The sequence below is a fragment of the Haemaphysalis longicornis genome, unplaced genomic scaffold, assembly GCF_048455015.1.
Source record: "Haemaphysalis longicornis isolate Haplotype H1 unplaced genomic scaffold, Haemaphysalis longicornis Haplotype H1 scaffold_2, whole genome shotgun sequence".
NCBI lineage: Eukaryota > Metazoa > Arthropoda > Arachnida > Ixodida > Ixodidae > Haemaphysalis > Haemaphysalis longicornis.
In genome coordinates, this window is record NW_027526295.1 from 158,895,156 (window position 1) to 158,965,453 (window position 70,298).

A 70,298-nucleotide genomic window follows, 5' to 3' on the forward strand; every position below is an offset into this window, starting at 1 on the left:
TCTTTATTGGTGCGGGCGAGCTTATGCGGGCCGGTGTTGGCCTGGCGGACGTACTTTAGGGGCCTATCAAAGATGTTTTAAAGGAATTTTTGTGTCTTTTAATGTTCCATTTTGGGAACATGGGGGAAATGAGCTTGCATGCTGTGTGTTGTGTTCAGAGCTTTTTGTAGAGGTAAAAAATTCCCTGTGTGCTCTGTGCTGTCGTCACAGTCGCATCCTAAATAGCAGGGATTGCCCGGGAACAAGGGAAGTGACTGTATGTTTAACTGATACACTGGAACTGCGCACTTCCTTTCTACGTGCCCACTCGATTTCTGTGCTTACAGATCACAGCATGACATGTTGCGAGCCTACAAAACAATGTAAAAAATTAGGAGAGCGGGCACTAGGGGAATAACTCTCATTTTCCACGAATCATGAGATACAAATGCGACGATTTGGAAGCTTATGAAATAATGAAACAGGATCACTGTGCTCCTTCCATGAGCGGTTATTACATCAGTGGTGTCGAGCTCAATTGAGAAGCCATGAACTGGGTTGCTCTTTTTGCAACAAAGTCGTTCTCAACTTCTTCTCCAGTTTTTTTTTTTTTTTTACTTTTTTTTAGCCTGTACGTGCTCTAGACTGCTGGGGTGTGTGTGTGTGTGGGACCAGTGGCTTTAACAAGCCGTTCTGGCACGGAACGTAGCTGTCGAGCGGTTTGGCAAGCCCGGGACATGATCAGCAAATGCAGTTCATTGATGCTGATTTGAGAAACTGTAGGAAAGGCATACATCTTTGAAGGGTAGCAGAGGTAAAGATGCAACTTCACAAGTTGTGTGGGGCACTAGTCTGTGCTCGTCAAAAGGCGTGCACACCAGTACAAAAACTAGAAGGGGCAAAAACAGTGCAGTACAAGTTCAGGAGAAGAAACGAATGGTGTTACATTGCAGCGGATGTTCATTGGGCTAATCATGGCTCAAGTTTGTGATCCCGCCTTCCGCTGACCGCAACCTTGCAGGCAATGGCTGGTGGCAGCAGCTCCCCGCGTTGGAAGTTGACGTCCGCAGAGGCCGCCGAGGTGTCCAGTGGCGGCAGCGGCAGCGGCGGCAGGGGGTCGCCGGCGCGCGTCTTCCCTTCCCAGCAGGCCTCGTCTCCCCAGCAGCAGCAGCAGCAATCTAACATGGCGGCCGCAGCAGCAGCTTTGCTGTATCAACAGCAACAGCAACACCACCAGCAGCAGCAACAGCAGTACCAGCAACAGCAGTACCAGCAACTGCAATACCAGCAGCAGCAGCAGCAGCAGCAGCAGCAGCAGATGCACCACGGTCGCACCAGTGGCGGCGGAGGGGTAACCCTGGAGCCCGAGATGGCCGTGCAGGCAGTGCAGCAGCTGCTGGAGGAGAACGGGGCACTCAAGTCGGAGTTGGACCTGTACTACGGCAAGGTGTCGCGGCTGCAGCGGCTGGAGCTGGAGCTGCAGAAGCTGCAGTCCGACCACGACTCGCTGGTGCAGTCAACGGACAAGCGCGAGCGCCTGCACGCCGCCATGCAAGCGCGACTCGAACGGGAGCTCGCCAAGCACCAGGACATTGGGCGGCGACTCAAAGGTAGGCTGTGACCAGTGGCCGGTTGGATGCATGCGAGTTTTGGAAATGTGTGGGGCACTGAAGGGACTGAGGTGACAGAACTCTGTTGTTCGCTCGAGACGCCACTGCGTTGACCGTCCTTAATTGTCGGCAGCACACGTCTAGCATGAGGTCGCAGAGGAATGCCATTGTGTAAGCCAGCATCTGTCGGTAAGAGAGAGGTGATGTGGGTATTGGGCAGAGTCGTCGCTGTAGCAGACTCGCGTGCAGTTTGTCCCGCATTGCTGTTTTCGTACTGTGCTCTGTCAGTAAAGATTGGCGGGGCCCTCCAACGCAGGGTCCTTTCAACAGACCCTTATTTCTAATGCACTCAAGTGGCAAAGAATAACTTATATTTCATTAATAGCTCTGTCCGGCCATGCATGCTTTGCTATGGTATTTTCTACCTCCCTAAATGCAGCAGGGTTGAACTGTTCCCGTCTCTTCTTCCTTTATCGTGCAGAACAATTGGACGCTGCTATGGCCCAGCTGTCCGTTCGATCGGTGAGTTGTACACTTTGTGCACTGCAGCTTCCTTTTGTTGGGCTTGACACACAGTTCTAACACGGGGCTTCAAAACAATGTTGCAGCTGCCTGAGCACAGTGACTCCGAGCTCAAGAAAGAGGTCAGCAGGAGGGACGTACTCATCGCCCAGCTGCTTACACAGAGTAAGTGCGCTTTTGCTTTGTTTGCCTTCACGTTAAGGGGGGACACTGGTCTTGAGGACATTTTTGTTATTTTTTTCCCTATGTGCCTGAGATTTACACATTGAGTGTATTTTAACATCCTGAGCACAAATATGCAGTCAGTTTTCATCTATGGGGGGGGGGGGGGGGGTAAGGGCAGAGTTGTGCAACACGTTATCCCATTCTGCGTCGAACCTGTATTTTTTTTATTTTTTTTTCCATTACATATCTACCTATGAAATGCTCTAATACTTTTTATCCCTATGTGCTCTAGAAGGACCGGGTAGTGCAACTATACCACTGCAGTAATTTTACCGTTGATTCTGCAATTGCTGAAAACTTATTAAATGCCAGGCCATCAATTACCAGTCTTCGTAGAATGAACTGCATCAAAATTGTGCTAGCAAAAAGATATTCTATATTTTTTCTATTATCTATATTCTATTTTATATTTGATATTCTATATTATATCTATATAGATATTCTATAGATATTCTAAGAAACTATATATTTCTGTAGTTTTATTGCATTGTTCGGTTCTTCAGCTTTCAAATGCAGTAAAAATGATACATATCTGACCAGTACATCCCAAGACCTGACAGTTGGTCCTGAGAAAACAAGGCACAAAGTTTGGAAACATGTGAAAATGGTCCTTTAGGCAAGAGCTTTGTAAATACTTATGGTACAGCTATAATATTTTGCCGGTAAATTCTTTTGGGACCCGAGTACTGCAAATAAAATTAATACAGAAAATTGGTTTTTTTTTAAATTTTCGGTCCTCAAGACCAGTGTCCCTCCCCCCTTAATTAAGTGGGATGCAACTAGCATGTTGCTAGCTGCTGTGCGGGGCCAATTTCCACATCCTTGATTGCAAGGGACCCTGAACCGAGTGCTCCCTTGTCTTCTCTGTGTGCAGACAAAGAACTCACGGCTGAGAAAGAGCGCAAGGAAATCGAGCTGCAGGCACAACGAGCAACCCTGCAGGAGCAGCGCAACCACATTGACATTCTCGACACGGCACTGAACAACGCACAGGCCAACGTGGTCAGGCTGGAGGAAGAGGTGGGAAGCCGGACTCTCTTGCACTGCACCCTAATCTATTTTGGATGTGGAAAAAATCTGCAGAAATGCCATGGAATTCTGATTTTCAAAAGAACTCTGAAAAGTCTTCAATAGCTTTGTCAGATTGAAGTGCATAGCCAGTGTTCTGAGTTTTTTAGACCAATATTTTTGCAGAGAGAGAGGTAGAGAGAGATCAGAAATCAAAGATAGAAAAATCTCTTTGTGCGACATTGAAATTGTGGGTGTTCGTACAGTGTAAATTGTACCCGAGCAAGTAGAAAGTCAATGGGAACTTGAAATCGGTGAACGTTAAGTTTCAAAAACTGAAGTAGCATGAAACGACATTAAGCCATGTTAGTCATCATTTTAGCTATGGACTTTTTTTGAGTAGCGAACTGTGCATGCGTCATTGTGCACGCGCCCTTCTGCCATTTTTGGCAGGCGCCTCGGGCAAAATAAACAGAGGGCGTCCCTGAGCTTGCTGCTTGGACAGCGGCTATACTTTCTAGTGGTGCACGTTTCTATTTACTTTTTTTTTTTCAAGAGCTCATCTGAGTTTGTACGTGCAAACAAAAAAGGCTTTCAAAGGAAAGGGACAAAGACGTTTGAGACTGACCACGCTGCGAGTACACAACTGCCAGTGAGGGAGTAACGAAAATGAATAAAAAAAGTAAAGAAAAAGGGGCGCTTCAACCACTGCAGATTAGTCGCAGGAATGCGTGCCTGCCACATGACATTCATGCGAAAGGCATGGGTGACACGTGGGTGTGGGAGGGACTGCAGGGCGGAAATATTTTGTGCACAAGTTCTCTGAAAGCCAGACTTCTTAGCCTTATTGCGTGGCGGCCGTTAGAAGGACCTTTACTGGAAAAATATCCATTCATGATGCTGCTGTTAAAGGGAATATGAGCCAAGTCCAAAGCAGTCGCTGACAATAATTAGCCCGATTCGCTTTTGTGTTCTATCAAATTGAGCTGTCTATCTGTCTGTAGGTGAACTATTACTCTTTCTCAACTGGGTTATATACCACTTCAGTTGCACTGAGTTAGCCATGTGCAACGGCTTGGGTTTATTGAAAGGCTTATCGACTGGTTATTCTGCCGTGAGCACAGCCTGACAACCCACCCTTTCCCTTCCTTTCATCCATGTGCAGTGTCGGAAGAAGCAGTTCTACGTGGAGCGTGCCGGCCAGCTTCAGAAGCACCTGGCCGACATGCAGATGGCCAGCGAACGGAGGCTGCAGATGGAGAAGCGCTTCCGCAGTCAGCTGGAGCGAGACGTCGAGAACCTCACCGCCCAGAAGGTGGGGCGCCGTTTCTTGACTACCCTTTGTTAACACGCTATCGGTTTATCGGTGGCGACAGTTTTTGTTCACCCGCTTGTTCTTGTCAACGAACTAGAACACATGAAAGGAAAAATGAGGTTCCATTCCTAAAGATTCCTCTCCCATCTTTTCCGCTGGTTGCTTCGTGCTTCGTGCCATTTTTGTCGTTTTCGTTGGGCTGGAAGAATAGCTATTCTGTTTCTATGCTCTTACCACGAGGTACTTAAGGTCATTTCACTGCCCTTAAACTTGTTTATGTGGACAGCTTTCTGCCAATGTGCTGCACCTGAAATACAAGCTTTGTTTCCTGCTTACTTGAGTTGTAGCTGACTTGCCGTGCTCTTTTTTCTGCATTTCAGAGTGACGGAAAGTCGTCCAGCAACACGAGGAAAGACTCGGAAGACATGGAGCTTCTCAGGAAGACAGTAAGGGAGTACGAGGAGAAGATCATTGGCTTGGAGAATGAAGTGGCCAAGGTGAGCTGGTGTGCTCGCAGAAAAATTGTGCACTGTATAGCGACCTGTATCCATTGGCGTAGATCTCTAAGTCGATTTTTTTCCCTTTCTTTCCTTCAACTCGTAGTGGGAGCAGAGATACCTGGAGGAAAGTACGATGCGCCAAATTGCTGTCGACGCTGCGTCCGTGCCAAAGTGAGTGCAGCTGTCCCTTTCTTCTAGTAGTAACGTTTTTCTGTGATCAAACGGGAAGCAGGATTGTTTCCACAAGTGTAGAAATTTGGTGCATCGCATAACAGAAATGAGATTTTCTGCAAGCTTTTGACTGCTTCTGCAAAGTCTGACCTGATTCATGCTGCAGTAAATGTTACAGACAGAAGAGAAGGTTGAGTAGAAGCAGTGATTTAGGCGTCCATTCAGCGACAGAGAGTTGTTTTCAGCATTCAAAGTTACCTTTTTTGCATGTTGCTGGATCTTTCGTGTGTGTGTATATGTGTGTGCTTTTGAGCGGCAATTCTCGCTGACCTTGGAACGTTCCCTCCTCGCAGGGATGCCAAGATAGCAGCGCTGGAGCGCACCTCCCAGGAGAGTGAGAAGCTGATCGCACAGGTTCGGTCCGAGAAGCTGAGGCAGATGGACGAGCTGTATGCCTCGCAGCGCAAGTGCGCCGAACAGGAGGGAAAGTGAGTGCTGCCTGGTTATATGCGACTTTGTGCATTTTTCATAAGCATTGCTTTGGGAAAGGTTTTGATGTGGGTGTGCTCAAGTCCCGAATCAGAATCCCGATTGCATATGTAAGGGGAGTGAGGCCAGTACACTGCTTACACCCAGTATATGATGATTTCAATTGTTCTGTATCCCATGTGCTGAGCTTGAGTGTGACATTGAGCTTTATAAAGCCACCGTATTCTATACTGTGAAGCGAGCTAGCCTTGTAAATGTTGTTCACCGGGTGCACTTGTTTTTGGAAGTGGGGTGAGTGAGTGAAAATTGGAAGGAAGGAAGTCGGAGCTTAAATGTCGCATGTTGTGTAGAAGTAGTGACTTGAGGTGTTGGTAATTACCCTCTAAATGAATCTGTTATGTGGGGGGGGGGGGCTTTGTGCTAGCTTTAACTGTTACTGACCCAGTGTGAGCTTCATTTTGATTTAGCCTATCTATCTATACTTTCATGCAAATGCAAGACATGGTATTGCTGCACACTAAGGCTGTGAGGAGAGAACTATGCAGGCCAGAATGCAAAATTGCGAACAGGCATAACTAAGTCTTGCACTTACCGTCACTTATAGCTCCCCGCCAATGTTTTTGTGCACTTGCTTACTTTCTGTTGTAGTGATCGTGTAGTATTGGCAGTTAGTAAACGTGCTTTGTATCATTAATTGTGATCCCTGTGATCCAATGTAGAGCCCTTCTGACCCTTGCTGACCTCCTCTTTGCGATGCAGGTTGAAGGATCTGGAGTCCCGGCTCGCCGAGAAGGATGCCATGATCAAGGTGCTGCAGCAGCACTCCCAGGAGAAGGACGCGGTGCTCCAGAATGCCGTGATGTCGCGGCCGCGGCACGGTCGGGCCGCCTCGTCCGTCACCCTGGGCTCCGCGGCCTCCGGCACGGCGGCACACCGCAGGACAGGCAGCAAGGATGAGATCGGTGAGTGATTAGATAGCTCGGGGCTGAGACTCGCTGAGGGTCGCTGCGACTTCCTGGCAGCCTGTGGCAGGAAACAGATGCAGGTTCCACTATTAGTGGCTTCTAGCTAAGCAGCTTTTGACTGCACCCGTTACGGTTGCTCACTCTCCGAAGTGTTGTTGTCGAGCCCAAGGATGCGGGTTCGATTGCGGCCGCGGTGGCTGCTTTTCAAGATGGAGGCGAAAAGCGGAAACGCCTGTGTGTGCCGAGACTTCGGCGCACATTAAAGATTCCCAGGTTGTCAAAGCTAATTCGGAGCCCCCCACACGCCATTATGACGTGCCTCCTAGCCCAGGTGTAGGTTGGGTGCGTTAAGTTGGTGTGTTAAACCCCACAGTCTATCAATTGGCTTTTGACTGCACGGTCATTTGTCAGCCTGGAGGACAAGGTTGCTCGAGTCCTTGGTAATTGAGTGCCGTCAGGCGGCAAGCCGGGATCATAATAAAATGTCCTTTCCATCTATCTCATAGGGACAGTTTGAAAGTATTTCAGGTCACTTGTACAGATTTAATGAGAAAACTCTAAAAGAGCAAAATTTTGTTGCAGCTGCTCTAAGCTAACATGCATTTTAGTTGAATTTATGAGCATGGCAAAATCAGCGTTTCAAAATGTGCGTTTCTACTTTTGTTTTTTGGCATACCCTTTTCTACAGTTAAAGGAGCCATGAAGAAAAATTACAAGTTTCTGTTATTCGAAAGATTTCTTGTTTTATAGTGCCCCCAGCCCTTGTCCGAATGCAAACAATGCTTTATTCACAAAGAAATTAATTAGTTTAAGTTAAAATTTTGATTTTCCCGCTAAATTGGTGTTTTCGTGGTCTGCAATGACATCACAGGAACCGACCGCTCTGCTATGGTCCCTAGAAAGATATTTCTAGGGACCATAGCTCTGCAGCTGATAGGGAGTCCTTGTTTGCCGTTAGTGAACCTAGATGGGGCCACCATACCATAGCAAGCCGTTTTCCGCCTTTAACACGGATCAACAGTTTCTTTTCCGTGGCCTTTCGTTTGTTTTTGACCGTATTCAAACCTGGCTTGTTTCTTTTCACGGAGAAAATAATTGTTTCTTGAAACATAGTTCTCGCTTGACAAATGCGGTCACGTAAGACACCGTCGCTCGCGTCAATCGGCCAGTGTCGTCTGCGACAACCCCAAAGCCCCGCAGTGCTGTGCATCTAAACGAACCATAGTGCTCGCAGTACCCACAGCAGCACGCATCGGTACTTCTATGTTTACGTGTGCTTTCGTGACTTCCAATGTTTGTTCCACCATTCCTGCTGACATAAAAAGAATGTGCCCTAAATTTCAGCGCAAACTGCATGTTCGGCAAGCTTATAAGTTCTCCCTAATTTGCGTTTGCTTTTGCCGCCCTCCGCCAATCCCAGAGCTGTCACATGTGACATCATAGGTTCTGTTGCGGGAAATGAGCTAGTGGGTCGCATGGCCATTCCCTTTTTTCCTAATTATGTAGCTTATTTGAGCGAAGTTTACGTTAAGAGCGGTGTCAGTATGATTCTAATGAGGCAATTTTTTGAATGAACCAAACTTGTGTTTTCTCTTCATGGCTTCTTTAAACATGACTTTGGTTTGGCCCGTGTTCATTTTTTTTTCATGTTATATTTTTTTCTTTAGCTGAGCGCTTTAGTCAGAAATTTTGGTTTTTAGTTTGTTAGCAGGTATGCTTTCCCCCCCCCCCCGCCCCCTCATCTTTCTGAGCTTGTTAAAAAACTCAATCTGACTTTAAAAAAGACTGCTTCTGAACACGATTGCATGCTGTTTTGGTTTAGGAGGGCCATAAAAAACGCAAAGCGTCTTTGTCATGCGCTTATTCCTGTCTCAAACAGTGCAACTTCCGTATATTCGATGGAGGGAAATTCCATGCAATTCTGATGATTGGCCAGTGCTGATTGGGCATGCCATCTCCGTTGCCTTCCAGGCTCCTCAGGCCTGTCTGTAGTGGGATCAAGCGAAGCAACCACGGGGGCCACAAACGCGTCCGCCTCGCAGTCCCAGTGCTCGGATTCGAAAAAGAGCATCGACGAGCAACTCAAGGAGTTTGGGTCCCGACTCTCAAACAAGGTCAGTCTCTTTTGTCCCATCTAGCTCATTTTTGTCACGTGCTTTCCTAAATCTAGGAAGGAGATTTCAACTCATTACATGCTGGTGTAACAGTTACATGGAATCTTTGATCGGGTGCTTTTGAACAGGTTGGGCGAAGGCTTGTAAATGGGGGGGGGGGAATGGTTTTGTCGAAGTGTATGTTACGGTTTGACAGCTTGTCTTTTGCTCTTTTTCATGCTGTTGCTGGTGTAATTATGTTAATGAGCTTTAGTATAAGTATGTGTAAGGACTCAAAGAAGTATGCTTGGCACTGAAAGGTTCACTTTCACTTGGTCTACCATGTTCTATTGACATCTACAGATAAAAAAAAGTCTGCTGTAGAGGCATATTTGTCAGTGGTGTTAAGGAGGATTTTGCAATTTAGTGTTAGAATACATGTACCTTATAAATGCAGATTTCTCTTGCGTAAAATAACTAGCTGGCAATTTAGCCGAGAAGAATTACTTTGGGGACAGTTTCAGTTGGAGAGGTTAAGTTAGCTTCCCATTTGTTGTGTACAAGCATCCTCTATTTGAATGTGAGGCAGTTTTCTTAGTTTCAATATCTCTCAGTAGGGCGTAGCTGTCCTCTGTGCTCCAGAAAACGCAGATTTGTCGAGTAGCTTGTTTCATGCTGGTAGGAGTCTGAGAGTACTGCTTTGAGGTCGCCTACTCTTTTGCATTTCAGTTTTTCTTTTAAAAAAATCGTCGGCAGCGTTGAAGGTGATTGTGGCCTCTGTCGAGGGGAGCGAGGTAAATAATGCGCATGGTTACTTGCCAGAGGGCAGAGTGTGACGAAGCCCGCCTCATATCTGACACGCGTGGTTTGCTGGCGTGATCCTCGTAACAGCTTGAAAAACTCACCGTGTGTCTCCACCACTCCCTGTTTGTGCAGTGTAGCCTAACATTTACAGTGCCGCTGAAGTGTGGGGTCAGTGAATTGTGTGCAGAACCCAGTTTTACATTCTTCGCATTTTTGTTTTGAGGGGCGGAGTTTTTTTTTACTCCGGCAGGAAGTGACTCTGCTGTCCTCCGCTTCGCACGAGCTGCATGAGATTTGCAGTTGAAACTGCACAGTATTGACCATTTCTTCATTTGCGATTGACATAAGAACAATAGTCTTATTTTTACCGATATTGCTGTTTTTATTGCACATAACATAGCCAGTAGACTGACTGAGCTGCTTTTTTTTTTTTTTTGTTCTTTTGGTGTACAACTATCACACTTGCAATGGCAGACACGCCTTCTTTTTCTTGCAACATTGAGTTACAATACTTTAGTGGGCCCAAGGATGCGGGTTCAGTCTTGGCCGAGGCAGCCGCTTTTCAGGTGCATGCGACATAAAAAAAACCCTGTGTGCACAGATTTTGGCGCACATTTAATCTCACAGTCTAAATTATTCTGTATCTTTCTGCTATGGTGGGCCCTCACAGCCCAAGTGTAGCTTCAGCATGTACAAACCTTAAAATTTAAATTTCTTGTTAACAGTACTCTACTCGATAGTCTACTCTACTCTACTCTATATACTCTATACACTATATACTCAATATATATATATATGTATATATATACTCAATACAATCTATACACTATATACTATATACTCTACTATACTCTATAGTTCTCTAGACAGTGTTCTATCAAAGACAAGAAACATACTTTTAACGTGAGCCGATCATATTTTTGAGCATTATTTGGAGACGAAACCTTCAAACTGCTTTTGAAAATGCGGTGGGCGTGAGACCTTCTGGCACCTGTCAATTCATTTCAGCGGGTCTCTCTGTTGGTAGACAATGTGGAGAAAACAACGACGAAAAGGAAAAAGGGAGAGGGAATTGCTCCAGTTTTTAAACAATGCTGTAATTTGGAAAGACGATGTGCCGAATCGTGAACATGTCTGGTTTTTACCATTTCGTCTGCTTTTTTTTTTTCTTTTTTTCACTTGGGCAGATGGAAGTTGCTAGTTTTGGGTGGCATTTTGAAAACCTCTGTAAGTAAGGTATATTGACAAAGTATTGGTTAGGGGATTTCTGTGCCAACACGGGTGTCCTTCCAAGGTCAATTTCCAACGCAATTTTCAAAACTCAAAAAAGTTCGCAACCACTCATAAGCTTTGACCATGCCTTTGCCTACAATCTGCTGCAAGTTGTACAAGGCGCAGTCATTTTTCTGCTAGGCCTCTGTAACATTGTGCTGACTGGTCTTTCCTGCTGTCCTCTCGTTTCAGGACCTGATAATGGACACATTGCGACTCGACAAGGAACAGCGCCCCACAAGCACCACAAGTGCCTCCACCACCACCACCACCACCACGGGCCTCTGGAGGGTCTGAGACTGGAACAAGGAACCATCTTGCCCGCCCGTCATCACTCGCTTATTCCCTCTTCCGCATTACGAACTCCTTCCGAAGCCTCCTCTGCGCCTTCCTCCTCGAAGACATCTTGCGCTGTGGAAGACCATCTGCCGGCCAGTACCGCAGCCCACCCAACACTCTTCTTGTCACACCCAGTCTGTCCAACGTTAACGAGCCAAAGCTTTTTTAATTCATTTTATTTTTACATTTGTGCAGCGAGAGCGCTTTCTTGCATTGATAGCCTTTCACTTCTGCCTTTTCTTCATTCCTTTCGTGAACCTAAGTGCATCTTCCAAGGGCTATTTAATATTTTTGCTCCTAAAACAAAATCTTCATGTTCACTGTAAGGAACAACATTGTTCAGTGGTTTGTAAGGCTTGAACAGTTGACTTGGACTGTGTGCATCTGTCAATTCTGTGTCACTGTTTCGCTAGGCGACATTGACTGCGCATCTTTCAATTTTACGGAAAGAAATGACTCTAGCCTCGTACGGGTGGGTGTTGGCGGGCTGTGGCTTTTGTTCCACAACATGTATGCGTGTTTGTATACCTTCGGTGCAAGTTGGTGCCTTTGCTTTAGAAACGAAAAAGCTAGTCACTGTTTCTTGGTGCCAGAGAAGACGGAAGTTTTTAAAGGGAAACTGGGCTGCAAGAGTGACACCCTCCCCCTTTCCCGTACTCCTCACGTTCTTTTAAACCCTCTGGAGCAGACTTAGCGAGTTCCCATTCTTCTCTGTCTTCTCCTGTGCCAGTTTTCTCTTCGGCATGGAGAAGAAAGCGGAAGAGCTGGGCGCTCGGCTACTACGGCGTTCTGTTTTCAGTTTTAGCTGATTTTAGTTGCGCATTCTTCATCTGTGCTCGCCATGAAGAAACTGTGTCAGCGTAGCGCTTTGCAAACTTTTCGCCGCAAGCTTAGAATCACAGACGACGTGAGGATGCGGCGAAGGGGGGAGGGATACTTCGTCGTCCATGCCTGTCGACTTAATTCTGGATTAACGCAGCAACCTGCACATACTCAGTGGTGCCCTCAGTATATTTAACCCCTCCTATTTCTGATTAATATTTTCTCTAGCGTAGTGTGGGGTCTGTGGATACACACGTCTGGGAGTAACGAAAGGTCGTGCCCTCCCGTTGTCCGACTACCCCACCCTCTTTCTTTCTTCCCTCTTTTGTGCCTTCGAACACCATTCACAAATGGTCAACAGAATATTTTAATATATGACGTCTTACAAAAAAAAGAAAGCTATTTTGGGGCCTGTGGGTCTTCGTGTTCGGTTGTGGACACTTGGTAAGGCTTCTCATGCAGGCTGATGTTGACATCACTCGGACGTTTCCACGTAGAGCTTTCTTGGGAACTGCCGGTAACACTGGAGTTGATACTGGCGTCTCCTCCGCCTGTTAGAAGCGACGTGCCTTACCGTTACAGCCGTACGACCGAAGACGCGTGGCCAGCAGCAAACGCATATGCATTTCTCGCCCACGAACAAAAGAATCTCGCGTGTATTTTTACTGTTCGCGCGGTTATGCCTTGTCTGGGGCTCCCCTCAAGCCACTGTCGTCAAACGGCCCGCCCCCTTTGACGGAGTGGCGGGTGCTTTTGCACCTTCCCTTGCGGAGGTGAGGGGGAAAATCCCGCAGTTTTTTGTCTTTTTTTTGATCACTGGAATGACTGACCGTCTAGTGCGATTGTGGCCGCCGATTTTTATACAGTATTCCACTCTTGATTGGTTTCACCTCTACGCCTTGCCGACTGACATCTGCGAAATCGTCGCTCACACTGTGAAAATTTCGGAACACTGACGTTCCCTCACTCTCGTTTCATTGTAGCATATTGTGTTAGGCCCAGAGAACAAGCTCGCGTTTTCTTTGTTCGGAAGCTCTTTCAAAGTGGAATACTGTAAGGGCTTTTAGTGTGCGCCTAGTGTGGATCCTTTTTTTTTTTTTTTATGTTTCTTGAGCTGGCCAAAAACTGCATTGGTAGAACATGTTGCCGCCAGCCGGTCTAACTGGGCGGGTCTCTTGTCAGCGTTTTGGGAGCGTGCCTTCATTTTACAAACGAAGCTCACTTGCACTGGACTAGAGACCTTGCATTGTTTGGCCTTGTGGTGTATATATACATTGCCTTGCGCGTATCCGCTTGTATGTGCGTGTGTGTGTGTGGGTGCGCTGAGACAACGGTGATTGGTGCGCCTGGTACAGTGCGCTGGTCGCACTTGCAAGGTGCACAAGAATGAAAAAAAAAGTGCGTTTTGTTTCGTGTGGAGTGTACTGCGTAAACAAAGAAAAAGGAAAAAACAAACAAAAATGCATCTGTATTTTTTTCTTTCTCATAATTTTTTTTTATTGTCTGGAGATTCTGGCTTTAGCGCTTTTTTAAAATGGTTATTAGAAGATAAGCGAAAATGTGCTGTGGGCCTTAAGGCATTTGCGCTTGTTATGAAACTGTCATGTTGAGACCTTGGTGTTACAGGGATACGTGGTTGGTTAAAAAATGAAGTGAATCTTTTATTAGAAATTCTTGCTAAATGCCTGTACTTCAAATTCCTCAAAGGATCTTCATTTGAATTGTGTAAACCTTCCATTGACTCCGACATCTGGCAGTTACCCTGGGTCTGACGCTTGTTGCCGAGTTTAGAGTGCCTATACAGTTGGTGTGCCGCAAGGCATTGTACTTCCCCCTTCGCTCATGCATTAGCATGGCTGCATCTGAATGTGTTCACTTGGCAGGAATTGTCAACTAGACTGGCCTTCTGTCAAAATTTTTGTCAACCGTCTACCATTTTTTGTGACAAAGACCCGTTTTAATTTACCATTTGCTTTGTCGGCGCAAAAATTTTGTAAAAAGAAAAAACTTCCCCATTCTTGTATAACTTAAGAGCATACCTGTTGTGCAATTTCAACTGCTGCAAAGAAAGATATTTTCTAGTCCTGGTGCCATCTACATTTGGAAGTTTTTTTTTTCTTTTGCTCCAGCGTTCTTTTTGAAGCACGTGCTGAATGTGGGTCATTTGGTTACTCTCACTGTTTTTAGCAAGGCCATTTTGTGTATAGCGAGTATTCTGCACTGCTTCACAATTAGTTCAATTTGTGCAGGAATTAGTTTCTTTATATTGCTTTGTGACAAATAAAAGAAAAAGGAAAACACTTCACACTTGCTGTTTCATTACCTTTTTCTTGCCTCCATTACGTCTGCGCACAGTCCTGGCAAGTTGCTTGTGTAATGTCCCATGTGTGCTGCCAGAGACAAGGCGGCAAAAGTACCGTAAAGCAACGCTCGACTTGGCTTCATTCAAAAGATTACAGTGTTGGAGTAAGAGAAATATCAATCTAACGCGCTATACTCGGTGACAACTTAAGAACGGCACCAGAAGTTGCTACTGTGCCTTGTCACCATAGCCAGATGTTTCTCCGCACGGCGCAAGTAGGGCGTTGCTGGGAATATTTTGAACATGGCGTGAGCTGTTCCCGTGATTTTTTGGACTTAATATGCTTATAAACGGCTCCAGTAATGACAAACAAACTGCGTGAGACAAGGCAGACGATATCACGCATTCATAGCAAACCCCTCTCAAAACGCGCGCCGACTGACGTCACAGGTCCGGCGCTTTAGCGGAGTGATACACTACATAAGGTGGTGCCGTTCTTGAGTTGTAACCGAGTATAATTTAGCTGTGTAGTAAGCAAAACTGAAAGAGGCTGCTGATGCACCAGCGTCATTCGTGCACTTTTTCCGGTGATGTCATGCAAGCCACCAATTGGCTGGCACTAGTAGAAGCAACCGTGAACTAGAGTATTGTCATTGACGCACAATTACTTCATGAAGGGGGGGAGAGAGGTTGTTGAGAGAGTGTTGTATGCCCGGCCAAGCAGTGATTCATGATTTCAAGACAGTTCAGCAGAGTGGGAAATTGGGCTACGTGGTTCATCACAAAACTGTGCAAATGCGAAAGAAAAGGAGAGAAAGGCACATAAGCCAGCGTAGTTTTTGTTGCGACGCAGGGTTGTTTACACAAACGGCGGTAAACAGGGAGGGAAAATTGAACAATAACAACGAATTAGACCTGCCACTCTGCGAAGAAGGGCGAGCAGTGAAGCTGTGGTGTGTTTTGCATTATTTGACACATGCATGAAACAAAAGATGCTTATGTGTAATTTGTTATTGAATGTAGTTTAGTTAATTAGCTGGATAAAACTTTGAAGAATTTTTTTCTAGCAGACAAACAAGGGGCTGTCTGTTTCCATGCTGTACAACCCCTGTAAGTTCCACAATATTTAGAACTTCACTGTGAACTACGTAATTACGAAAGTGGATGAAACTCTGTGCAATGATAGAGTCGTCTTGGCAGCCAATTTTCATATAAAGCATAACCTAATTACAACAGATATTTTGACACAACATGCGGATTTGCGATGCTCGGTTGGTCTTTCTATCTGTGCCATTGAGTAAACTTCCCTTACTGCAGATTATGTTACAACATACATGCGGATATAAAAGACCAGTATTAGAGGTTAGCAAGTCCATCTTCGCACCTCTACAGTGGACTTTTCAAGTGCAGAAAACCTGTCATTTCATACGTTTGCAGTGTTTGTGTTTCTACTTTACAGTAGTGATCAAACAGAAACAATTTGAAGCAATTAATAATAATTGTGAATTGGTAGAAGCGAAGCTTTTGCATCCACTTTAAGTATGCGTAAGTGTGATTGATGCCCTAGCAGTCAAGTGATATGATTTAAAATTTAACAACGTTATGGTGCAACAGATGAGATGTTAACAGCATATGAACGTTACCATCATTGGAACAAAAAATGTATGCCCCCATACAATATAGATGGCTAAATCTCCAAGCTTAGCAATGACACCTTTACTTGAACTTTGTTTATATTCTTGTAGAAACAATGGAAATGCAAGTGTAGGTTGAAGAAGTGAAAGAAAGTACAAAGAGTATGAGCGAATGCAAAGATTTAGGGGGTGCCAGACAACAGGAGCCAAGCAAATAGAAGACTCGTGTGCATTATTTTGCGATGTACTTCAGAATGTCGCAAGAGGATGAAACCACTGAAAAACCCAGGTCATCCTGAAGGTTTGCTGGCCCTGAATACCAACCTGTTTCAGTTGTAACTGAATCTTGAGGAACGACCAACCTTCTTCTATTGCTTGATTTGTTTTAACAGTTGAAAAGTCCAAACTCTAGTTATACCAGTCTTTATCCATGATTTCATAAAAGTCTGTAGTAACCGTATTTGGATTATTCGTATTTCTTTTAAAGCAGACTAATACCACGACCACTGTCATGGTCTATTGTAACGAGGTTATACTCCGACTTGTTTCGCGATGGTTTTGATAAAACGAGAATTACAGCTGTTTTATGTAACAATGCTACATCCATACATGGTCATGTATTGCCAGCAGTTGATAATTTCGGAACATTTACAACTACACTGTGAACTATGACAGGTAGGTATATGAAACTCAGTGTAGTGACAGAGTTATCTTGGTGGCCAATTTCAGTATGATTTTTTTGCGAAATACCTACATTAGATTGACAGCTGCAGAGCAGCAGTAAGAAATCGGAAACAAAAATTTTTCGTATCAGGGTGACACGTAGACAGATGGACATAGACCACCGCTGGACGGTAGCTAAAACAGTTTCACTAAGAACGACAAAAACGTGACATTCACATTAACCCAACTGCATCTTTGCTACTGCACTGTGATGCTGTCTAAGCTGGCCAGTTGTTTGGATGTTTGATAGGGCAAAGCTCGCCTTAAAGGGGCCATGAAGACAAAACACCAGTTTTCTTCATTAAAAAGATTGGCCTGTCTAAAACACAAGGATACCAACTATATGATGCAAAAAGACAACAACAACAAAAAAATGTTGGGCCCTTACACCGTGGAGATGGTTGACCAACGATGCTAAAGACAGCCAGCTATGGTGTTTATCTGAAGGTTTATCACATGGGTACAATAAGGTGTTTCTGAACTGTATTACGCTGTTATGTGGCCCTTTACGCGCACCGTTATGCCGAGCAGTGAAGACACGGACATATCTAGCTTGGGTTTATCACAATGTATATTTGCGTGGCACCAATGCGGATTTGCAAAACCATCTGCAAAACAGGCTACGGGGTTGGCCCGACGTTGACACCCGCAATCTTCTGCAGTGTTGGCAGCATGGCGGGCAGACTCCTGGGGCTGTTCAAGGCGCTGTTCTTTGTACGCGATCCTCTCTTTCCCCTTGAGCCCTCACACTTGGCACGTTTGCACTGCTCACCAACACTGCGGGAGTGTATGTATGTACAGGCTCCCAAATTTTTAATAACATAGCGGGAGCAATGACCAATCCACATGTCAGTGCCTTTTCACGGTGTTCACCGGCAAAATAAGCGAGGGTACGCGCACGCGCATATAACTATCTGTTGTGGGAGCGTCGAGCTGCTCCGCTTTTCTTCTCAGGGCAACACACCCCCTGTTTTTCTTGTTTTGCAAGGCCATTTCGCTATTGCCAAAGGTAGATAACTAAGGAGCGGGAAGCACAAAGTCATTCAGATTCAGTCGCAGGGGGTGTAGCACTCTCGAGGAAACAGCATAGCAGACGACACTCATACAGCAGATAGCACAAATATTTTGCGCGTGCGCGTACTCTCAACTATTTCGCTGCTGAACACGTGATAAGGCGCTGACATGCCGGTCGGTCTAAGATTAACTCTATAAGTGTAAGGTCCCTAAAATTATTTTAGGGACCTTAGGTCAGTCGTCGCTCCCGCTATAGTATTAAAAATTTGGGAGGCTGTATATCGCTAGCATGTGGAGAAAGACCCAGACATTACCTCTCTTCTTGCTCCCAACTCATCTCCAACACGTCAGTTTTAGGGGCGAAGCTCCTTAGGGCGTGGGTCTGTCCATCCTCGACGTATGTATGTAGCCACCTCTAGTTTAGTTCTTGGATTGTTTACTAGATGGCGTGGCTACCTCTAGTTTAGTTCTTGGATTGTTTACTAGATGGCGGTACTTGTATATGATGAAAAGATGCGCTTGGATTGTTTACTAGATGGCGTGGCTACCTCTAGTTTAGTTCTTGGATTGTTTACTAGATGGCGGGGAGCGTTGTAATAAAATCCGTTCGCTGTTGGCGCGCGCTCGGAGTCGCCCGATGGATAAGGCTGCAGATGTGCGTGCGAGCCGCGAGGCAGAAGCGCTCCGTGAAGTTGCGCGACGCCGCCGCCAAGATCCTGCCGTACGAGAGCGGGAGGCCGAAGCGTGTCGTCTGGCTGCGCGAGGACGCCGCCAAGATCCCAGCGTTCGAGAACGAGAGGCCCAAGCGTCACGGCAACGGCGCGAGGACCCTGCCGTACGCGAAGCGGCACGGCTGCGGCGCGAAGAGGATCTCCAAAACGTCAGAGAACGGGAAGCGGCGAGAAAGCGCGCGTATCGGCAGGTAGACCCCGATGCAGTGAGAGCTCGTGAGGCGTCTGCAAAACGCATCAGGCGAGCTCAGCCTCAAGGTGCCGACGCGCGGTTTAAGCGAGACTTTCTAGACGTTACGTTCGGACACAGATGTAGTGGGCGAACTTTCACTGAAGATGTCGAGTCACGGTTTTACCGATGATTTCTCCTCAGGAGCTTCGCCCACTCATCATCATTCACCCCGTGGATATGCTGTGAATTTTTTTAAGTTTTTAAGTGCAGAACACTTTAGGGGCTCACCTTGTCATCGTAGCTCGCTCGCTGGACCCACGCACAACCACACGGCGTTTCGTCGTCGCGGCGTAACAGCGATAAGCGTTTGAAACTTGTGAACTGCTAGCGCTTGCCATATACAGGGTGTTGCGACGATAACTGGAACACTTTAAAAAATTTTCCTGAGCGATCCGCCGCTCTGTTCGCGCTCAAACTTCACACAAAGGTCGCATTTTGTGGTCTATTTTGTTTGACACAGGGAACAACAACGGTACTTACCTGTTTATTCTGAAAATAAATAAAAACGATTTTCGCCTATGGGAAAATGGCCGCTGATTTGGACGTGCGAGCCAGCGCAAGTTGATGTTTGTTATGTACCCGCAGACTGCAGCCCCGAACCTGCATACTGCCACTCCGTTTGCGTGAACTCTACGGGCGCCTCGACGCCACGTCTCGTGTTACAGCCCGCCGCTGGCACGCTCGGGTCTTTGCCCTCTTTATGTTCTCGCTTCTCTCTCTTCTCTCGAGACCCACTCGCTCTCAACGTATACTGTACGCTTGGCTCCAATAAACAGTTTTGCCTCGGACCCCGACTCGCGAACACCTCACTGGCGACGAGGATGGGATCGCCGCGGTCCCAAGCACGCAGCATCAGCCCGCTCTGACTGCGTTAGCAAAACTCCCTGGATCCGCTCCAGCGCCCAAGAGCCCCGCTTTTAAAGCACCAGCCGTCGACAATGGCAACCATGCTGCCTCCAGCTACCATCGGCGAATTCTCTCCATCCGAGCCTTCTTCCTGGCCTGTCTACCTGGAACGCCTGGAATTCTTCTTCCAAGCCCACGACATTACGTCGGACGACAAGAAGCGCGCTTTGCTGTGCAGTGTATGCGGTGTCGACGCGTATGCTCTGCTGCGCTCGCTTTGCGCACCTAAGGCACCGTCAGAAACGCCGTTCAAGGACATCATCGCGAAGCTAAACGGACATTTCATCGGAAAGCCGAATGTCACGATGGAACGCTTCAGGTTCAACAAGCGCGACCAGCTCCCTGGTGAATCCGTGCAAGATTTCCTTGCAGCGCTTCGACAGTTGGCTCGCTACTGTGACTTTGAGGACTGGTTGGATCGTCTTCTGTGTGATCGCCTGGTTTGTGGCCTTCGCGACGAGACAATTCAGAGGCGTCTCCTCGCCGAACCAGACCTTAAGCTGACCAAGGCCATCTTACTGGCTCGTGCAGCGGAGGAAGCAGCCGCCAAGACTGAAGAACTGCGACGCTCAAAGGCTAACTCTGTGGTTGATGCCCACCAACTACAAAACAGCGGTAAGCGCCACGGTGCAAAAGGACCCGCTTCTCCTAAGCAACCGTGTTGGCGTTGTACTGGTGAGCATGACGCACAAACTTGCTCGTACCGTTCAGCTGTCTGCCACTTCTGCGGCAACGAGGGGCATCTCGAGAAAGCGTGTCGGAAGAAAGCAGCAAAAGAAAAGCAAGCTTCAAAATCCGGTCATCGCAAGGGACACAAGAAAAAGTCGCAACATCGTGGACGCAACCACCACGTTTCGGAGCCGTGTGACCCAGTTGAGGACGTCAACCCTGTCACTGCTGCTGATTCGTACTCCGACGAGCCTACGAATGGAACGCCCAAGTCCGCCATGGTGAACCGAACTTCGCCTGCCTTCTGTGTGGACGTGCGCATCAACAATATGCCACTGTCCATGGAAGTCGATTCCGGAGCTGCCTGCAGCATCATCAGTGAGAGAACCATGGATAAGCTTGGTCTACCAAGGCAAGAGATTCACCCCAGTTCCCTGCAACTTCGTTCTTACACAAAAGAGCACCTAGCGATTCTGGGATTCCTGGAGGTGACAGTCTCGCACAAAGCAAAGTGCGCCCGCCTTCGCCTCTTTGTTGTGCGTGGATCTGGCACTAGCCTGCTGGGAAGAGACTGGTTTCCTGCCTTGGGGATCTCACTCTGCGGAATAAACTACGTTCCCGGAAGCGAAGCTCCACTTACCAGGTCAACAGCAATCTCTGAATTCCCCGAGGTTTTCGCTGAAGGACTTGGAAAGAGCAAGGGGCCTCCTGTGCGCATAGAGGTCAACGCGGGAGCTACTCCAGTGTTCCGAAAAGCTCGACAAATCCCCGTGGCTCTCCAATCGCGAGCAGACGATGCCATTGACGCCCTCGTTCAGGAAGGTGTATACCAGCCGGTGCGTTCATCACGCTGGGCTACTCCCGTGCTCGGAGTCGTCAAGAAGAATGGCAAGATCAGAATGTGTGGAGACTACAAGAGCACTGTAAATCAAGCGATCAAGTCTGAGACTTATCCGCTTCCAACAGCAGACCAGCTTTTCTCAAACCTTGCTGGCAGCACAGTCTTCTCACAGCTTGACCTAAACCAAGCATACCAGCAGCTCGCTGTAGACGACGAAACAGCTGACCTTCTCACAGTGAACACTCACCGAGGACTGTTCAGAGTCACTCGCCTACCGTTCGGAGTGTCAAGTGCCGTAGCCATATTCCAGCGCTACATGGAAGAACTCCTTGTTGGGCTTCCAGGAGTTCACGTCTACCTCGACGACATCATTGTTGGAGGCCGAGATGCTAAAGAGCACAACGAACGCCTGCGATCCGTGCTGAAACGCATCAAGGATGACAACATACGTCTCAACCAAGATAAATGCACTTTTGGGACGTCGGAAGTGACCTTCCTTGGATATCGCATAGACGCAACTGGTATTCACCCAACGGAAGAGAAGGTTGAGGCTCTCAAGAATGCACCGCAGCCTGAGAACAAACAGCAACTACAGTCTTTCCTTGGACTGTTGAATTTTTACAACAGGTTCCTGCGTGGTGCTGCGCATATTCTTGAACCACTTCATCGTCTCCTCGAAAAGAATCAACCCTGGAGATGGCGCCAAGAAGAAACCAACGCTTTTAAGCGCGCCAAAGAGCTCGTACAGGCATCGAATGTTTTGGTACACTACGACTTGCACAAGCCGCTCACGCTTGCCTGCGATGCATCTCCCTATGGAATAGGATTTGTCCTTAGCCATGAAGACTCATCTGGACAAGAAGCACCTATTGCATTTGGTTCCCGTACTCTGACTACGCCGGAACGGAACTACTCCCAAACGGATCGAGAGGCTTTGGCCGTCATTTCTGGGATCAAGAAGTTCCACCACTTTCTCTATGGGAGACATTTCAAGGTGTACACAGATCACAAGCCGCTCCTAGGTCTTCTGCACCACAGCCGCCCAATGCCTAACGTGCTTTCACCGCGAATGCTTCGTTGGAACCTTCTGCTTGCTCAGTACGACTATGAGCTCATTTACAGACCAGGACGACAAATGGGCAATGCGGATTTGTTCAGCCGCCTGCCGCTTCCGTCAACGGATGCTGAGAGTCCGGTTATGGGAGACGTCCTGCTGCTCGAAGACCCACCAGAGGCTTTCGCAGACGCAGCGAAGATCGCTCAGTTGACGAAGAAAGATCCTGTGCTCTCTCGAGTGCTCAAATGGATCCGCACTGGGTGGCCAGAGAAAGTCGACGACCAGTTTCGACCCTACTTCGTGCGCCGCGACGAATTGTCCAGCTACCGCGATTGCATATTGTGGGGCTGTCGTGTGGTGATTCCACCTGCACTTCGCGCCGAAGTACTCCAGCTGCTGCATTCATCGCACCCAGGAATTGTACGCATGAAAGGACTCGCACGAGGCTACGTTTGGTGGCCTAAGCTTGACAGCGCCATTGAGTGCCTAGTTCGCTCCTGTCAAGTATGCCAAGAGTCGAGAAATGCTCCGCCCCGCGCTGAAATCCACCCTTGGGAACAAGCTACAAGGCCATGGTCCAGGCTTCATGTCGATTTCGCCGGACCGTTTCAAGGCAAGCTATTCCTCATAGTCGTCGACTCGTACTCGAAATGGCTCGAAGTCATCATTGTATCGAATACTTCAGCAGCCAATGTAATCCGTGAGCTAAGGAAGCTGTTCGCTACGCATGGACTTCCAGACGTTGTCGTCTCTGACAATGGTTCTGCATTTACATCTGCCGAATTTCGACAGTTCCTAGCAAGAAACAGGATACGCCAAGCTTTGGTAGCCCCGTACCACCCTTCTTCAAACGGACAAGCGGAACGTTTCGTTCAAGAGACCAAGAAATCTCTGAAGAAGTTGAAGGGAAAGGACGTTGAACTCTCTCTCACTCGCTTCCTGTTTCAACAACACATGCTACCATGCACAGCTACAGGAAAGAGCCCAGCCGAGTTACTTTTCTGTCGCCAGCTCAAGTCCGCTCTCGATTGCTTGCACCCTGATTCCCAGGAAGGCATCAATACCGATCAGGTTCAACCCAGACAGAAGAGCTCCGTCCGAACAACTCGCACTTTTTCACCGAGTGACTCCGTGTTCGCCAGAAACTTTTCCTCCGGACCACGATGGCTTCCCGCTATCGTTTGTTCAAGAAAAGGACCTCTTTCCTATGAAGTCCGCCTTTCAGATGGTGTGCTTTGGCGAAGACATGTGGACCACCTTCGAAAGCGAAACCACAACCTACCCGAATTCCAAGGCCACAGGTCTGATCCTGCGGCACATCTCCCGGATTTCTTCAGTGAATCAGACACACCAGCCAACGCAGACCCATCTAGCGATGCACCTGCAAGCGCGTACGGCCGCTCCGAAACGGATAACACCAACGGATCTCCAGACACTTCTCCGGGACGCTCAGTGCCGGACATTCCCCGCCGCTCCACTCGCGAGCGTAGGTTCCCCTCGCATCTTCAGGACTACGTGTAGTGTGTCTATCTAGCAATGGGGGAGGGGTGTTATGTACCCGCAGACTGCAGCCCCGAACCTGCATACTGCCACTCCGTTTGCGTGAACTCTACGGGCGCCTCGACGCCACGTCTCGTGTTACAGCCCGCCGCTGGCACGCTCGGGTCTTTGCCCTCTTTATGTTCTCGCTTCTCTCTCTTAATTCTCTCGAGACCCACTCGCTCTCAACGTATACTGTACGCTTGGCTCCAATAAACAGTTTTGCCTCGGACCCCGACTCGCGAACACCTCATGTTGGAACGACAGAACCACCTGCAGAGTGAAACGCATGTTTGGGATTCACGTACGGAGCCAAATGGTGCAGCAGACGATCAGAAAATGCACCTAGAAATGAGCTAACAGACGATCAGAAAACCCGGTTTTCGGGCTCGCACGTCCAAATCGCCGCCATTTTCCCATAGGCGAAAATCGTTTTTATTTATTTTCAGGATAAACAGGTAATTACCGTTGTTGTTCCCGGTGTCAAACAAAATAGACCACAAAATGCGACCTTTGTGTGAAGTTTGAGCGCGAACAGAGCGGCCGATCGCTCAGGAAAATTTTTTAAAGTGTTCCAGTTATCGTCGCAACACACTGTATCTCCCCATTGTTTAGCGCAAAGAAAAGTGTAGGTACATTTGAGGCAAAATATACAGAATCAACCGGCAGCGACCGTGTTCATTTAGTTAGGAACGCTCGTTGAGTTGGTTTTTATGATAGTAAGCGAAAAAAAGTGGAAGTGCAACGCCGCCACGTGTGGGAGGAAAAGCAAGCTCATAAAGAACATAACTCCCGCTGGCGCAGTTTCAGGCAGGGGGTGTGCGAGCACTGCGCAGGCGGGAAATTTGAATTGCATTGGGTGGTAGCAGTGAGTGGATAACGGCACTAGAGCCCATTATGGCGAATCACTAGAGATGCGTTGCTCAGGAGCGAGCTGGATCTTTTGAGCCGCTCTTTTTGAAGAGCGGGTGAGCCGTGGCTCAGTAAAAGTGAGCGGCGGTTCTTTTGGAGAGAGGGAGCCCCTTCTCGCCCGCTCAGTGATCCGTGTCGAATGGGGCGAGCCACAGCAGAGCCAACCATGGAGGAAGAAGAGCCGACTGAGCCGAAGAGCCGGCTCAAACGAGGCGGCTCTTTGGTGCGAGTTTCGCGCCATCTATTATCGGCGCGATAAAGCAACTGCCCTGCCAGGCTATGTGGGGCTAATTTTCCAAATTCCTCCAGCACCTCCTGTTGTGGGAGCAGACAGTCCGAGTCAGGAGAGCCGGCTGTTCTGAGCCGTTCTTCGGATCTTCTGACCCGCTCTTTTTAAGAGCTGCTCTTCTCGGAGCGGGATCTTCTGAACCGCTTTTTGGAAACAACGGTTGAGAGACCGCGGCAGCAGCAGTGAATGACAGATCGCGAGGCCGCATAGGCAGCAGTGAACGAACTGCATCTGCATTTTGAAAGTAATAAGAAAATGAACTCCTGCGAGCGATGTGATTCACCACAGTTACATTTGTGCGCTCAGCTATAGTCCAAGTCAGAAACCAGGCGGATCTTCTGAGCCGCTCAGTTCAGCAGCGGTTCTCGGCTCGTGGCGGTTTTTTGGCAGAGTGGCTTTCCCAAAGAACCGCCGCTCAACGGCTGCTCGCTCGATCAGAGAACCATTCTGAACCAGGTGGGTGTGGACGAATCATGTCGGCATGTTCAGGTAGAAATAGTAGAGGCGTATCGGCCAAACCTTCCGGATCTTGTGTGCCACTTATGTGTCATCTATTATCGGTGCCAAGAAGTGGACCCGTCTCGCTTCGAATGTACGGAGCAAAGGGTTGTTCATAAACCACAATTTGCATTTCATATATTGAGATTACATTCTTGTATCATGCTTTCCAGAATCATTTTTTTTTTCTGGTGTCACAGCTCACTAGTAGAGAGAGTGTTTGTGAGCTAATAAAGTTGACAAAAAGTTTAATTTTTTTCTTCATATATCGACCGAGAGCGATCCTAAAATACCACAGACACATAAACACTTTTGTAATGATGGTGAAGCCAATATCCTTACTGTACAAGTGCACCGGATGCTGTGACAAACGAAAGGTTTCCATAACAAGAAAAAGTTCCTGCACTTAAATTAAGAAATATTTTAGATTATGCTCAACACATGTTAATGAACCGCTGAGACGTTCAAATCAGGGACGTAGCCAGAGGGGGGGTTTGGGGGTTAGAACCCCCTCCGAAAATTTTTCCAGACAGCCCTCGAGCCAGACTTAATGCCCCTTTTGGCAAATATCCTCCCTTCCGATAACCCATAACCCCCTCCGAAAAAAATTTCTGGCTACGGCCCTGGTTCAAATGATCCGGTTCACTTCAGTGAATGGAGCCGTTCTGAGTCGCTCAATAAAGTGAGCCGTTTTGCCCATCTCTAACCCAGCGGCTTTGAAAGCCAAGCGGTTTGTATATAGTCATAAGCGTTCGAAACTCGACATCTCCCTGTTGTTTAGCGCAAAGAAAATTGTACGTACATTTGAGGCAAAATATATGTAACTAACTGGCAGCAACTGCGTTCGTTTAGTTAGGAGCATTTGTTGGGTATGTTTTTTAAGCAAAAAAAAGTGGCAGTGCAACCCCGGCACATGCAGGAGGAAAAGCAAGCACAAACAGAACAGGGGCGGTATTCTCGAGTTTTGTCCCTTTCGGCGAGCCCTGATTGGCTGAAAGCAAACAACCGGAAGTGACGTAACGCAAGCGCGGCTAACCTACTGCCAACACCCACTGCTTAACCGGAAGTACGTCACGAGGAAAGGGACTTAAAAGGGACGTTTTTCAAAAGAGACAGTTACCAGAATACCGCCCCAGAACTCTCGCTGGCGCTGTTTCGGGCAGGGGGCGCGCGCGAGCACTGCGAAGGCGGGAAATTTGAATTGCATTGAGTGGTAGCAGTGAGCAGATAACGGCTCCACAGCCCATTATGGCGAATCACTGCTCTGCATTTCCGACAGCTTTCACATTGAGTGGAACAGCACTAATTTTCTTTCCAGGAACTTACGAGGTCACAGGGACCTGTTTTTGCAAATGGCAGCTGCCGATTAAGGCCACCACCAAGAAACATGACTGTGCAACTGTAGAGAGAGGTGCCCTTAGTTCCCTTTGATCATACCACTTGCATGCTAATGGGCAGTTAACCCACTGGTAATTCTGTTATGGTATTACACCTATTACGTCACTGCTGTCATCACGCATTCTTCACTCTGAACGTTTTTCGATATTCCTTACTTTGTTTGTGTTAAAAAGACACCTTTCGAAGCTGAAATGAATAGGGTGAATTGACAAAATCTAGTTTTTTCAAGTGAAACAAGGCTGCATTTTGTCCTCATGGCCCCTTTCAAGCAACACTAGAGACTGAATTACTTTTCTTTTTAAGTGAAAGACCGTACGTTTTGCAGCACTCTCGGCTTTTGTTTCGCAGCCAACGATGCTTTGTTCCCTAAGAAATATATGTTTAAAGCTGGAATTTCTTTCTGCCGTTTCTCTTCCATTTTTTTCATTATGTTTCAGAGCATGTCACGTCAGAGCATGCTTCAGAGCGAGCCAAGCCGTATTTAATTAGACTGTCGCCACCTTCCGAAAAGCCTGTTCCCACTGGCTTTGATTTTAGTTACAGCCAGTCAGGAGGGGACCTTTAACGCCACCTTGGTGTGGTGATGTACAGGCAAATTTGGCCAGCAGGCCTGGCTCAAGCCAACCTCAGGCAGCCTATTAACATTATTTACCAAAAACATCTCGTCGAACAACCCTGCACTGCTTAACTAGATTGAGGCGGTTCAGTGCTGGCATTACTATCATGTCTTACTAGCCCCACATATTGTTAGTTTCTGCACCTCCTTTTGTGGGAGTGCACAGGAAGATCCTGAACGGAGCGCGCATTTGCCTGCATTGTTGGTAAAGCAACAGCTGTTCCCAGAAGATCGTCATTGCGAAGCTACTAGCTGCAACACTAAGTATTAAGAAATGCCTGCAAGGTATAGCTGCCTTTCTGCAAATCGTCTCAAAAGGAAGTTCATTTGACTGAAGCTTTTTTTTTAGCTAGCTAAATAAGCAAGAAAACAAAACACGCACTGATTTTTATATGGAAGTTCTTTTTTCTTAAAAACCTCCCTCCAGTCTTAATCTAAGACACTGCGCAAACCAAGTGAACACACGCACGGTCAACACACAAACGTAAAAAGAGAAACCGTAGAATCTAAGTTTCGTCACCGGAATCGAAATAAACTTGGCACCAAGTGAAGATCGTTGATGAGACGCAGATGATCAGATGATAACGGTGAATTGTTTTTCACCAAAACTGGCCTATCAGTGTGAAATTGGTTCGTAAATACGGCGCGTGCGCGGCCCTGGGAGTCACAAAACCGGCATGTAAAGTCGGGGCTTATTTGTCACGGCCGGTTGACGGGACAAACGCCGTGCCCTGTCATCACCGTTTGTTGTTACTTGATGACGAGCTGTCCGCCTGCTGGGGCTGCTGTCGCTGTCCGATTTTATCAATGGCTTCAAGTTCGCGCTGTCTACGTACGTCAAAAACGACCTTGTCAAATTTGGCGACACGTTTCTGCACACTGGAGACCGGCGCCGCCCTGCGCCGTGGCGTAATCTTGGGGCTGCAGCTGGGGTCGGGACCTTCGTCGTCGAAGTCGAACTCGTTCGGCTCCGAAGTCTTGGTTTCGTCCTCCGCTACAGCCCGTCGGTCTGCTCCTTCGGACTCGTTCGAGTGGACACTCGGCGACCGGCGGCCGGGACACCGCCACTCTAGCTCAAGCGAACCTTTCTCGGCCAGCGTAGTGTACAGTTCGACGATCTCCTCTGGTCTGGGCTCCCAGTCCGACGTGCCACCATGGTCGTCGCGTGGCGGCAGGTATTTCTCTTCGTCGCTGCAATCCACTTTCCAGTCTTCTTCGGTTGTGTCCATGATCGTATTTTTCATTGCGACTCCGGCACAGAAATACGGTATTGCAGTGAGTAAAAAGACCCAGAATAAGGAGTCTACGAGAAACTCGTACAAGGCGCCATTTTTGTTTGCCTAATCTACATTCGTTTATATTCAGCCGCACTATTACATTCACCGTAATCAAAACAAATACGTGCGTGTTGCATAAAAAAACTCAAAATAAAGATAATAGCAGATTATTGATTACAAATTTAATTTAAGCTTGATATTATTTTAAGTTTAGGCATTGTATACGAAACTAAAGTTTTGATGTCGCAGCCTGTAGGATTGAAACTACGTGAAGGCATCAATGGCCGCAGTGGGCTTGGTTAGAGACGGCGGATGGCTGATGACGCTGGAGAGGAAACTTTGGATCCCCGAGTTCAAGTAAAGTGTCTTTCGTTCTAAATTCTTCTCAGTTAATAAGGGACATAGTTTGTCTCGGCATAGTCTAGTTGGATTAACAGTGCGCTATATAACACATCCTAATTTGTCGCGCCAGTTTCGTGTTTGTAAACAGCGTCGATCGCTCGCGATGCGATGCTGCATAGTTTCGCTGCTACTAATTTCGTTTCAATCTGGTGGCCGTATTGTGCAAAGAAAGAGAAGAAAAGATAGGTAGAAGTTCCGAGCCCACAACCGAGACTTTCGCCTAGACGTCAGCGATCTTAGGACGCGCGTCTCGAAAGCTGGACCTTAGCGTCGGATGACGTACGGCTTGATGAATATAACCTCGTTGACCTTTCGGTCGGCGGGCTGCCTTTTTTGAGCGTGAGCTGGTCAGACGTCCCCGCACATTCGATTCCTCTACGTGACCTGCTCCGCGACATTTAACAACGCATTGATTTTTCTCCGTGATAGCCGGTGCTGTAGCGGATTCTGAAAATAGACCGCGCGGCCCGCTACTCAAGGAAGTGATCGATGCTATATATACGGTACACGCGGGACAAAATCAAATTTGGGCGCTCCGTGCTATTTCGGCTTTTCTCTCTGCGCGTTGAATGTTTTCCGCCAGTTCCCGCGCGTCTTCTCTCTACGGGACGAAGATTCCCGTAGCGCACCCAAGCTCAAGGCTGCGCGTTGCGTCAAGAGGCTTCCTGGAACCCAGCGTGTTGTTTCAGTCGCCGAGGGAGTTTACGTAAAAACCGCGCCAGCTCAGGCCAGTTACGCGCCTTCTCCGGTTACGGCCCACGCCTGCATGACTTCGAGCTTGCGCCGTCGTGGAGGAGCGAAGCCAATAAGCCCTCAAGGTTGCGCGGATGAAGGCATTCGCGCAGTCGGCGGCCGTGAACATCTGCAGGCCGAATCGTTAGCGCTTCCCGAGTGTGAAAGGACGAAGAACTTTGCCATTTGCTGCGCGCACAGGGGGTTAATTAAAGTTGCGCCGGATATGCTTTCAACACCACGGGCCCTCGCGTCGTGGTAGAGTGAATGCAATTTGCTCTTGGCACTCGCTGAGGTATTTGTTTGCGGGTAGCTCGCCTAGGCAGTGGAGAAAACCTCCCTAAGGCGCTTCGTTTTTAAATTAGGCGCGATCAGCCATTGTCAACTACAGTAACAAAAATTAATGCACCGGGAGAAAAAAAGAAGCAAATTACGTTTGTTTGTTTGTTACACAGTGTGTCCAAAAAGCACCAAAGAAATTCGCACCATCCTTCAACGAAGAGTGCGAATTTTGTTTAATCGGAACAAAAAATTTTGTTGACAATATTTTTCTGCTGTAAAAGTGGCCGTTATTGGCACGAGTTGTATTTGTGACATGTACTTTATCTCGTCATAAGTAGTGTGCAGAAAGTTTAACATTAATAGTGCTAGTGAAATAGGTGTATAAGGCGCCCCCGGCCCCACTGCTCATTACGCCCGACCAGTAAATAACAGCAAGAAAAAAAAGTGAGAAAATTTATTCCCCCAGCACTATCTCATGTATTAGTTGATACATAAACAATGTATAAGTGAGATATGTATCGATAAGACACATTGCATCTTCCAGTTTAAAGATACTTGGTGCACATGTCAAAAATTTTTCCTTTTGTGGGTGGGCTGAGTATGGGGAGTGAAAGAGGCAGCTCCGGGAAGTTTCACATGGTTTATCTTGTGCAGACCCAAGAACTCATACTTGTTTCTTAGTTGTGGAAACTCTGCTGCTTGATGCTGTAAATGGCCCCCATATTGTGGCACTCATCATTCGACCTCCTCATGGGCATCTTATTGTCTCATCGCGAGGCTATATACATTCCTTTATTCCCCGCAAGATGTTTACACACTCCATCATTTGCTGACGTAAAGAAAAACCTCATACTATCAAGCAGAGTGTAGCCTTGGTGATGCATAGGGTGACATATTTTACAATTAGTTAACACACAAGAAAATATTTTTAAAACTGTCACGTATTCGCAAAGCAAATTTAGTTTTTGGAGAATCTTGCCCATGCATGGCTATATCGCACAACAGAAAAAAGTCTGCGAATACAAAAGCTTCATCTTTGTTCTGGTGCTATTACAAAACCGCTCTTGTAATCCATAATCCCTTAGGTCCAGTTTTGCCGTGGTCTGAGTTCAAAGCTTTCCTACTTGCGAAAAAACTTTTGTGGAATGCCACATCTGTTAGCTGCCCTTGTTGGAATTCTAGGCACCCAGTCGCTGTAAGGCAATGCACTTTGTCCTTATTTGAAAATAGTATGCGTAACAATAGGTCTGCTCTTGCACCAGCAATGCATATTGTCACCAAGGGGCTACAATGGCAGCTTACGTATAAATGATGCATACTTTTTGTTTAGCATATCAGGAATGCCATGCAATATATATATATATATTTTTTCAGCGTATGTAACGCTACGGCACAAAAGTTGACATTTTGCTGTCTTTGATAAGGAATTGCTGATGCATGTTGGCAAAGTTCCTTCTGACATATTTTTCGGGTCTGTGCTACAGCAAACCTGTGCAAAAAGTAATGCTGCTTTCAAGGGCTACAGAATTGTAATTTTAGCGTTGCATCGAACATGCCACGAATAAAAATATTAAACATTGTTTTAAAACTGAGAAAAGAAAATGGTTTTGTTATGGGACACTGGTATGAACTCGAACAGCTTGTTATTGCGAAAGAGTTCAACGCAAGCTTTTATATATGAAGCCTGCAAGCTTTTTATGCCCTGAGAAAATAAGCAGGTACTGGTTTCTAAACCCTGAATAAAATGCATAATGTTCTGGTGTGTGCATCCTGAGTGTAATGTTGGTGTCTACTAAAGCCACTGCAGTTCACTGTAAAAAGCAAATCTCATTCTGAAAGGAAAAAGCATTGAGAATAATTACACTGTTTTTACTTTACTAAAGACGGCTTTGTAATAAATGCGACCACGTTGAGCAATGTGTTTGCTAAACTGAAACCGAAACTTCGCAGGAAGTCGATTCAGCCTAAACCTGTTGCCGTCATCTGCAGTGCAATTTCACTGGGATTGAAGGAGTCATCCCTGTTTTTTTAAGTGATCTTTGTTTGAAGGAAAACTGCCTGCGATAGCTTACTTATTCGCTATCAGATCGCTGTCTGTTTGATCGAACCTAGTTCACAGACAAAAACGCGAAGTACCCCCTGGTGGTTATTTCATCATTGAGAGGGTCAACATCTACTATCATGCAATCACAGCCCTTGTCTACTTTGATCTTATCAGCGCTGCTTAGAAGAGAGAGCTGTGAAAGGCGTGCGAGATTTCTCATGCTCCGCCAAGCACGGACCACATATGTTCCCTGTTTGCCTAGCACTTGAAAAAGCTGGCCTCTTCTCGAGTCCAGCAAGCGGTGACGGGGGTTGCTTTTGTGCTGTGGCCAGTTGCCCTTGCAACAGCCGGGCTTTCACTATGGAGCTGCCTCGTTTAAGGGCCGTTTCTCTCGTGCAGATACAATTGGAGAAGTTGAATACGTGCACAGATGAGATCAACCGGCTAGAAGTTGAGTTGGATGTGAGTACGGACGTCTGTTTTATTGTTACTCCTTTGTGAGTTTCGCCCTCAGTGGGGAGGAAACTGAGAGTCGACTTGCTTTGTCTGTGGTGGGCGCATGTCTGTCCATCATTTAAAGGGGTCATGAAGACAACGTACAAGTTTGGTGTTTTAAAAGGACTGCTTTGTGCCGAAGTTAGCTGTAGTTTTGTGGCAAACTTCAAGCAAATAATTGGGATATTAAAGAAAGCATATGAAGCAGTGGCGATTGCCTAGCCAGTTTATATGTGATTTCTTCATGTCGAAGAATCTTTGTTCGTGCGATTGGCAGCCACCCACCTAAAGCACCGCATGACTGGGTGATTGTAAAAGGGCCTCTACTTCCGTTTGATGTTATCACTTGAACACTAACATGTTGTTAACACACTAAAAACTATGTTTTAGTGCTGGCCAATATTACGTCACTCTTGCCCATGGCATGTCACTGTTGCGCAAAATTTGGGAGTTTTTGAACACTTCTTATGTTTTCTTTTTTGGTTAATTAAAAAAGTTTTTTGTGTCTGGACTGGCACTGAGTGAGTTACTGAGGGCTAGTTCTGTCAAACTAAGGAAAGATGTATTTTGTCTTCATGTCCCTTTTAAAGTCACCCTGTCTCTGCCTTTTACTGCACTAACTGCTGCAGTTGTGCAAAAGCGTACTTATTCTTCAGGCATTGTTCATTTATTGACGTTTAAATTCCTTCGGGGCACACAAGACAATGCTAGGTGTGGCTAAAGTGAGGGATTCTTACCGCGAGAGATTTCTTTTTCCATTTGCGGGCCTTATCTTGCCCATGCGTGTGACCACATTGAGCAGGTGTGTACGTCTATGTAAGACCTTCAGTTTGAAGTCGTTCGATTGTGTCCTGTACCTGTCCGTAGTAGCATCTGTGTCACATTCCGTTGTTGCAATAGATGACCAGCCTTCGGAATTGGAGTCGAGGCCTTTTGTTTTAAGGTACCAGTCATCAGTTGAGATCATCTCCTGTTTTAGCTTTATCCGCATTCTTTTCAAGTGCCCAGAGTAGACAATGCCTCTCTGATAGCACCTGTTTAGCACGCAGGGTGCTTTGTGACTGTTGCTAGAGGACAACTGCGCAGGGCATATTGGCTTATTTGCAGGCATTTTTTCTTCTTTGTGTCCTTTTCGAGGGCCGGTTTAATGGGCAAGAACATTTTGTTGCGGAGTTGCGTGGCACAAGTTATACTACTTTATTAAAAGCCCCTGAAGATTGACATTTTTTGTCTTCGGCAGGCAACAGGTTTCTGCAATCATGGTGCAAAGTTACATGATGGTGCAGTGTGTATTTTAATATTTTAAAAATATTCTTGCAGCAGCGTACATAAAACTCTGCGAAGAAAACTTTGACATCCACCTCACTGCAGCGGTACATAAAACTCCTTAAGCGTTTTAACTATTTTCAATTTTGTGTGCTATTGCACAGTTAGGGAGATGTCTTTTTTTCATTAGACAGAGTGACGGATTTGTGGGGTGGGATGTCTTGTTAACTGTATATGTCCACCTAGAATCCAAAGAATGCCTGCTTAGAGTGTAAAACATTCAGGAAGTAGTCTGTAAAAGGGTGATACTCAGCGAAGAGGAGGCAGTACATGTGATCTCGCCAAATATTTGTGGGCTCTTCTAAGCAGATAGAACGAAAGATGCAAGACAAGGGAAGGAACTTCTCTGATTGGTGACTGCAATTAAACTGTGTTCTGCTTCAAGAGGCTTGGTGGTATTTTTGGCCTCTTTTCTTTTGTGTGCCTTCCAGGCCCGTTAAACCACTACCCGAATTGTGGGCTGTGAATTGTGTGTAGTGGTCTGAACTGATTTTTGGTTCTGCTCTAAACGTATAAAGTTTCTCCTGTACCCCGGGCCCCCCCAAAAGGGTGAGAGCAGTGTTGAACGACACCCTCAGGGGCTGCTTTAATTTTTGGTTACCTGTGGAATGGGGTGGAGTGCATTCGGCAGGCATTCTCAGATAATGAATGGGAGCCTGCCACTGTCCCTGAAGAAGAAAGTGTATGACAGCTGCATCTTACCGGTAATCACCTACGGGGCAAAAACTTGGAGGCTCACTAAGAGGGTTCAACTTACATTGAGGATGACTCAGCGAGCAATGGAACAGAAGATGATAAATGTAACATTAAGGGACAAGAAGACAGTGGAGTGGGTCTGGGAACAAATGCGTGTTAAGGACATAGTAGTAGAAATTAAGAAGAAATTGACGTGGGCAGGGCATGTAATGCGAAGGCAAGATAACCGTTGGTCATTAGGGGTAACAGAGTGGATCCCTAGAGAAGGTAAGCGTGGTAGGGTGCGGCAGAAAGTTAGATGAACAGATGAGATCAAGAAGTTTGTGGGGATAAATTGGTCGAAGTTAGCACAGGACCGGGGTAATTGGGAGATTTATGGGAGAGGCCCTTGCCCTGCAGTGGGCATAGATAGGATGACGATGACGACAACGGCGATGATGATGATGTATGCCTCAGAGGAGGCAGTGTTCCAAACTCGTTACTGTGTTGCTCCACAGGATGCCAACTCCGCCTTCCGTGCCACTCTCAGCGAGTCTAGTCACAAGCTTCGCATCTTGGCAAAGAAGCTTGGGAAGTCCATTGAAGCGGCCCGGCCATACTATGAAGCCAAAGAATATGCGCACAAGGTATTTGCTGCTCACATTAGCCGTCCTTCGATTCATGTTCGAATGGTTCTCGTCCCTGTACCGCGCATCTCGGGAACCGGGGCTGTTATCATGGAACCGGGGTACTTGTGACCCACAGGCACAGCTGGAGTGCCAGCGGGCAGCGGTGCAGTACCAGCGGGCGTCGGAGGTGCACCAGGCGGCCAAAGAGACCATCTCGCTGGCCGAGCAGCGCTTCCTCTCCAACCAGACTCAGTGGGAGTTCGACAATGCCTGGCAGGAGATGCTCAACCACGCCACCATGAAGGTGGGCAAGGGGATGGGGGATTTGCTCTGTTCGCCCCTGTGATGTGGGAGAAATTGGTGTGTGCGGACATGTCTGCGCGCTGAGAGATGATTTCTCCTGGATAGTGGAAGCGGGTTTAAACTTTTCGCCAGAGCTTTTGTAGCATTTTGTTCGAGTGTTAAGGCCCTGTGTATTGTCAAGTATCGTTGCCCTAAAAAAAAAGTCAAGTTAGGGAAAGAAATGATAGGGCACTTGCATCTCAGTTCAGAAAAGAAACTTTAATAAGCACACTTTCTTTTGTTTTCTTTAAGCACTGGTGCCAATCTCCTAGATTAATTTTGAACAGCGTTAAGAAGACGGCGTCACAGGAAGACGTTTCCTAGCACTGTTCAAAATGCAACCTTGCCAACTAACTTGGCTTTCCTTACTCCTAGATTCAGTTCAGTGTCTCCATTATAGAAGTTGGGTTAGCAGACATGGCAGTTTCAACGAGCAATACTTTAAAATGTCATAATTTAGGCAAATATAGGCCTTCTGAAATTGAATGTTGCCTGATTGCGTCTGGCACCAATGTTGCAAAACATGTAATATATTGCGCTCTGCATAGCTTATTTAGCAGCTCTAGTTGTGCCTGTTGTGAACGAGGGGAAGTTCTGTTATCTGCCGACCTTTGCTGAAGCAAGTTTAAACCATCTGCCTCGCTTGCTAGGTTATGGAAGCAGAGGCGATGAGGCTTGAGAGTGAGAGGGAGCATCGCAAGCGGGCAGCCTCCTTCACCGAGGCAGAACACAAGGTCCACTCGCTCGAACGAAGACTCAAAAAGGACATAGCCAAGTCTAGGTGAGTATAGACGCCTCGTTCCCTCTGCGTGTTATGTAAAGCTGTCCACTGCAGCAAAATCTCTAATAATCTGACATTGACAACAACAGCAGCATACTAGGTTGTGTTTGTAATGATTGGCGATTCACTAAGGCGGAGCAAATACCATGTGCTGTGTGTCACTTATTGGTGTACTAGGACTTTTTTAATGCACTTTCTTGAGGTGGCTTTAGCTGTCCCTTGCCTTGATAGAGTTTTGCTGACATATTGTGCCACCCTGGCAACATTTCACTCTGTGGCTGTGTATGTTCAGAAATTATTCCAATTTTTTATGTACTAGTTTTAACAAAAAGCATTGCTAGGATTCATTAGTAAGTGACTTGTCAACTGTTCCTGCAGGTTGTATTTTGAGAAGAAAGCTGCCTTCCAGCAAAAGCTCCAGGTATGGAACGTTCTGTATTTTTTTGCAAAAATACTTAAACGCTGCTGTGAAAAAGTCAGCTTTTTTTGCATCTAAATATGCGTAAGCTGTAATAAATAACTAACAGCTACAGTGTGTTTTGTTGCTGAACAAATATTTTGTGCTTAAAGTGCTTACTTGTTTGCGCAGTGTTTTTATATCTGTTTCCTTAATTACAAATCTGATGAACTTGTCAACATGAAAACTCCTATTTTTGTTATTAAAAATTTTGCTTTACGTCTTCGAGTGTTGCCTGTAGTAGTTCCTGTTTCCAGGGGGCGGTGTATATAAAGTAGTTGCCAACCAATCAAACGAGTACTGTCATCCAACCACCTAAAAAAAGAGAAGCAGGTCATGAAATGACATTAACTGTGTGTGTCTGAGTCTGAGCTTTCCAAACTTGAGAAATAATAGCGCAAAAGACAGGACGAAGGGACACAGTACAACAGACGTTCCTGTCTTTTTCACTATTGTCTCTTAAGTATGTTCCACCAATGCACCCACATCAAGCTCGTGCTGCTGAGCTTTGCAAGCGTTTCAAAATGGGTTTTAAACGTTCTGCAAATGGGCAACTGTTTCAAAACAAAAAATTGCTTTTCCCATTATAATTTGTCACACGTGAATGTTACTAGCCTTGTAATTGCCCACACGGGTTTAAATTGCAGGTAAACAACTTCTTCTTCATACAGCTTTTTTTTAATGTTTATGATTTCCCCTCATGACTTTGTTCGAGCAAGGATCTACTGCATGTTGACACTTTTGGCCTCCCACATCCTCCCTGATGGTGTTTCACTGCTTCCTCTTTTTTTGCCCACTCACAATTGACGGCTGCCTGTTATGTAACTGCTTGTGATGAAACATTGTTGCGCCAAACTCAACGCCAAGGTCCCGTGCTGTGCCAACCGCTGTTCGTCTGTTCTCCCTCTCCCCTGCCTGCTCCCGTGGCAGGAGATCAAAGGCCAGGTGGAGGTGTTGCGCAAGGCGGTGATCCAGTCCAAGCAGGCGTACACAGACGCCCTGCACAGCCTGGAGCAGATCTCGACTGAAATCCACGAGCGGCGCAAGGCCCACTTGCCGCCCAGGGAGCCGGGGGTCGGCGCCGAGCGGAAGACGCCGCCAGTCTCCAGCGGGGACGTTCAGCACCCTGACCCAGGTGTGTGGGAACTCTGTTCGGCAACATTCCGTTCCAAAATAGGTGCAAACCCAGTACTTTTGGTGCGATGTGGAACTTAAATTAATTTAAACACGTTGATATGGCACATCCCTCCTCTAAACCGCTCTCAAAGATATTAGACCACTGCCAGGTTCGGGACCATAAAAAATTCAAGAAGAAACTCTGTAAATGAGGCTGCGGTTATATTATACCCGCAACCCAGACAAAATACTACAACAACGGACAAAGACTGCAAACTAACTTTGGAGAAAAGCAGTAAATGCAAGAGCATCAGGTGACAAAACGGTGTTGTCCTGCACAGGAAATGACTGCTGCTGTGAAAAGTAAAAGAAACCTACAAAATTGCTGGAATTAGTAGCAAAGTGCGTATGTGGATTAATTTCGATAAAGTAAATCAATTGGATTGTAAAAAAAAAGGTACATTGGAAAACATCTAAGGTGCTAAAAATACGAGGACAAAAGCAGGCACTAAACGACAAATGGGGCACCAACTTTCAACTATTTATTCACCTGAAACCACGTTATTCATATATGACGAAAAAAGAATACAGCTAAACTAACACACGTTTTTTTCCTAAAATAATGCACCAATTAGCTGAGCAAGAAGTTTTGTTAAATTGGTACATCGGAGTTCGTGTGAGAATAGAACCCAGGTTTCCAGCTTGGGTGGCGAGTCAGCACATTGCCTGCGGCGGAAAAAGAGTAAGCCTAGCGCGTACAGTGCTGACGTCATATTGTGCAACAGATGAACGTAATGAAATGTCAGTAGGACAGGTGCACCCCAGTTGCAGAGAACTGTGGTTCTGGGGAGGCAGTGGCATCTGCTTGTTATTTGCCTTGATTCGAAACTGTTCAGATCAAGTGATTTATTGCCTCGTATTTACTCCAAATGAGGATGTTGCTATTCGCACAGGCCTCGAAATTAATTGCCTAGTGGCTTTTAGCAAAATGGGGAACTTAAAAATGAAGCTTTTTAAGACTAGTTTTCTGGCAGACTGCTCGCTACTTTACACTCAAGTGAAACGCTCGTGTGTAAATGTGGTTGATTCTTCTTTCATATACAGCTGCAGTGGTGCTACGAGTGTTGTGGAACACCACAAAGTGTTAACTCCTGTGACCAAGATGGTTGCATGTTGCAGTGTATGCAGCAACAGATTGGACTTCTTCCCTTTTATTTTCTTCGTTTTCATTAGCATGTGTTGTTTTCTTGCATTGGTGGGTAAAAAAAAGATTGCTAAAAAAGAAACAAAAAGTCTATCTGCCATCCTACTTGGAAGTGCAAGCTTACAATGGAGACAGCAGCAAGCGGGCGACTCAAAACACCTTACATTGTCGTCCTCGTGCTATTGTCTCCATCACAACTTTGCTCTTTCAAGTACAATCATGTTATATAAATTCGTCCAAACAGCTGCCGTTGCAAGTCTGTTCAATGCCTCATACTACTATTTTTAAGCAAAAAGAGAAGGAAGAAGCTTGAAGCAGTCGCAGCTTCCTTTATTGGTCAGCGTCAAATTTTTCAAATTTGAGGGCTTTACCGTGTCAAAGCTACACTGGGCTATGAGGACTGCTTTAGTGGAGGGCTCCGGATTAATTTTGACCACCTGGGGATCTTTAATGGGCACTGAAATCTTGATGCAGTTACTGTTGGTCACTGTCTAACGCTTTATTGTTTGCTTCTCTGCACTCAGCAAATTTCGGTGTGTTCGATCCAAATCTGTGCGACGAGCTTCACCTTTTTTGTTTTTCTGACATTGCGAGGGTAACAACATAACTTCTGATGTGGTCTTTTTACTGCTGTCTCACGCTCTGCGCCCGTTTTGCCGCCCCTGGCACAGCCGAGCTCCACTCGCGGGTGCTGGAGGCCTCGATGAGCCTGCTGCGGCAGACGGCCGCCTCCTCCCGGCTGCTGGACATCCCCTGCGGCGGTGACGGGCCCTGCTCCTTCTCCAAGGCGGAGTCCGAGTCGTACGGCTCGCTGGGCTCCTCGCCCTCCAACGGCAGCACCCTGTCGCTGCCCACCGACCTCACCAAGACGGCCATGGGCGACATCTTCACGGGGCTCAGCCTCGAGGACTCTCCGGGGCCGTCTTTGGTCGAGGTGAGGGGCGGGTGGCTATGTCGAATTTTAATGGCAGAGACAAAGTGGCCATCCGGATTCATATGTTTGAGCGTGTCGCTCACTCCTAATGCGAGATTGGAACACTAGCCGCTCCGTCGGAGCGGCTGGTGTTTTGGTCTCACTACTCGTTCCTTACTAGCCGCTCAGTCAGAGCGGCTATACTCGGTGACAACTTAAGAACAGCACCGGAAGTTGCCCCTGTGCCTTATCACCGTAGCCGCCGGATGTTTCTCCGCGCGGCGCAAGTAGGGCGTTACTGGGAATGTTTTGAACATAGCGTGAGCCGTTCCCGTGATTTTTTGGACTCAATATGCTTATAAACGACTCCAGTGACGACAAACAAACTGCGTGAGACAAGGCAGACAATATCACCCATTCATAGCAAACCCCTTTCAATACGCGTGCGCACTGACGTCACGGGTCCGGCGCTTTGGCGGAGTGATACACTACATGAGGTGGTGCCGTTCTTCAGTTGTAACCGAGTATAGTAAGGAACTTGCCTTACAACAGCGTGTTACTTTTACAGTGAAGTCGTCTTGCGCTAGGTTTTGACCAAAAGTGCAAGCACCTATCAGGTTGCGGCGGCAAAAAATCACTTGCGCCGGCTCCAAAGCTAGTGTGAAATGCCCTGTGGCTCTTAATCTAATGTAGGTATCTTGAAAAAAAAAATTATGCAAAAATTGGGTCACTAGGACAATTCTATCATTTTGCTGAGTTTTATTTACCTTCAGTTTACAGTGAAGTTGTAAACTTTACAGGTGCTGCCGATACATGGTCATCTACAGACGAAAACTACGGTCATCGAAACTATCCCTAAACAAATTATGTAAAAATTTACTTAGAATTAATTCTGAAGAAGTTATGTGCATGTGTCAATGCAGTAAGTCACCATACATTATATCTGATCCACCAATACAGCCTCGTTAGCCTTCCATCTTCAGAGTAGTGGAAGGGCTCTAAATTTTTTTGAGACTATGCACGTACAGCTGTACATTTCACCTCACTTTGTGACAGAATTCACAATCCCCCCTTCTGCACTCTACTCATGGTGCCATTGCCCTGTGTGGGGATCTGCAGGTATTTGTTGTTTTGCACAGCGCATATGCATGCTCGCACTCGTTTCTAATGTGTCTAAATTATGAATGACGGGTGCCCTCTCACATTGAAAGAATTATTCCTTTTCTCTCTCTCTCTCTTTTTTTTTTACTACGGCCGATGAACCCAATAAGACGTGACTGTTTACAATGCTATAAAACCCTCGTTTCTGCAGCTAATCCTACACAGCAGATGTGCTGGCTTCAGTCACAATATTTTTACTCGGGTATTGGGAAAGAAGCGCTTTATTCTCAACCTGGTACAGTTCATTCTGATTTTCAGTGCAATCAGAAAGAGAGAGAACAATCCCAAAGCAAACTGTTGTGCTTCGGAAATAAAGTGGATAATTACTGATGTGAGACTGTATGTTGCAAAGTGAGCCTGGGTGGGGGAGGCCGGATGAGGGACATATTGGTTGAGCAGAGTTCTATTTGAATCGCCAATATCAGCAGAGCAACTCTCATTGCCCTATGAAGCGACTTCGCCGGATGGGTGCTCTCAATCTGTCATTGACATATACCTGCTCCAAGCTGAGCAGATTAACTTGTTCCAAAACTGTTCTTTATGTGCCTTGGGAATTTGAAATTTTAATGCGTAGCATTCTTTGACACGCATTCTCTGTCAAACGCTCCCACTGCCAAGACCGTGTAATGCTCTGCATTTGCACAAAAATTAATAATTGGTGGAAGAAACACATTTAATCGTTATAACAGCGTAAATGGATATGATTGGTTGAACGAAATTTTGAAAAACCAGAAAAAAAAAAAATAATAATAAACATTCTCAAAAAATGAAATGACAAAATCAGAAATATGCATTGCGTACATCTCCTCAGAAAAATGCTCACTAACTTGGCAAAGCCAGGAAAAGGACGTTGGAAATATGGATAAAACATAGCAAAAATGAGCAAACCGTGTAACACCCTGCATTTCCACAAAAATATACAATTGTTGGCGGTAACACATTTAGTCCCTATAGTAATAGCAAAAATGGAGATAATTGGTTGGGCAGAATTGTGAAAAACAAGAAAAATGAGAATAGTAAAAATACAAATTTTACAAAAATAAAGTGACGAAAGCAGAAATATGCATCTTGTACATCTCTTCTGAAAAATGCTGTCTACATTGAATCCAACCAGAAAAAGACGTTGGAAATACAAATTAAAGAATACCAAAAATGAGGCAACCCTTCAATACGCCTTGTTTGTGCGCGAAAAAATGTAATTAGCGAAGTAAAGGCACTTGAAAGATATAATTGTGGAAGTGTACATCACTGGAGACAAGAAGCAAAAGAAAACTTGGAAACAATAAAATAGCCCAAACTATTTAGCTACTGATAGCCAAATATTGCTGTAAAGAACTTAATGTAAACAAGCGGTGTAAGAATGCTATGAATTAGCAGACAATCTCTGAATATCTGCATATTTTATTGGTTGCTTTGTGTACTTACTAATTCCTTTTGCAGAAGGAATATTAAAATTGAAACTTATAGCTATCTGCATTAGAGTATGTTGCTTTGTATATGATATTGTTTGGTAGTTAAAAGTTCAACCTTATTCAGGGCATTGGGAAGTACTTTTTTTGTGCTGAGTCAGTCCCAAGTGTAATAGACTCTTGGTGATTCAACCTCTGATATTTGGTTAGATAGGCAAAGAATCAAATGAGGCCAGTTCAAACTATGTAGCTTTATACCCTGGCAGGACCTGTAAATTCAATTCTACTTAACTGTGGTCAAATTAGAACATTACTGAACTTGTATTTCTGTAGCAGCAAAAAACAGCTAGCGACACTGGCATAAAAGTTTCTGGCATAGCCACGAATGTTCCTGTTCAAGTCTCGATCAAAACCAGCTACAGAAAGTTTCTGCACATGAACTGGTCCTATTCTTACGGTGTAAACTGATCTCGAACTGAAGATATTTCCTGGTTGTTTTTCGTCTCTTGCAAAGGTTGGGGGGCGCCAAAGCCCGGCACTGTGGCCTCCAGCGAGCATGACCACATTTCTTCGACCTTCCCTCTCATCCACCGGTGCGCCTGCTGCATTCCGATCCTCGGCTCCACCTAGGATCTGTGGCCCGGACGAGTTTGAGGAGGTGGACCTCAATGCGGAGTAGTAGGAGCCTTTCCCCAGCGCACAAGGCTCTGAAGGGGAAGGGCGGCTAATGGCTACCGAGCCACAACCAAAGTCAGGTGAGATCCCAAGGGTTAGAGAGGTGCAGAGAACCTGGTCGATGTGACCCTCGTTCAGTGTTAAAAGAACAAGCCTTTGAAGACTTTTGCCTATAAAAAGCGCTATACAAGCATGCGTATCATCGTCATTAAATATCGTTCTCTCTGTCCCTCTTTCTCTCTCATTCAGCTTCACTTTTAGCCAAGAAAGACATTTCTTTAGCTGAAAAAATGCAAGAAATATTGAAAAACTTAAAATTTTGTGTTGCAGAGACGTAATGCAGGAAGGAGTGATGTATTACAGGTCAACACGAAAAGCATAGTTGTCAGTGTGTGAACTGCACATTAGCATTCAAGTAGGATAGTCAAACAGAAGTAGGAGACACACCACAATCAGCCAGTTACCCGCCGCAGTGCCTCAGTGGCTAAGGCATGCTGCTGCGCCGGAGGACATGGGTTCGGTACCAGTCATGGTGGCTACTTTTCTGATAAAGGTGAAAAGGGAAAATGCGTCTGTGTCGAGATTTTGGCGTGGATTAAAGATCGTTAGGAGGTCAGAACTAATCCAGAACCCTCCGTTGTGGAAAACCAGCAGACAAAGGGCCGGGACGTGCAGAGAGAACCACGAGTTCTATTAGCGTGACAGCAACCACAGCTTGTTTGACGAAGGTAGGTTCCAGATGAGGGTCGACGATTTTCTTCATAATCACTTCAAGCCATTTATGGTCATAATTTGTGTACATCACACCTGTTCGTGTCACTGTCTTTTTCTGGCCTTCTGCTGAACAGACGAGTTTTCTGTCGCTTCCGAGGGTGCGTCTCTTTGGTGCGCCTAATCAAGGGCTTCAGTGGCCTCCTAAATTTTCCGCCTTCATATATCTGAAGCGCATCGTAAGTTACGCTTTGGTTGGTCTCCGTTGTTAAGCATCTTCTCTGATGCTGCTGTTTGAGTATGGTCTGGTGAGGCGTCACCCGGAATGGATTCATTAATGGGGTCCATGATCAAATAGGACGGCGTCAGTATTAAATGATGTGGAGTTCGATTAACTAGCAGTTCCTTCTCAGACTTCCTCATGACTGAACAATCTGGAGATGTTGGATAATGCACCATTAGTACGCTGAAATTCTGTTTTGATACCTTGTTCTAAGCGCATCGTAAGCTGGTTCTGGTGTTGATTATAATCTCCTCTCATTCAAAGCGTGTAATAAATTCTTCTTTGGGACATTGGGGAACTATGTTTGGCTCAAGCTCTTCGTCTAACAGGTTCAGCTTAGCTTCGTGTTCGTGGAGTCAGTAGAGAAGGTTTTTGAGTCCTAGGTCACTGGAATGTGGACAGTTCATGGCGGAAAGGGCTTTGTCCCGAATTTTCTGTATTAATGCACAAAGTGCCTGTTGTTTCATGGTAGAAACGTTGATAGCACGGGGCTTCAATAAACTGTCCTCTTTTTCTGCGTCGGCCATCCTATTTTTCCAAAGTGTAAAGATGTGGCTCTCGGTTCACTCATCGAGATTCCACAGCACGTGATGAGCTTACGCTGTGGTCAACATTTTTCATGGACCCGTCAGTATGTAGGCATGTCCATCAGCATTGGTTGGGTCTCTGGCCTCCATCGGCCCTGAACTGAATGTCGGACATTTCCAAGTCGTCGAACAGGTTTCGATCCCCCACTGTTCCTCCGGCCTTAGCACATTCTGCTTGGAGTCATAAAAGACTGTGCTGCTAGTCTTGTTGGTATCTTGGGTTGGTTCTATTGGCGTCCCTCGCAAGTCCCAGTTTTTGCACTGCTTACGTTTATTGTCGAGGTGATCATTTTGAGGGTCCATCGAAGAGGGCAAAATGCAGACCATGCATTTAGGAATCGAGTTGTTACGTGCTGTGGTTGTCGCACCTTGAAAGGTCCATCCAAATATAGTGTTGATGGCTGTCAGGCTTGAACTGGTCCTTTGGCATACTTCTGGAGTCATGACCAGCCACATTGGGCCAGCTCCTATTAACACGCTGATGCCAGGTGTCCCATTGCCCTGCCCGAACTTATTTATATCCGTGATCTCTCTTCATGAGTTCACTAACCTCTGCACGTAGGGTGCATTGGTAGTACCTCCGTGAATGTCCAGGCAAATCTCTGGTACCTGTTTAACATCCAAAGTGTATTTCAAATCGTTCTATTGGCTCTGGAATGTGATCCTGATGATCCGGTACTGTTTTCTAGCTCTATTAGATTTCTCAAAGGGGTTGATAGACAGCGCGACTTCTCCTACAAATGGTAGCATCAATTTCTTTGACACATTGTCTCAAATAAAACCTTGCCGAGTTCCACAGTAAATTAGTCCTCGTAGAAAGCTCCTTTTTTTCCTTGTAGATGGCCTAGACTCGAAATGTCTGCAGAAGGACGGTCTCATCGGAGGTGGAATTTCCCGATGTGTCTTCAGCATAGTATGCTCATGCAGCACGTGAACTGGATACCTGAGGCATTGGCTGCTTAGGACACACCGGGAAGCAGAGTGGTGAAGTGTGGCATCAGTTGCGTTAACGACAAACAATTCTCCGGCGACAGTCTGAAGCTCTGTGTCCTCACATCAAGCAATGAAAGCATTTTCCATCGCGTCAGAGAAAATCTTTTTTATCGTCTCTGAGACAAGAGATGTGCAGTCTTCAGCTTGGTGGTTGGCATCGTTAAAGAAGCAATCCAAGACATTGCTGTTGTCTGAATTGTAGAAGACTGATACGGTTGGAACACGGCGTTTGTTTGAGGAAATACTTGGTTCATGTTGTGGATCATATCGTCTCATCGAACAGTGAGGAGTGAGTGGCAGCGCATTTCTCGCAGCGTTCAATCTCGACGCACAGAAAATTAAGGACGTTCTGGAAGCACTCATCGGCTGAGTCCATCTGTGAGGAAGTTGAGGGAGACCTTTTGTGAGCTTTCTTTCGATGGTAGTTCACTATGATGTTCTGTGGGAAGCTCCTCAGAAGGATGTCAATGAGCATAGAAGCGTACAAAGTAGTCGGTACGTTCAATGCTGTGAGACCTCCAATTTGGCTCATCACATTGTCATAAAGCTGCAGTGTTGGATGAGAGGAAAAAAAAAAAAACATCTAGCAGGGATTGTAGCTGGTATAAATAATGTTGCTGAATTCTTTTGGTGTTGCCAAACCTTTTGCTTGAAGATATCTTTGCCAGCTTGATAGCTAGCCTCTGTTGTCGGCTAATTTGCTACAGAAGCTGCTACTGCATTCCCTCTGAGGAGGGTCCACAAATAGTGGAACTTCTCGATTTGTGTCAAATTCTCGTTGCTGTCGATGGTACCTTCAGGTAGCTCCCAAAAGGGTAACCACTTCATGATGTCACCGCTAAATGGCGTTATCCCAACTGACGGAAGCTTAGGCCTGTTGAGCCTAGATTTCAATCGTGCAAGTGGCATCGCGCTATTTCCAGAAGCTCGTTGAATGGCAGCCACATTTCTTTTTGCTCAATCGTAGTTTTCAGCATAAAGACTGTGGCCAGTATTTACTCTTCTATATGGGTGCAACACTGAATTTTTGCTCCCAAAGATTATAGCGGAAGGTGAAGCTCAAGCTGTGTGTTAACTCTTTCGCTACCACGCCTATTCAAATCGATCAATTTGATCGATACTTTGGGAGCGCCTTTTCATAGCGTTCCAGGCGTTGCTCGAACAAGTAAAGCTGTTCGGAGCTAGATCGAAAAAAGGCCTTTCAAAATCAGTTTTTTTTTTCATTTTTGCAACGGAAACGTGATTTTTGACACGCTTTTGAATCACCTGGGTGTGGGAAAGGGGCGTGGTCATCGCGCGTCACTGCTACCAACGAAGAATGCGTGCCACTCGTAATTACTCTGCACCAGCGTTTGTTTTTTGCTATCATTGCGTGAATGGTGAACCAGCAAACGATTTTCAATCGTCAGGTTCGCGCTCTGACAGTAATAATCCCAGAAGTCGGCTGAAAATGTCAAGCAGTGCCTGGTTGCAAAGCTACTTTATGATTTTAGGCAGTTATATTGACTTTGCGCACGTTGTTCTAAGTTCTGTGGTAGTTCTACTTACCCCAGGACCATTCGCGAACAGTTTACAACAGTTTCGGTTTCGTTTCTGCATCGCGAAATTCATATTTAGGGCTACTACGCAGTTACCCAACTTCAAGGCTACCTGCCATGGCGCCTGGAGCGTCCGCAACTGATCCTCGAACAAAGCACGCCACTCCTGATTTCGCCCCACCCTAACCCGATTTCTGCGATGAGAACTTCAGATGCAAGTCAAAAGATCACACCCAGTCGCCAGATATCTGTTCCGCCGACGACAGCGCTTCAAACCGGCCTTACACTGCCAGCTGTTCGCCTTCCAGTTTCGTTTCCATGCGTGGGTATATCCGGGTGTCTAATGTTGCTGCTTAGTTGAACTGTCTATTCGGACAGAGTCTGTTTATCTATTTGGACCACTCGGACAAAGGTCCGAGTGGTCCGGATCAGTCCCAGGTTTCAGCACCAAGGTGTCAGATAAGTCAAGAAAAAGACGAGGGTTAGGTGTTCTCCGATGTCGCCACACCTACTACTACTTACTCTTTATTCTCTACGAACTGGAGGCCATTGCTAAGTGGCCTCTTCTTTCTCAACAGTCTCCACTGTGCCGCGCCTTATAGCCCAGTCGTAGCTTCGGTGCGTTAAACCCCCTAATCAATAAATCAATCAACAATCGCCCAGTCATTTTGGCAGCCACCAGTTACACAAACAAGATTCTGTGAAGTTTCCAGAAAGTGGCTGGCGTGTTGCCACTGCACGATGCGTTTTCTTTGATATCTCAGTTACAGTCCAAACTCGATATAACGAAACCTGATCTTACGAATTTCGCGATCTAACGAACAAATTGGGATTCCTCGGCAGGGGCCTATACGGCTCAATACTTTTATGAACTCGAACTAATGAAACAGATTCTGCGTCATTCCCAATCTAACGAAATATTTCGAGAAATCGACATTTTAAAAATGAGAAATTTTGAATGTTTTTTGTTAGAACGTCACGAAGGTTATTGCATCACGCCAGAAAAAAAAATCGAGGCATCTAGTTTCGTTTTTACGTAGCTCTATGAGTTAAGCTCAGCAGTCCCGTGTCCGCAGACGACAACGTCCCGGCCGGCACGCTTTCCATAACCTTGAAGGGAAAGGAAGCCATCAAACATGCCGCTTTGTCTCGAATTGCATTGATAAAAAAGAACCTCAAGAGCACCCCGCATGAAAATTTGGAGGAAGCTTTGTTTACGTGATTTGAGGATATGAGAGCCAAGAACGTTCCGCTCAGCGGGGAAGTGGTACAATAAAAAGCGCTGTGTCTCACGCGTCTGCTTGGATGCGACGACTTCAGGGGAAGCCCCGGCTTTTAGAGTATTGCTAAACTCTCGGCAGGCAAGCGCCGCGGCCGCCGCAGTTACGATGCCATGGTAGCTGTTGGGATGCGCCTCCCTTTATAGGTGCTATTCGTTGAAAAGTTTACCGGTCAATTTCTTCGCCTGGCAACACTGGAACCACAGACATGGCCGGTGCGCCAAGGACACAGCGCGGCTTGGGCCACTGCGTCCACACGCCGAAGAAAAAAAAAACACCGGTGTGTGTCATCTGCTCTGTTCCAATCCGATTCTAAATGGTGGCGTCAACTGAGATGTTATTAATCGCACTCACATTGAACTTGAGGGAATACTGTGCGTTCGACGAGGTTGATTTTTTAACATTAAACAGTCATGTGTTTCACAGTCATGCTTAGCATGGACAAGCACCGCCATTCCGCAGAGCCCGACGTAACGAGTGACGGCGCACCACGGCCGGGCTAGAGCGGCGGTGCGCGCTGTGTTGATACGGCCTTCGCAGCGGTGGCGCTGAGAACAATGCAGCCGTCTTGGCGTGAAGTTCCGCCACCAACGCGTGCACGCGGCTGCTCTAGCCCGGCCGTGGGCGCACTCACACGGTTGCATGGAGGAGAAGAGGGGTGCCTGATCTGCGGGCTGTGCGCACATCGCCTAGCAACAGACGCTTGGCCACAGATATGGTGGCGCACACTTGGTTGCCTGCATGCATTCCGCTCCATTGAATACCGGCTATACGTCGAATTTATGGAATCAAATGCTTGTTATATGACAGTCCCGATTTTACGGAGTTCTCGATATAACTAAATAATTAGCGCTTTTCCGGTGACATCGTTAGATTGGGTTTCAACTGTATTTGTTTGAAGTTCGTGATAAAATTGGTATCATTGTTATCAGGACAAGGCAGTTTCTTTTCTTTGTTTTGAAGAACCAAGCTAGCTTGTATTTTGTCTTTAGGTCTCTTGAGCTCATACAAATGGCTGCTGCAGTCATTACATGGTGCACTAAATTGCACTAACGTCATCTATTTCTGCTGTAAAAGTCAGTAAGCTTTCATTTGAGTAAATGTACACTGGATAAAACTGCTGATTTTAATTTCTGAAGGAATGTTCTCATAAAGTGTGTTAACCTTGCAAAAATACATTCAGTAAATGCAGAATCTTAGCTGTAATCCTGGCGTGCCGTAGCGCTTTAATTTTTTTTTCTTTCTGCTTTGCAGGGTGGCTACACGCGTCCAGTTGCCGCTTCACACAGGGCTTCCCAATGGAGAGTGGGGTACCATATACCTACTTCACTCTTTAGCTCATCCACTGACACTTTATCGTAGGTTTTAATAACGCATCGCACAACCAGTGGTGATTCCACGTGGCAGCAGAATCTATCTCCAGCGCCGCTCATTTACCACTGCTGATGAAGTTAGCGTCGATGTATTCCGTTACACGTCTTGTTATCGGTTAGCATTTACAGCTCATTTGGTTGCCTGTTTCATCGGATACTTGTTTTTTTGGGTGCCATGAATTAACACCCAGTGTTTTTCTTTCTCGGCTGAAAGTGTGTATCTCAGCATCGTGAATTGATTATTTGGCTGATTTAGTGTATAGTAGATTCCAGCAAGGAGCAGTGTTGTTTTATATTAGTTCCCTGCTGGTGTAGGCAGCACTGGCTTTAACTAGCCTTTTTTTTAAAATGATGTCTCGTTATGTTGGCCATGATAGCTGCTATAGCAGGAAACATGGTTACAACATGAGAACGAGGTTCGTGAGCCCCATCTTCAATCTGCTTCTCAGTTACATCTAAGAATCGCACAAAGAGTGAATGGTTTTGTTTGTTTTGTTTGCATCTGAAGTTAGTTAGGCAAGCCAGCAAGGGTTGAATGCAGGACTGCGACTGATCTGTAGAGACAATGAGTGCATGTGGAGTAGTATTTTCTTCTTCTGTGTGATATTGAGGGGCAGCCTGATATGTCCTGAAGTAGGACTTTGTGTACAAGCTGCTATGTTCTACATATTAGCCAATTTTCGGAAGCATTGCGGTGGTCGATGCATATTCTGCAAAAGCGCTGCTTGTAGTGTTCAGAATACTAGGCGTATTGTATAATGCAAGACCTGCGAACAGCGTTCTTCGCTGTGCGTTATGCTTGATCTGTCTCGAGCTGCCGCTGACGCAGCCGAGAAGTCTGTATAGTTTTAGTTGATCTCCTTTCATGGCCTTTTTTTTGGTGGGACAATAGTGGGTTTAGATTCACTAGCTTGCAATCTTTTTGTTCATTAAGTTTGAATTGCGCGAAATTATTTGCAACACACATTTGAATTTTGCATGACGGTGTCCTACCTCTCCTCTATCTCTGTTTTGCAGTGAAACTCGCTGCTTTCTAGTCTACAGTTTTGTTTTAAAAATTGCATTCAAAGGTACTGCTTTATCCGAGCTGATCAAATATTGCTTGTGAAACATTAGATTTTCTTAACATGTTTGGCAGTATTCTGTTTTTCATCGATGTCATTATTCCTTTCAGTTGATTCATGTTTTAGTTCCGTTCACGCTGCAACAATGATCCAGTGGTTGTCTGGGTGGAAAGGTTAGGTTTTTGTAACTCTTATTGAGATTATGCGGTGTTGTGCTTTGTAGACGTGACTTTTGTTCAGAATCTGTACACTGTACACGTTCCTCATTAGCCTTGGGTGAGAATTACCGCGTAATTCTGTAATGGTAGCGTGCTTGTGGTTATTCCGTGGCTCTTAGTGTTAGGTGCGTGTCACCTGTTAACAGTTGTTAGGGAGCGAAAAATGCTCAATGATCATGTAGCAAAGGATGCTCAAATACAATGTGAAGCATGTGAAACAAATGTTTCTCGTCACATTATTTCTCGCATTTTAAATGGAGTGGAGACATTGAGTATGCCACTTTTATTCTAGTAGTAAATTCTATGCTTGGTTCTGCAATGTTGTAAGTTGCAATAAAAATTGGCGGGGTTTTCTTGGGGCAAAATGGAAAAACTATGTTCTCATTGCTACACAATAATAGATACAAATTTATAAAAAAATGTACCTTTGGTTAATTACAATGTTTCCTAGATAGTATGCTGAAGCTTGTTGATTATCTTTGATTTGAGCTTGCTTGCAACAGGCATAGTGTGCTAAATAACTGTGTTATAAGTCTGTCTTGCTTGCTGTTATCTGTTTTTAATATTGGGTTTTAAAGGAGCCATGAAGAGAAAATACAACTTCGTTTAATTTGAAAGAACTAGGATTCAGTATCTCACTCAGCTCCATTACAGCCACAAAAGATGTTTTTTAACGAAAAAAAAGCAAGAAGTGTTTAAAAACATTCAAATTTCGCGCCACAGTGACGTGTTATGAGCAAGAATGACGTCATACGGGCCAACAATAAAACATGATTTTCAGTGCGTTAACTGCACGTTAGCATTCAAGTGATGCGGTCAAATGGAACTAGAGGTCCCATTACAGACGTCCAGTCATGTGTCGTCGCGACAGGTCGGTTAGGCGGCCGCCAATCGCACAAACAAGGTTCCGTGACGTCATAGAAAAGTTGCGGGAAATTGGCTAGGGGGTCGCCACGGCCTCACACGTTTTCTTTAATATCTCCGTTATTTGTTCGAAGATTGCGATGATATTGGTCTCATTGTTATCGGGACTAAGCCGTCTTTTTAATAAACCCAACTTGTATTTTGTCTTCATGGCTCCTTTAAGAACAAAAGTTCTTGTTTCAATTTTAGTGCTTATGCCTTCTTTTTTAACCTTTTTATTTTTTCATAAAGGAATGCTTTGGGTTCTCTTTTATAGACTAATTAGTATTGGCCTGCCATTGTGGCTCAGTTGTCGGCATGTGATTACTGGACACGGGCCGGGTGGCTGGTTCGATTCCTAGCTGCACTGTGTTTTTCTGGCATTCTCCCGAGTTTGTATAAATTAATCCGGAACCCTTCACTGCGGCGTCTTCACAGCCCAGGTGTCGCTTTAGCACGTGAAATTATTTCACACTGAAAGTGATGACATCTCTCTTTGCAAGAAACTGTACAACTTGTCTGAAAGTTTTGCAATTTTTCTTTCTTGCGACTTGCGCACTTAAATTGTTCTCTCATCCCGTGAATGAAATGCCTTTTTTCGTCTGTTCAGTTGTGTTGACCAAATGCGGATGGAGTTTCCTGGAATGTGACAGTGTGAATGTGTAAAGGAAGGGCTTGCTGTTATGCGCAACATGTTTTACAAATGTAGCATGCTGCCGGGCACCTTTATTTGTCTGTGAATGAATTTTAGGTGTATTGCATTTGCTGGAATGTCCTTGTAGAAACCTATTTTCTTTTTCAGTTGCTCAGGTCTTTTTTTTTTTTGCTTAACTTCAGTCGCTCATATGCTTTGCACCGGATGGTCTTCTTGATGAGAGTGACTGCTGACCCGGTGATTAGTGGTAGTTTTACAAAAATTAAGGTACTGCTCTACACATGTGGATGGAGCTGGTTGAGTATAGTGCTGGTGCTAGTAGTTATGTATACTATGTTCTGTGTAATGCACTTTGTTCTGCCTTTTTTGAATGTACTGAATTGAACAACTAGTTAGGACGAGAGTAAGGCTTGTGTTCTGGATTACTGGCATTTATTATTTTATCTTTCTTTTTACCCAAGCTGTACAATGCGTGGTTCCGCAAAGTGCGCAATATGTGTCAGTTGTTGATTGTTCCTTCACTGTCACTCAGAGCTTTTTAGACAGGAAAAGTTACTTTCTAGATAGAAAAATTAAGTTTGCTTCACTGATGTCGTCGTTGCTCTTCGCAAAGCCATGTTGCAAATTCCTGTTAGATGATGCTGGCGGAATTGCAGCTACTCCTCCATGCATTTCTGCAGCATCTACATCCGTGTGATGAAAAAGTTAAATTGTAATTCTCAAGTGCTGTTGTCGAGCAAAAAGAAAGGCAGAATTCCAATTGCGATGCTTCTCACAACCACTTCATTGCTGGAAGCATTAGAAAAGCTTCAGGTAGCTGTGATTTTGTTTCTTAAAAATGAGAGAAAGCCAAACATGCACACGGATCACATTGAGGGGTGTACGGGCACAGCATTAAGAAGCGCTCTTTCTGCAGTCAGACATGGACCAATGACCAATGCATGACCAGAAAGGACCAAAGTGCAAGATGTTTCCCTTTTTTAGTGGTGGTCGAGGCAGTCGGGTAGCACGTTAGTGGGGTAACATATTCCTGTGCTCACAAGCTGCGCCATTGAGTGAAAACACTCCACCAAATTAAGCAGAAAGTAAACTTCAATGACCTTTGCAATCACTTTTCAGCTTGGCTGAAAAGTGTGAATGAAGTGGCTTTAAAATCCAAGACAGTCATTTCATGCCTGTCATTTAATACGTGTTTGCGCGTTTCTCAGCTAAAAAAGCCCATAGAATTATTTTAACGCAGAGAATTACACAAGTATGCAAGAAAGTTCACTTGCAGAGTACAGGTCAGGTGTATTTTCGAAATACCGTTAAGGATTTTCGCTCTTAATTTCTGTTACAGGCTTCGGGAAGGAAATGTGTGGGAGCACTGCTGCTTAACACTGCTTGAATCTGCTCAGAAGGCTCGTGCTACTTAGAAGTGAGCTTTGAAAAACTTCGCTGACATCGATGCATGTAATAGTTTCCTCTAAAGCTTGCGACACCACTACATTGGCTGGTATTTTTGTGTGACTTCTTTGTTGAGGCAAAGAACAGTATTTTATAAGCAAGCTGTGGAAAGCTATTGCTCTCCAACCCTTGAACTTTGAAGGACAAGCTGCACTTACCCGAAAATGCCAACACCACATGCATGTATTTTTGGAAAAACTATGTGTTGACTGCAAAAAAGTTACGAGCCGGTATTTACATAGCGTTTTTGAATGACTGGGCAAGGAAGATCTGGCACCCAAATTGTTCCTGAGGAGGAATTTGGTGGCCAAATGGTTAAAAGAATCGAAATTGTAAATATCTGCACAGTGAGTATGTGAAAGTGTGACAAGTACAAACTCTGACGATTTGCTGTTGCTGTTGTTAGCATAATGATTACTCCAGCTTCTTGAAGACACAGGTTGCTGCAGAATGTCGCTCACAGATGATTTTAGGCATGTATGTGTTTTAGGTTGCCAAATATTTCACTTTATCTTGCGTCTACACTTGCTTTCATAATCATATGCACAAGCAGCGAAACGAATGAGGGGCTTACGCAGTAATTGTAGTTGACTGTGTATTGCAGTATGCAAACACCTACAGCTCTTATTAATCAGTGAGAAGAAAAATACGGAGGCTTGTTAATCCAGGTTGCAAAGTGATTTGTACTTTTATCGACACAGGTTTTCGCAATTGCAGTATCATTGCATGACTGTAGTACTTGCTGTGTGGCATTACGGACGGGAGCAAGTCATATTCAGCATGTTGAAATCAACAGGAAATGAATTCTCTTCCATCCTAGCATGTGCCCTGTTTTAAAAACATACTTGTGTAAGTTAACTAGCACTCCGTATTATCCTTTGTGCTTCCATTTCTCAGGTGTAGTGTGCAAGAGGAGCCCTCGCATTTTACTGACTGTTGTATATGCATGCCTGTTTCATCCCGCACGTATGGTCTCGGGCTCCCAATAGCGTGCCAGGAGCAATAACCTTTAGTGGTCCTGTATTGTACACTTAGTTTTGAACTCCTTGAGGCTGCGAGGACGTCCGAGATGTGCATTAGCGCACAGTTTGTTGTACTGTACAGCAATGAAACGCACACTGCACCTACTTTGCAGTCTGTTGGTAAGAGGCGGTGTTCATCGGAAGCGCTGCGTGAAACTCTTTGCCGTCCTCTTGAAGGGTGCAAGAATGTTTGGTCTTTTTGACTAATAAAGTGGTGCCTTTGAACTCGCTTTTGCTTGTCTTATTGCCTGTGAAGGTTGGCACATGGTGTGATAGCTTGTAACCTTCTCACATGTAGGTGATCGTAGTTGGAGATGCCCCAGTGGGTTTGCAGCTAGTCACAATCAAAACTCGGGCTTTCAGACATCTGTAGCAATACTAAACAAGCGTATGTATGTATGTATGTATGTATATATCAGTGTGTTGAAACAAAAAAAATACCAGTTTGGTTATGCGGTTCTGGTTCAGGCGAAATCATTTCATTCCGGTTCAGTTCCGGTTCAACAAAATCGCGTACCGAACCGGTTCGATGGGTTGAATTATCACTGAAATTAGAAAAAAACATTTAGTAGTCTAAACCACAGTCAAATCAAAATACAAACAAATTTAAAATGCTGCTTTAAACAATTACGAGATATTAGAAAAACAGATGAAGTGGCGACGATTTACCACCTACTTTCTCGCCCAGACTTTATGTTGTCCTAGCGACTGTTCATAAAGCCACCGCCAAGAGCTATGACGGTGGGATATATTTTCTGCCCTTCCCTTTTTTGTTGAAATCGCAATTGTCGCTATGGGATCGACCATCACGCTAACCTTGAAGCCTTAAATTTAGGCCTGCGTACTGGCACGTTCAAATACCAGTGCTTAATACCAATGGCGCACATTTTTTATATTTGTAACACAACAGAAAAATCCTACAACAGGCACATAAATACAACCAATGAATTAGATTATTTTGTCACCCTGAATAATTTGTTAGCTGTCACCCTATCGAATGTGTTAGTCACACTTTTGTTAAAAGTAAGCTTTATTTAACACTCTGTGACCACTGCAATTTCTTTTGCGATAGCTATATCGGATGTGTGCATTACAATCAGTATGTCATCGTACCGCCTGACCCCCGGCCATCGTTCCGTGTGCTACATTGCGGAATATTATAACAGATTATGCTGTTACAAAATGAAAGGGAAATTTGACGCGCGGAGTATGAGATGGGACTTTTTTGGGTAGACACTCTTGAATTCGTCCACAGCAGTACTTCCCTCCGGAACGAGTAGCAGTAGAAGTAATGTAGCGAGTTGGGCAGTCAGTACAAGTGCACCTTCAAAAAAATTAGTAGTGGCTTAGCTCGGCTATGCCAGGATATACGTGGCGTGAGCTAAGGTTCAGCTGGTTATTAGATGCGACGCATCTCTTGCGCTGAGGCATGTCCCTCCTGCGTCGGCGGCGTCCGCACGCCACCTGCGCATGCGCGACTCTCCTCCGCTCTTCTCTCCGACAGCTGTGCGCAACGCTCTCACTCCGTCTCATCATAAACAACAGCTGCGTGCGCGCGCTTCGCTCGCTTCGCTCCGCTCCCGTCGCGCAAGTGCGCGCATGCGCGACTCTCCTCCGCTGTCTCCTCTCCTTCAGGCGCTGTGAATATAAAGCGGGTAGCGCGCTGCGGCGGTTCAGTCAGCGCTCGCTCTCGTTCGACTTCGCGTCACTTTGCTTGACTTGATTCTTCCGATGAAAACGTGATGGAAGCGACGGTCCCTTCATGAAAAGTAAAATTACGCCCATCTTCCCGCGTATGAGAACACTCGCATGTGATGGAATGCATCATACGCGTTCACAACACGTTTCACTCGATGTAGAGAATCAACCAAATTGAAATGCCAATTGAACCCCCCGATGCGTCGCATCACACCAGGGTTCCCTCGCGGGAAGATGGGCGTAATTTTTCTTAGGTTTTCTGGTTGTCTAGGATTAGCTGATCATCATGCTTACTGTTGCTAAAACGATTTCCAAACCAATCCAGTCCAGTCCAGTCCAGTCACTGCTCTATAGTGCCTAGAATAGGCAGTATAACTGCACCTACCATAATCTCCCCTTTGCTTTCCGAGGTTTTCTTGACTTCGAACCATTATTGCTGTCTTAATTCAACAAGCCCCTCATTTCCCATTCGCTATATATGTGCGTGCGTGCGTGCGTGCGTGCGTGTGCGTGTGCGTGTGCGTGTGTGTGTGTGTGTGTGTGTGTGTGTGTGTGTGTGTGTGTGTGTGTGTGTGTGTGTGTGTGTGTGTGTGTGTGTGTGTGTGTGTGTGTAATAGACAAGTTATGCCTGGTGCAGGCTATGACACTGTCGGCGAACCTTGCCATTGCTCAAGGAAGGTTTGGAGCTCACTAAGTGCGCAGCTTGTGAAAGCAGCAACCAACTGAGCTTTGCCGAGCTTTGTTCACAGAAGAAGGTACAGGACGAATGAGCTGCCAGGCGTATGGACTATAAGGATGTATTCAAAGTCTTGTGCGCTGCTGGCGGTCCACTGTTTCTCTTGCATGCAGATCACTTGAACTGCGACTGGCATAATACTGCAATCAATCGGTGTCAAAGAGAGGCAAAGATGCAAAAAGGGAGGCATTATATGGCACTCCTAACGTTAGCTTTTCATCATGCTTATTTTCGCGAGGGCTGCATAACAAGCGGAACACAGATCGTGACCCCTCTTCTTTATAGAAACTCCCATGTTATCCAGCCAGCTACCGTGGGAAATGTGCGGAGCATTTCCAGATCCTATTCGTCACGGAGAGCGGCATTCAATCCTACATGTAGAAATGGGAACCTGGATACTACTCAACAGTGACATTTCACACCAGGGGCAGATCCAGGTGCCTAGCTACTGTAGGGGGTGGTGCCATAATGCTGATGGGAGAGGGGGGAGGAGGGCGCAACCAACCAAAGCGTCATGATTTGTTCTCAGTTGCACGCCAAGTACTTTTTTCATCAACGTATTTCAGACAACCATGTGACCGGTTTGAAAAGGCTCCCTCCTCTATGTCGTGCTTATACCCGTTGAAGGGGAAAAATTGGCGGGGGGAAAAGACCCTTTGCAAAACGGTCAAATCGTTGGCGGAAAAGCAGCAAGGCACTCTGGCAACACTGTGCACCCGCTGCGCCGCCATTATAAAGGAAGCGAAAAGGCTGCGAGCACAGAGTTTCTATGGAGTAGCTACCGTCCACCGTCCACGTAATTGCATACGCGTCGTGGGGCAACAGACTCGTCAAGCCGTGGGCGAAAACGTGCCACCGCAACGGCGTTGCTACGACCTGCTTCCTTTCTAATGGCGACGTCGCGTTCACCACCAGTGTTACCACCGCTGAATTCTCAGTGTTGACCGCCTTTTTGCAAAGGGTCCTAACAAAAAGTTAGGTGTGAGGGGTGCTTTGCTCGCCATGGACAGTGATGGTTCCTGCTGCGGTCTAAAGAATTACACGTGCTGAAGAATCAGTGTTGAAGGGTGTGGGAGAGGGGGTGGTGGTGGATTATTTAGTGGCTTTGAGGGGGAAGTCAATCGTGCAACCGTCACCTCCCCCCCACCCCCTTTGGAGCCACCACTGTTTCACACTGCCCTGCCCACTATCGTGAAAAAGCGGAATGTGAAAGGTAACATGGGCAGACTGATTGAATGTGGTGCCTGAAATTAATTTGGGTAGGGCTTAGCGGGTCGTTGATAGTAACAGATCACATGATGCAGCCATGCTATACAGTGCCATATTGCCAACAAGAGAAATCGTACAAAGCCTCCAGGCTGCCTTTTTCAGTGGGTGTTACATGATCGCGCAACTGATTTCAGGCCAACGCATACCCGCATTTGCATCGCGAACCAAAGCCAAAGGGGACAAGCCAGGCACTGATGGTGATGAGCGTTAATGGTATCCTCTTTGTAACGGGGTGATGACGTGTCATCTCACCGAAGGATTTAATATATCTATGTTGTACTCTTGGTCAAATTCTAGCGCTGCTCTTATGTAGGGCGGGCTCAAAATAAATTTTGTCTGTTACAGGTGGGAGCTGTCCTAGGCAATATTCCTCGCTCTGCTCTTCTTCCACCAGCATTCTAATCTTCTTGTAGTCACCTCACCAACCTTGAAGTTTACTCCCTCTGTGCTTATGGGAGCCCCAGAGCTTCGGAAAGCATAGTTTCTGGTTCTTTTCCACAGACCACGCATACCCCATCATCTTGTGCATACTTCCACACAAAGCTCTTGGTTCTCAATCATTCTGTTCTAGTCTCAAAAACCAAAGCACTGCCCTTGGAATTATCGTAGAAATTTTCCTTTCTGACGACCACTTTCTCTGCCCTGTACATCTGTAACGACGTTTTAGCTTCCACTTTTACTGCGAAGCTGTTGTTGCTGGCCGGAATGTATGCGGCGTCAACAGAAAAACACGAGTCATAGTTACTTTCACCGTTTACCGAACTCGTGAGAACGCGTTTTACAAGGTGCGCCCGGAGTCGTCCAGGCTTGCGCGTGGCGCAATCCTCCGGTATTTGCTTGTTTTGTACTACCTTACCTATAGTTCATTCCACAAGCTAGGTGCAGCACTGTGGAGGCTACATTGTTGTCCACAGCCCGCCCCCTCAGGGCGCCTAACTCACCGCGATGGAAGCGACATAAGGCGCCGGGGCCTTGCAGTGCCACTTTCAGAGAGGGGAGAAGGGATTGTCCTTTGAGGACCCCCTTCACGGCGAGTTAGGCGCCCTCAGTGGGCGCACTGTTGACAACAATGTAGGCTCCACAGTGCTGCACCTAGCTTGTGGTATGAACTGAAGTGCCCCAATCAATGATGCCTTACTTTTTGCTCCAAGCATCAGCTGCATTGGTATTCCGTCCGGGCCCACTGCTGTTCAATGGAGGGGTGGGGGGACCTTTTTTTCTGCTTTTTTCCAACCAATGTTTCTCTAATGTGTTTCCCTTTCCGTATTCTTCTGAGGCGCTGTTATAATCGGTGTAGGCTTTTTCCCAATATTTCCCTAAACTCACTAATCACTCGATGGATATGCGCACATATTCCTGCTCTCCTTTTAAATGCTTACCGTCACCATCCATCAAGAATTTTTGATGAATATCGTTTTTTGAGCCTAAGGCTTTCACATGGTTCCAAAAGTTCTTGGATGCGCTTTTGTCCTCCTTCCGTATTTCCGCCATTCATCGGTCGCTTTTTTGTTTGATCTCTGCTTGCGCCATTTCTGCACTTCCAGTTTTTTCGCCCGTAAGCTATCCCGTTTTTTCTCTCACTACCCCCTGTTCCATACCGGATTTTTTTTTGCCTCTCTATGTTCTCTCGATGCCCTTTTCCGCTGGTCAATAGTTTCTTTTATTTCCGTATTCCACCAGCTTCCCGGCTTTCTCTTCCCTTTCCATCGGTTTTGTTTCTTGGCTTTTTCTATCGCATGCTTTATGAAACCGATCATTTCGTCGTACTCCCAATTTTTGTCTGGGTACTTATTAATTCCATCTTCCATCATATCAGCGATTATCTTTAACAGTTCATTGTTTAAATTAGTTCCTCCGGCTGTAACGATGTCTACATTTGTCCGGGTTGCGGCTCCAAAGTGTAAGGTAAGTCGCTTGTGGTCGCTTCCTAAGCTGTCTGTTCCGTTTTCATCAATCCTCATTTCTCGCAACCTTTCGGAGACTATGTTGGTTTGTGTGTTACCGCTTTCCCACGTAAGTGTTTACTATTACTAGCCGGTTTTCCAATAGATCTATCACTAGAGAGCCATTGTGATCTGTGCATCCATCCAAATCTTCTATGTGGGCATTCATATATCTCCAACTAAGATTATTTCACCATAATCTTTGAACTCGTTAATATTGAGAGGAGTGATTTGCGTCAGGTGGCTGTCTCCACTCGGAGGGAGGAATACGCGTGAGGAGGTGTTTGCGCGGCATAGAGCGTTTGTCAACATCACCTGTAAATCGCCCCATCATCACCCGGTGGCGTCAAGCTGCTTCTGCTCCTTTTGTACATGATCATCATCATCGTGTGTGGTTTGATGTTCGGGGGCCCATTCCTTTAAATGAAGGTCTGGTCCTAATCCCTGCATTTCTATATCTTTTCTCAGACTGTTTACCATTTCCTAATTTTCCTCCCCAACTCCGCTGCCGGTCCACAGGTACGCAATTGCTAAGCATGTATTCTTCCCTGCTATCGTGCCTTTACTCATGGATGCTCCGTACGTACTCTCGTCCAGTCTGTTCCTTGTTTAATAAGCATGCCGACTCCTCCCCCTTCATTCCTGAGGCTGCTCGCAAGTAGCATGCCGCAACTACCAGCTCGGCCGCATATCACCCTTCGCCCTCAATATCCTTAGGGGACACTGAAGTGATTTGTAAACATTGCGGGATTACTAGCGCTAATTGTAGTCCAGAGTCCATGTTTCGACCACTTTGAGTGCGTTTACGCGAATTCATTTAGTAGAAAAATCAATTCGAAAATGCTGTCCTCCTCTCTGCATCCTCGCCCATTTTCTGTGACGTTTTCGTGTGACGTCTGGAGGAGATGACTTGGCTTGACTGCGCTACTGCACGGCTCGCCGACCTTCCGACAGAGTCAGTCGACCCACCGTTTAGTCCGCCGGCCGCCAACGAGTCGTCGCAATTCGTTCGCTCAGTTGAAACTAAGCCACAACACGTTTGTGAATGGAAGAATGTGCCTTTCTTTACTTTGTTAGTTTGTGCACTGTATCAAGCTCCAAGTCCAGGTCGCGCCACACAAGCGCTGCACAAGCGCACATATGCGACGCTTCGCTGACTGTACGCTAGTAGAAAATCTAAGGCCACTTGAAGGCAGGAGAAGAGTCAGCGAAGTCAATATAGGTACTAAGGAAATAAAATCAACTGAAACTTTTACCGTACAGCGTAATACTAGGGAGCAGGAAGCACTTTTTTGCGCTGGGTGACAAGCACAGCGGTCAGCAGCACGACCACACATCTGCGAACGCTTTTCCATCTAAGAAATGGAATTGCTAGACATGAGATAATGTGGAAATTTGGGGGACGCTTACTGCACGAGGTCAACAATATACAACAAATGGTCACCTACAATAGTATACAACAAATAGTCACCTAAGCTGTTTGAAATGCTAAAACTAAATAAAAGTGTAAACTGGTTATACATTATATATCGTATATTTCCAACGCTGGCTGCCCTGGCCCGTGATTGAGTGGTCTGGAGCGCTAAGAAAGTTATTTTGCAGGTCACGAGTTCGAATTTCCGAGGGTACATTCTTTTTTTTTTTTTGTAAGTTGAATTTTTCGTTTTCGGTCGATGTTTTCTATACTGAGTTCACCATTTCTGGGCCGTAACGTTCACTGCTCCACGAACTAGTTCACAGAACGTACGCAGGTTGACAGTGACGCGCTAGCGAGTTCTCGTTGGCGTGCTGTTGCCATAAGCACCGACTGCTTGCGGGCGGTGGGCCGCAGTGGGCACAAGCCAGAATCAACAGACCCTTGGCCTGGTGTGAACACGCTTTTGACGATACAGGCATAAGTGAGTCAAGCTCCAAATATGGGGGAAAAGCGCATGGCATTTGAGCGTCTGCGGGGACGCGGTGGGCGTTCATCCAATGCGTAGGCCTCGGCTAGTGATTGCTACGATTCCAAGCCATCCTGGGAGGCTTATCTTAGGCATTTTACAGCCGACAACATGGCAGAAGCGCGGTGCGACGATTACAAGATATCGAGAATACCCATCCGACGATGCCATCGGATGTCAAGCATGTTGTTTCACAGAACCAAAATCGAAACTTGTTTGAATGCTAATCTTGGACATCGTCCAATCACGGTGCATCTCCTCCCGTCGTCACAGCCTTCAGTTGGTGCGGCCGCCGCAGACCGCGCATGGTAGCTTTTCTTCTTTCGTGCTCTATAAAATAATTACCGACTTCTTAACTGGATAAACGATGAGAAGTGTGTTATTATGAGCCAGTCTACGCAGTGCAAGCAAAAACGGGAGCTTGAAAAATTCACTTTAGTGTCCCTTTAAGACCATCCCGCAGCTTCCCGACATATATCTTTTGGACCCCTGACACAAGTCACTCGACGGAAACGAGGCGGAACACGCCGCTGCCCAAGTTCACAGCGACCTCCGGGCCATTGCCGAAGAGAGCCAAGACACGGAGAAAACCCCCACACACTCAATGGTTACGCGGACATCCTCTCGCACTTCAGACACGAGCGTCAACGGTTCCCTCCACCCAACTCCCACCTTTTCCGATCGGAAGCGACCACACTCCGCCAGCTACAGACCAACTCCTACCCGCACTCTACCCTCCACCATATCATACTCCACCCAATATTACAGTACCTGCAACTTTTGCCCCCAGCCAGGTGCCCTGTACCATCTGGTATGGGAATGCTCGCCATCCCTCACACCCAATCCCCGTCCCACATACGATCAATGGGTAAACCGGCTGTCCAGATGGGACCTCTCGACTCAGCGCATGCTGATAGAGAGGGCACGAGCAGCCAGCAAGGACCAGGGCATTCCGGACTGTAGCGGTTGCCCTCACCATCCTGCACAATTGAGCTCGAAATTAAATATGATTATTCTCTCTCTCTCTCTCTCTCTCTCTCTCTCTCTCTCTCTCTCTCTCTCTCTCTCTCTTTCATTCCTGAGGTCCTGTTGCATCCTTCCCGTACATAATTGTTTATGATAGGTGGGACTTCTAGGTCTTGGAGGTTGCGGGAGCATGATGATAATGTACGGCGCGGTTTGGAGGGGTACCTCAGCCGGCATTGTCGTTCTTGTGAACAGGCAGGTTGAAAACCATTGTTTGACGAGTGTCTGGTTTTCAGCCGTCATTGTCATGCACTTACCCGAGAGATTATTGAGGCCGCGGTAATGGGAAGCGAAGGAGATAAGTACATAAGCGCCCTGTCCATTCTGTTGTCAAAAAATGAGTTATTTAGGCACCCAATTGTGATGAGTGTTCGCTTCGTTGTCTTTTCCGTTGTTTCGACGTCTGCTGTCAGTGGGTTTTAATCTGTTTCGTACACGTGGGTGCAGCTATGGTATCTGCCATGACGTTCGGATGGAATGTATGTTTAAATGTGTGTTTTCCTTTCATTAAAATTGTTTGGAAGTCAGCGCTTGTTTGTAGTCCCTCTTGTCATTTGTCCCTGGTCCGTTTTCGCGCTGTGAAGCTAATTGATTACCAACTAGCCGGCACCCTCACGATCTTAGGCTAGCTTTCTCTTAGTCGCTTTCAAGCTTTCTCCTATTTGCACCGTTTCCTCGATCACTGCCATGTTATATGTACCAATGTCTTTTGTTTCATTTCTGTTAATCAGTTTGGACAGCTAGGCCAACTCAATCCGATGCACTGTACTTGACAGTTTCATATTCTTACGTTTGGTAATTAGTCCCTTCGTTTTCTTTGTTTTTCAGTTTGTTCTCTGCATGCTGCTTCTCTCACAGCTGCTGCTGATTTCACTGAGTGCCGACGTTAGGTTTTCATTTAGCCTGCTTACACTGAACTCATTCTGCTCGTTCAAAAGCGAGAAGTTGTTTTGAAGAGTCATTTTAATGTCTTGTGATCTGGCTCTGACTGATTTCATGCGGGTTTCGTAATTTTCACGAGTTTCGTTCTTTCTCTTCTGAGATTCAGCCTTAGCTTGCATCTAACCATCCTGTAATAGCTGCTCCGAATCTTGCTAAGCACCTCTACATCTTACATGATAGCTGAGTTGTCAATTAGAATGAAGTAAATTTTGTTTTTGCTTGTACTTTCGGGACTTTTCCCATGTCCATTTCCTATTCTTCCGTTTTTAGAAGAGTCGTTCATTAATCTCAGGTCATTTCTCTCTGCAAATCCCACCAGTGTATCTCCTCAACTGTTACGATTGTCTATTCCGAAGTTTCCCACTGACCTTTCTCCCATTTGCTTCTTAACAACCTTTGCGTCAAAGTTTCCACCACACTCGTAAACTGTGTTGTTGCCTTCTCCATTGCTGATTAGACGTCCTCGTAGAAGCGGTCTACGGCTTCATCATCATAGCTGGTTGTTGGCGCGTATTCCTGTACTATCTTTAACCTGCATCGCTTGTTTAGCTTGATCACAACAGACGCGACTCTCTTGCTAATTCTGAAAAACTCCTCCACGTTTCCTGCTATTTCTCTTTGGATTAAAAATCCCACCCCGTGTCCTTTTTCTCTTGCGGTTCACTGTAGCAGAGAATATGCCCGCTAGTTAGCTCCACGACGCCTTCTCCTGTTCTTCTAACTTCGCTTAACCCTACTATATCCCAGTTAATGTCCGAGAGCTCCTTTGGTAGTACAGCTAAGCTTCCCTCACTAGACAAAGTTCTTGCGTTGAACGTTCCCAGGGTCAAGTTCCGGCCTGCCCGGACCCAGAGACTCTTAGCATGCGATATCGCTGTTCTGACCGCCGCAGTGGACAGGTGCTCTACAGCTGCTGCGGACTGAGGGCTGAGAGTTGAGTTGGTGAGTCATTGGAGGTGGCGGCCAACTGCTACACCAGGGCGGCCAGATCCTTGTCTGGTGAGGGAGTGCTGTTTGCGTCCCTAAGAGCCTTCCTAGCATTGTTGAACTTTCCCAGTGTAGCCCCTTAGGTATCCGGGATGATAGTTACTTCCGGAGCAGGCAGCTATACATACCTGCATGGGTTGGGCATAGAAAGCCAGACGGAAAATAGAGAGCGAGAGAGCGAGTGAAGTTTTCCGCCGACGACGTTGTCGCACACGCCTGTAGTGATAATGAGCCAGCGTTTGTCGGTTTTGCTCTTCGCCCGCGTGGTTCTGAAGGAGTAAGCTGACACGCTGGCTTACGGAAGAAATTCACTGACGTCTGGCCGTTGGAAAGGTAAGCCATGCTCAAGTGTATAGCTACGAAAAAAATGGCTAGTTAGAAGCTCAGCTGGCCAAAGAAAAGTTGAGCTTCTCAGCTGACGCTTAGCTGATGTGATCAGCTCGCGCCGCTCCGTCTAAGCGTGTCCCCCATGAATGGAAGGTTTTCAAACTTAAAGTGACTGTTACATTTGGCCTTTTGGCTGTAACTTTATCAAAAATTCGCCCAGCGAGCTGATTTAACTTGTAAAACTATCAGAACAGCAACGCGATAACGCAAGTATGGCCTTTAGAGAGCCACCTTGTCGCGGAACTTATCTAGGTTTATTTTGCTTGCATGTGACAATAGTAGGATGTATATGAGCATTCCAAAGGGGATTCATCCTCACCGATTCGCAGACAGCCTGCCGAAATTACCAAATTGGCCGAATTTCTTCATCAGCACTTCACATCCTCAAAAACTGCTCAACGACCCCTGACATCCGCATCGCCTGGGCTCCTGGACACGCCGCCATCCCCGGCAATGAAGCGGCGCACGCCGCGGCTCGCGATATGATACACCGAGCCATTGCCGACGGTGGCCAATGTTTACCCCCTCACGATTACCGGCAAACTCGCCGTCGTCTCCCACCACCACACTGGCGCCTCTCCAGAGACGACGCTACAACTTGGCGGCGGCTCCAAACGAATACCTATCCACATCCCACCCGCCTCCACCTCATCTTCCCCACCCAACAATTCCCTCTGCGCTTACTGTCCCCAGCCTGGCACCCTCTACCACATCATATGGGAGTGCCAACGAACTCCAGACTTGCCCCCCCTTTCCAACCCAACCTTCGAGCAGTGGAGGGCTTCCCTGGCCAGCCCGGACCCGGATATCCAGCTTAAGTTGGTGACCCGAGCACGGACGGCCAGCCGAAGTCAAGGCATCCCGGACTAGGGACTGGTGACCCGAGCACGGACGGCCAGCCTAAGTCAAGGCATCCCGGACTAGGGACGCCTTCCACGGGGCGACGCCCACACATCAGCCTCTGCTTTAGAAATAAAAAAAATTTTTTTCTCTCTCTCTCCGTATTACAACCTACCGGTTGAGATACGAAATCTAGATACTATGTTACAAAGATACTATGTTACAATGGTCACGAAAAGAAGTAGATGTCATTTAGGGGTTTCAGGACGTGCACGTAGTAGTACGAACATGCGCTTGTTACAATAAGGAAATGAGCCAAAACTGCTGGCTACGCCCACGAAGTGCCTACACCTCCGCACGTATGCAGGAAAATCTTAATGTGATGTTTATTACATTTTATACATAGGGGTGGCAGCTACGGCTTCTGGATAGGCGCTACTTTCTGGGCCTCGCTACGAGACGACTTGGCGGGGATCTTAGTGCTCCAAGGAACTGCCAAGAGTCCATTCATCTTGCAGGAACCGTGAGAGGTGTCGCACGTAGTGCCTTTCGGGCAGCAGTGGACGTTGTCTTCGCAGCACACGGCGTTTTTAAGCGGACAGCAGCTCCATGAACCATCGGGCGACGTGCAGCACGTGTAACCGTCGGGACAGTGATGAATTTTGTCGGAGCACGGCACCGTGCGTGGCATGCGGTGCCGCAGCGCTACGCAGCCTCCGGAGAATGTGCACGTGTAGTTATCTGGGCAGCAGTTGATGCTATCGGGACACGCGAAATATTTAGGCGGGCAGACAATATTCGCCGAAGACTTGCCAACGTAGGTGCTGCCTTTCAAGCCAGCTACGGTGGCCTTGACCGGTTTCGCCTGTTCTTTCTTGAGCAGCTTCACTGGTGCCAGTTTAGGTGTCCCGACTTTCGGTCTGGCGCATAGCCCTGCAGCCAAGTCGCAGGTCGTTCCCTTTGGACAGCAGTGTTTCCCGTCGGCGCAGCACACGGCATCCTGGGCGGGGCAGCAGGTGAAGTTCCCTGATTTCTTGAAAGACTGCGGGCAACACGTGTGACCATCGAGGCAGACGTGTTCGCCCTTGATGCCGCAAAGTGCGTAACCCGTTGGGGATTTTTGGGTGGTGCTGCCCGGGTTTCGAGGTAGCAGTACTGTTTGGACAAATGCTTTTGCATTGGGTTTGCAGGCGTCCGTCTCGTTGTCGCAGCTGTAGCCCGCGGGGCAGCAGTGCTCTCGGTCCGGGCAGCAGACGGCATTGGGCACGGGGCAGCAGGTGTACTTGCCGCTGCTCAGCTTGCAGCACGTGTCGCCTTAAAGAAAAACGAAAAAGAAACGTTAAAAGGGTTATTCATTTTAGCAAGGATGGATAAGTACGCAAAATGCGGGCACACCGATTCCTACTTGCCCTATCTCATATGCCCGATGTTATTGCCCCTCCCGCTGCTCTATAGTAAGTATTAATGAGCTCCAAGGCAAAAAATTTCATAGCTGGGGCCGGCATGGGTGCTTTTCGCTTGAAGCCAGGAACAGTGGTCGTGATCTTCATGGGAGGGAACATCCACGGTGGGTGAAGAAAAGGAGCTGGGACCTGGAAATGTGGGGGTAGGACCTCCTGCGCCCTGGACACATAGACCGCTGCTAGTGGGTGCCCACGCTGTCTGGTTACAATGCGCAGTTGCGTTCGACATAGCTCCAGTGCCTGCAGAGTAGGAAACGGAAGACGTCTACTTTCTGTCATGGTTCCCACAGTGGATGTGGTCTTCGGAACCCCAAGACAGATTCGTAGTATTTTGGCCTGTAGGCCTTCTAGCCCTCTACGGTTCCCTTTCGAGAGTGGAGTTAGTGCTGGGAGGCTGTAGCGGAGGAGTCTTTCACACAGAGCGTCGTATAGTGACGGGTACCTCTTCGGCGATTGGGATTTGGATTCCCTCGTCACGAACCACCACTAGCGTCCCACTTAGCCACAAGACGTCAACGATGGCTACCGAGCTCGCTGGGCTGCGGGCTGCCTTTCACTACATCCTAAAGCAGCCACCCACTAAATGGGCTTTCTTCACTTATTCCCGGTCTGCTCTAGTATACTTAAGATCACTGCCGAAAGATCAGATGACATGGGAGATACATCATCTGCACCTACAAGCAACACAGCAGCGACACAGCGTCGAACTGCAATGGCTTCCTGCTCACTGCGGAGTCGCCGGAAATGTTGCAGCTGATACTGCAGCCTCTTCGGCCCACAGCCTCTGTGTTCCACCGCTGCCCGTTCCTTTTACAAGAAAGGATGCGGCAACCCTCGCTCATTCCATTGCATGGAGATCACAGCGGTGCATTTGGACCGACAAGAATCGTCAGTACACGCCTATGCATACCATTGACCCTAAATGCAGCTTCAAGATGCCTCCTGGGCTCAGCAAGCGTTAGGAAGCGGTAGTGCACCGCCTTCGTCTCAACGTGGCGTACACACGGCATTTCCTCTGCAAAATTCAACAGGACATTTCACCACTCTGTCCAACATGCCATGTAACAGAAGACATCAAACATGTCATCTGTACCTGTCCAAACTTCACAGTGCCAAGGCAGACTCTCCAAACATCTCTATGTATACCACACCACGCAGGCCTTGAACTAAGGGCAGTTATGAGCCCTTGGTCGGACCCACGCCAGGCCGTACGGGCTACAAAGCTCTGCTGGTGTTCTTGCGTAGTACTGGCCTGGAACAAGTGCTGTGATGAACTTAACTTCCAAACTCTGAGTATGTGCTTGAACACTTGTGTGCATTACCTCGTTATTTATTTATTTATTTATTTCAGTTCACAGACTCTCATGTTTTCGTTCCCTCATATGGCGTAGCATGCTAAGCGATATGGCTCGGCTAACCTCGCTTTTACCATTAAATGCATTCTCTCTCTCTCTCTCTCTCCCGCTGCGAAAAAAAAAAGAACAAGGAGTTGATGCGTATCGAACAAACCACTATCATGAACGATCTAACATAAAGAAGGAAGGAAGGAAGAATATAGAAGAAAGGCAGGAAAATTCCCCGCATTTCCCCGAGGGG

General features: G+C 46.5%; 4 protein-coding genes across 6 annotated transcripts in view; 2 read left to right on the forward strand and 2 right to left on the reverse strand.

The window, feature by feature from the left end:
* LOC144169387 (uncharacterized) overlaps window positions 1–14,419 on the forward strand; it is a 20,048-nt gene extending 5,629 nt beyond the window's left edge. For both annotated transcript variants that reach the window (XM_077698506.1, XM_077698507.1), the window contains exons 4-14: window positions 1,001–1,589; window positions 2,071–2,111; window positions 2,198–2,276; window positions 3,211–3,356; window positions 4,510–4,659; window positions 5,040–5,156; window positions 5,263–5,330; window positions 5,684–5,818; window positions 6,579–6,781; window positions 8,756–8,898; window positions 11,146–14,419. In XM_077698506.1, coding sequence (XP_077554632.1) covers window positions 1,001–1,589; window positions 2,071–2,111; window positions 2,198–2,276; window positions 3,211–3,356; window positions 4,510–4,659; window positions 5,040–5,156; window positions 5,263–5,330; window positions 5,684–5,818; window positions 6,579–6,781; window positions 8,756–8,898; window positions 11,146–11,250 — 1,776 coding nt within the window. In that variant the 3' untranslated portion in view covers window positions 11,251–14,419. The remainder of the gene's footprint in view (window positions 1–1,000; window positions 1,590–2,070; window positions 2,112–2,197; window positions 2,277–3,210; window positions 3,357–4,509; window positions 4,660–5,039; window positions 5,157–5,262; window positions 5,331–5,683; window positions 5,819–6,578; window positions 6,782–8,755; window positions 8,899–11,145) is intronic.
* A 13,438-nt stretch (window positions 14,420–27,857) lies between these two features.
* On the reverse strand, window positions 27,858–28,811 carry LOC144169389 (PAXIP1-associated glutamate-rich protein 1-like). Its single transcript, XM_077698510.1, has one exon. It carries the CDS (start codon window positions 28,717–28,719, stop codon window positions 28,213–28,215), a length of 507 nt encoding a protein of 168 aa, XP_077554636.1. The 5' UTR covers window positions 28,720–28,811; the 3' UTR covers window positions 27,858–28,212.
* On the forward strand, window positions 28,529–55,693 carry LOC144169388 (SH3 domain-binding protein 5 homolog). 2 transcript variants are annotated; one of them, XM_077698509.1, is made up of 10 exons: window positions 28,529–28,650; window positions 32,612–32,674; window positions 35,227–35,355; window positions 35,474–35,641; window positions 36,330–36,460; window positions 36,839–36,881; window positions 37,848–38,052; window positions 39,909–40,171; window positions 43,235–43,475; window positions 50,042–55,693. In XM_077698509.1, exons 1-9 carry the CDS (start codon window positions 28,630–28,632, stop codon window positions 43,397–43,399), a joined length of 1,188 nt encoding a protein of 395 aa, XP_077554635.1. In that variant the 5' UTR covers window positions 28,529–28,629; the 3' UTR covers window positions 43,400–43,475; window positions 50,042–55,693. The 2 variants fall into 2 exon arrangements, with proteins under 2 accessions (XP_077554635.1, XP_077554634.1); XM_077698508.1 differs by lacking the exon at window positions 28,529–28,650 and adding an exon at window positions 29,002–29,109.
* An 11,910-nt stretch (window positions 55,694–67,603) lies between these two features.
* The window catches only part of LOC144169390 (uncharacterized), a 10,196-nt gene continuing 7,501 nt past the window's right edge, over window positions 67,604–70,298 (reverse strand). Inside the window, exon 2 of the mRNA XM_077698511.1 lies at window positions 67,604–68,553. Coding sequence (XP_077554637.1) covers window positions 67,655–68,553 — 899 coding nt within the window. The 3' untranslated portion in view covers window positions 67,604–67,654. The remainder of the gene's footprint in view (window positions 68,554–70,298) is intronic.

Bases quoted from the DNA above. Each gene is read 5' to 3' on its own strand.
- LOC144169388 (XM_077698508.1), top strand. From the start codon at position 29,065: ATGGCTGATGACGCTGGAGAGGAAACTTTGGATCCCCGAGTTCAA. The intron at 29,110-32,611 runs GTAAAGTGTCTT...TCTCTCGTGCAG, and splicing joins CTTTGGATCCCCGAGTTCAA to ATACAATTGGAGAAGTTGAA. The intron at 32,675-35,226 runs GTGAGTACGGAC...GTTGCTCCACAG, and splicing joins GGCTAGAAGTTGAGTTGGAT to GATGCCAACTCCGCCTTCCG.
- LOC144169389 (XM_077698510.1), bottom strand. From the start codon at position 28,719: ATGAAAAATACGATCATGGACACAACCGAAGAAGACTGGAAAGTGGAT.